This window comes from Salmo salar, chromosome ssa27, assembly GCF_905237065.1.
Source record: "Salmo salar chromosome ssa27, Ssal_v3.1, whole genome shotgun sequence".
NCBI classification, from domain to species: domain Eukaryota; kingdom Metazoa; phylum Chordata; class Actinopteri; order Salmoniformes; family Salmonidae; genus Salmo; species Salmo salar.
This window is the reverse complement of record NC_059468.1, coordinates 42,887,073-42,959,161: the sequence shown is the minus strand read 5'-3', so window position 1 is coordinate 42,959,161 and position 72,089 is coordinate 42,887,073. Positions and strand designations below refer to the sequence as shown.

Genomic DNA, 72,089 nt, shown 5'->3' with positions numbered 1-72,089 from the left:
CTGTGAGGTCTACTACACCTGTTGTATTCAGCATTTCACTGTAAGGTCTACTACACCTGTTGTATTCAGCATTTCACTGTGAGGTCTACTACACCTGTTGTATTCAGCATTTCACTGTAAGGTCTACTACACCTGTTGTATTCAGCATTTCACTGTAAGGTCTACTACACCTGTTGTATTCAGCATTTCACTGTGAGGTCTACTACACCTGTTGTATTCAGCATTTCACGGTGAGGTCTACTACACCTGTTGTATTCAGCATTTCACTGTGAGGTCTACTACACCTGTTGTATTCAGCATTTCACTGTGAGGTCTACTACACCTGTTGTATTCAGCATTTCACTGTAAGGTCTACTACACCTGTTGTATTCAGCATTTCACTGTAAGGTCTACTACACCTGTTGTATTCAGCATTTCACGGTGAGGTCTACTACACCTGTTGTATTCAGCATTTCACTGTGAGGTCTACTACACCTGTTGTATTCAGCATTTCACTGTGAGGTCTACTACACCTGTTGTATTCAGCATTTCACTGTGAGGTCTACTACACCTGTTGTATTCAGCATTTCACTGTAAGGTCTACTACACCTGTTGTATTCAGCATTTCACTGTGAGGTCTACTACACCTGTTGTATTCAGCATTTCACTGTAAGGTCTACTACACCTGTTGTATTCAGCATTTCACTGTGAGGTCTACTACACCTGTTGTATTCAGCATTTCACTGTGAGGTCTACTACACCTGTTGTATTCAGCATTTCACTGTGAGGTCTACTACACCTGTTGTATTCAGCATTTCACTGTGAGGTCTACTACACCTGTTGTATTCAGCATTTCACTGTGAGGTCTACTACACCTGTTGTATTCAGCATTTCACTGTAAGGTCTACTACACCTGTTGTATTCAGCATTTCACTGTGAGGTCTACTACACCTGTTGTATTCAGCATTTCACTGTAAGGTCTACTACACATGTTGTATTCAGCATTTCACTGTGAGGTCTACTACACCTGTTGTATTCAGCATTTCACTGTGAGGTCTACTACACCTGTTGTATTCAGCATTTCATTGTGAGGTCTACTACACCTGTTGTATTCAGCATTTCACTGTGAGGTCTACTGTTGTATTCAGCGTTTCACTGTGAGGTCTACTACACCTGTTGTATTCAGCATTTCACTGTGAGGTCTACTACACCTGTTGTATTCAGCATTTCACTGTGAGGTCTACTACACCTGTTGTATTCAGCATTTCACTGTGAGGTCTACTACACCTGTTGTATTCAGCATTTCACTGTGAGGTCTACACCTGTTGTATTCAGCATTTCACTGTGAGGTCTACTACACCTGTTGTATTCAGCATTTCACTGTGAGGTCTACTACACCTGTTGTATTCAGCATTTCACTGTGAGGTCTACTACACCTGTTGTATTCAGCATTTCATTGTGAGGTCTACTACACCTGTTGTATTCAGCATTTCACTGTGAGGTCTACTACACCTGTTGTATTCAGCATTTCACTGTGAGGTCTACTACACCTGTTGTATTCAGCATTTCACTGAGAGGTCTACTACACCTGTTGTATTCAGCATTTCACTGTGAGGTCTACTACACCTGTTGTATTCAGCATTTCACTGTGAGGTCTACTACACCTGTTGTATTCAGCATTTCACTGTAAGGTCTACTACACCTGTTGTATTCAGCATTTCACTGTGAGGTCTACTACACCTGTTGTATTCAGCATTTCACTGTGAGGTCTACTACACCTGTTGTATTCAGCATTTCACTGTGAGGTCTACTACACCTGTTGTATTCAGCATTTCACTGTGAGGTCTACTACACCTGTTGTATTCAGCATTTCACTGTGAGGTCTACTACACCTGTTGTATTCAGCATTTCACTGTAAGGTCTACTACACCTGTTGTATTCAGCATTTCACTGTGAGGTCTACTACACCTGTTGTATTCAGCATTTCACTGTAAGGTCTACTACACCTGTTGTATTCAGCATTTCACTGTGAGGTCTACTACACCTGTTGTATTCAGCATTTCACTGTGAGGTCTACTACACCTGTTGTATTCAGCATTTCACTGTGAGGTCTACTACACCTGTTGTATTCAGCATTTCACTGTGAGGTCTACTACACCTGTTGTATTCAGCATTTCACTGTGAGGTCTACTACACCTGTTGTATTCAGCATTTCACTGTAAGGTCTACTACACCTGTTGTATTCAGCATTTCACTGTGAGGTCTACTACACCTGTTGTATTCAGCATTTCACTGTAAGGTCTACTACACATGTTGTATTCAGCATTTCACTGTGAGGTCTACTACACCTGTTGTATTCAGCATTTCACTGTGAGGTCTACTACACCTGTTGTATTCAGCATTTCATTGTGAGGTCTACTACACCTGTTGTATTCAGCATTTCACTGTGAGGTCTACTGTTGTATTCAGCGTTTCACTGTGAGGTCTACTACACCTGTTGTATTCAGCATTTCACTGTGAGGTCTACTACACCTATTGTATTCAGCATTTCACTGTGAGGTCTACTACACCTGTTGTATTCAGCATTTCACTGTGAGGTCTACTACACCTGTTGTATTCAGCATTTCACTGTGAGGTCTACACCTGTTGTATTCAGCATTTCACTGTGAGGTCTACTACACCTGTTGTATTCAGCATTTCACTGTGAGGTCTACTACACCTGTTGTATTCAGCATTTCACTGTGAGGTCTACTACACCTGTTGTATTCAGCATTTCACGGTGAGGTCTACTACACCTGTTGTATTCAGCATTTCACTGTGAGGTCTACACCTGTTGTATTCAGCATTTCACTGTGAGGTCTACTACACCTGTTGTATTCAGCATTTCACTGTGAGGTCTACTACACCTGTTGTATTCAGCATTTCACTGTGAGGTCTACTACACCTGTTGTATTCAGCATTTCACTGTGAGGTCTACTACACCTGTTGTATTCAGCATTTCATTGTGAGGTCTACTACACCTGTTGTATTCAGCATTTCACTGTGAGGTCTACTACACCTGTTGTATTCAGCATTTCACTGTGAGGTCTACTGTTGTATTCAGCATTTCACTGTAAGGTCTACTACACCTGTTGTATTCAGCATTTCACTGAGGTCTACTACACCTGTTGTATTCAGCATTTCACTGTGAGGTCTACTACACCTGTTGTATTCAGCATTTCACTGTGAGGTCTACTGTTGTATTCAGCATTTCACTGTGAGGTCTACTACACCTGTTGTATTCAGCATTTCACTGTGAGGTCTACTACACCTGTTATATTCAGCATTTCACTGTGAGGTCTACTACACCTGTTGTATTCAGCATTTCACTGTGAGGTCTACTACACCTGTTGTATTCAGCATTTCACTGTGAGGTCAACACCTGTTTTATTCAGTGCACGTGACAAATACAATTAGATTTGAAGTAGGGTTCAGGGATAAGCAGGAAGGATACAGAGGTTGTGAGGATTTCTCATGAGTGATGTGAAATATCCTGTATTTTTTATTTACTTCTAGACTAAGGGTGGCACCACACATTTAGTTGTCTGAACACTTGGCGTATCTAGTACAGTATGGTTCATGTATAAGAGTATGGATTTGTATAATGCTGTAAAGTGAAGGGGCCAATAACAGATCAATAGATATTCTGCTAACTGATACCAAATCAATAGATATTCTGCTAACTGATACCAAATCAATAGATATTCTGCTAACTGATACTAGATCAATAGATATTCTGCTAACTGATACCAAATCAATAGATATTCTGCTAACTGATACCAAATCAATAGATATTCTGCTAACTGATACCAAATCAATAGATATTCTGCTAACTGATACCAGATCAATAGATATTCTGCTAACTGATACCAGATCAATAGATATTCTGCTAACTGATACCAGATCAATATATATTCTGCTAACTGATATCAATAGATATTCTGCTAACTGATACCAGATCAATAGATATTCTGCTAACTGATACCAAATCAATAGATATTCTGTTTACAGATACCAGATCAATAGATATTCTGTTTACAGATACCAGATCAATAGATATTCTGCTAACTGATACCAGATCAATAGATATTCTGCTAACTGATACCAGATCAATATATATTCTGCTAACTGATACCAGATCAATATATATTCTGCTAACTGATATCAATAGATATTCTGCTAACTGATATCAATAGATATTCTGCTAACTGATACCAGATCAATAGATATTCTGCTAACTGATACCAAATCAATAGATATTCTGTTTACAGATACCAGATCAATAGATATTCTGTTTACAGATACCAGATCAATAGATGTTCTGTTTACAGATACCAGATCAATAGATGTTCTGTTTACAGATACCAGATCAATAGATATTCTGTTTACAGATACCAGATCGATAGATATTCTGCTAACTGATACCAGATCAATAGATGTTCTGTTTACTGGACAATTATTCATCATACACTTGACTACTCTGCCACGAGCATCTCCTCCTAACTCTAGTCAACATCACTACTGTAAATGACTCACCAAGCATCTCCTCCTAACTCTAGTCAACATCACTACTGTAAACGACTCACCAAGCATCTCCTCCTAACTCTAGTCAACATCACTACTGTAAACGACTCACCATACACAGGTCAATATCGTCAGGTCATGTATTTGAACTGGCTATTTAATAGCGTCGGTTAAATTAGGAATATTACTGGTGATGAGGTGATCAACGTGAGCAGGTAGTCCTCAGAGTAAACTCCAAGATAACAGACGTAAAAAGATAAATAAGGACAGATGGCCTTACTCTGTTCATTCAAAAGGTTTTACAATTTTTACATAAGCAGCTTAAAAACAGTGGCTCAAGTAGAGTTCTGTCCCAAGGATATCGATGCTCACCTTTCAGACGGTTGTCTCCCGCTGCTGGCCGTTTGCAATATGCTGAGTTCACGTTTTCATTTACATTTTAGTCATTTAGCAGACACTCGTATCCAAAATGACAGTTAGTGCCAGGTGAAGAGAAGGAAGAGGATTTTATTTAAGATGCTGTTTGAAGAGGTAGGGTTTCAGATATTTTTTAGAAGATGGGCAGGGACTCTGCTGTCCTAGCTTCAAGGCGGAAGCTTGTTTCCACCATAGGGGTGCCAGGACATAGAAGAGCTTGGACTGGGCCGAGCGGGAGCTGCCCTCCAATAGGGGTGGCAAGGCCAAGAGACCTGAAGTGGCTAATCAGAACGACATTGTGTGCCGAGCTCATCTCACTTTCTGTCTGCTACTAACTTGATGTAATCCTCTTCAATCTGCCAGCATATTATGCCTTCTGAAACATTCTTAGTATCTAACTTCTTATTTACTTACCTAAAATGGTGGATTATTATGTTTGTGAACGTTGATTCATTTCATTGTTGTTTTGGAGAGTTGTATTTTGTGTTGTAATATGCTAACCTGTTGGTTTACATGTTGAAACTTTATGGATGATAGCGGGGTGAACAGGGAGTGGCTCGGGTGGTTGTTGTCCTTGATGATCTTTTTGGTCTTCCTGTGACATCGGGTGGTGGAGGTGTCCTGGAGGGCAGGTAGTTTGCCCCCGGTGATGCGTTGTGCAGACCGCACCACCCTCTGGAGAGCCCTGTGGTTGAGGGCGGGGCAGTTGCCGTACCAGGCGGCGATACAGCCCGACAGGATGCTCTCAATTGCGCATCCGTGAAAGTTTGTGAGGGTTTTCCCCCCCATGGGTCCGTCCCGAGGCCATTACACTTCCTACAGTATATGAAACTGTGATTTAGATGGAGCCGTAAAAATAAAAAATAAAAAAATAACAAAATGGAGATTGGAGGCTTGTTGGTTAATTGACCTTTATTGGACCTTCTGGTTCATTTGAGTTAAATTAAATTAAATTATTAATTAAATTAACATGATCATTCAGGCCCAGAGTATTAACTAAGCCATCCATCCAACCCCATTACATGTATCACCTTCTGATTTAGTATTGCTTTTTATTAACAGCCTTTAATTTTGCAGTGAAGAGAGAGGCTTCATTCCAGCTGAGCAGCTACAGTAGCAGGATTCCTCTTCCTGGTTTATGACCCTCAGGATTCTATTATAGATAAGGGAATAAGGGTGCCATTTCAGACACAGCCTATCTAGTGCACTGTTGACCAATAAGGAATTCCTTGACTCCATTTTGGACTCGCATTACAGTCTGCAGTATAGAGAAGTGCTATAATAGTTGTTCCCAGCTGAACTGTGTTTTTTTTTTTAAAAAGGCTGACGGAAATCAGTTGCATCGGTTTTAATAAATTAAAATGTCCGTTTGTCTAAAGCGTAAAATAGGCCTTATGACTTAATTGGCTGCAGCAGTGAGAGATGTTGAATGATATAACTGAGGCTCTGTATCGGTTGTAAACTGTAAAGGTTGGAGATAGAGGGCTACTGGGGTGTTAAATGGGGAGCGTTACTACCATCGTGTGGTAGATGCTTATCAAACGTGTAGGTTGGAACTCCAGAAAACATTTAGCTCTGATAGAACCTGATTTAAATATGACATTAATATATTTTTAAAAAAAAATAGAAACGAAACTTAACTATAGTTGTTTTTTTTAAAAGAGGATGTGTCCCGGCGTTTTCGACAGGTTCTCGTTGCATAACGGCTAAGGTATCGGTTTCGACCAATCGCTTGCAAGCCCCCCTGTCGTCAGGGCTACCCACCAAATTCACTCCGTTGACTACCCACACTAGGCACCGTTTTCATGTTTAACTCCGAATATCTTCCCCTCTTCCCTACTGTGGGTCTGATGAATAAGGAAGTGGTAACCTGTCTAACCGAACCAGAAGAACGCTCACCTAGTGGCTGCATCTCAAGGAGTACTTAACACACAGACAGGGTGATGTATACTCGTGGTTATTATTTTATTACATTTTAGTCATTTAGCAGACGCTCTTATCCAGAGCGACATACAGTAGTGAATACATACATTTACTCGTGGCGCGTGGGTCGGCCGTTCGTTCACCCGCAAGGCTATTGCTAATAACAACCAACCGCCTGGTTATCATTTTTTTTTACATTTTAGTCATTTAGCAGACGCTCTTATCCAGAGCGACATACAGTAGTGAATACATACATTTCATTTCACTTTTTCATGCATTTTTTTTATGTACTGGGTTCGATCCCCCTCCTGTGGGAATCGAACCCACAACCCTGGCGTTGCACACACCACGCTCTACCAACTGAGCCACAGAAAGTTATGTGATAGTGAAACTCTGAGTCCGGTACCCAACCCTCTAACCCTCTAATATCAAATGCACGGTAAACTACAGGCAGAGATGGCTTACCACTAAGATATGTTCCTGTTTTATAATTAGGTACATGCACCTCTACAGACAGTATCTAACTGCACATTCACTCAAGATGGTGAAACAAAATAAATCAATTTTGCCTGTATATTTTACTGCAAGTAATTCTTAATTCTACTACCAGCTGTCTCATCAGAATTAGACTTTCAATGTTTCTTATAAGTCAAGTCACAAAGTTACTCCAAACATCAGTGTTTAAAAGTTAAGTTTAGGCATCTGAATGGTTAAGGTAAGGGTTAAGGTTTGGGATAGGCTTGAAACAAAACTATCAAAAACTTTCACTGGATTTGAACTTGCAACCTTTAGAATCAGATTCTTTCATCCACCATACCTTAGTAAAACACAAAACCTACTTGAAGGTAACAGCGCTGAACGTTGCCTCTAGAGCCCGGTTTCCATGTCATCACCGGACATCCTCAGATATGGATGGACATTGTTACATTATCTGGTTTTCTTGCTGGGAAATGTATCTCAAACAGAACAGGGAACTAACAGAATCATTAACAACCAAAATGAAACAGGTGGGGTTCTAGGGGAGGTTCTGAAAGATACTCATGGGGGGTGTCCACTGAAAGATACTCATGGGGGGTCCACTGAAAGATACTCATGGGGGGGTCCACTGAAAGATACTCATGGGGGTCCACTGAAAGATACTCATGGGGGGTCCACTGAAAGATACTCATGGGGGTCCACTGAAAGATACTCATGGGGGGGTCCACTGAAAGATACTCATGGGGGGTCCACTGAAAGATACTCATGGGGGGGTCCACTGAAAGATACTCATGGGGGGTCCACTGAAAGATACTCATGGGGGGTCCACTGAAAGATACTCATGGGGGGTCCACTGAAAGATACTCATGGGGGGGTCCACTGAAAGTTGACTAGTAACAACAACAACTGGGACCTAAAAGACGCCCACCATGAGACCCACTAAATTTACCCAAGAAGAGGAAAACACAATGAAAACCAACACCAAACTTAAAGACAGGAAGCAAACCAAAAACACACACACACACACCATGTGTATGTATGTATATATACACTGCTCAAAAAAATAAAGGGAACACTTAAACAACACATCCTAGATCTGAATGAAAGAAATAATCTTATTAAATACTTTTTTCTTTACATAGTTGAATGTGCTGACAACAAAATCACACAAAAATAATCAATGGAAATCCAATTTATCAACCCATGGAGGTCTGGATTTGGAGTCACACTCAAAATTAAAGTGGAAAACCACACAACAGGCTGATCCAACTTTGATGTAATGTCCTTAAAACAAGTCAAAATGAGGCTCAGTAGTGTGTGTGGCCTCCACGTGCCTGTATGACCTCCCTACAACGCCTGGGCATGCTCCTGATGAGGTGGCTGATGGTCTCCTGAGGGATCTCCTCCCAGACCTGGACTAAAGCATCCGCCAACTCCTGGAAAGTCTGTGGTGCAACGTGGCGTTGGTGGATGGAGCGAGACATGATGTCCCAGATGTGCTCAATTGGATTCAGGTCTGGGGAACGGGCGGGCCAGTCCATAGCATCAATGCCTTCCTCTTGCAGGAACTGCTGACACACTCCAGCCACATGAGGTCTAGCATTGTCTTGCATTAGGAGGAACCCAGGGCCAACCGCACCAGCATATGGTCTCACAAGGGGTCTGAGGATCTCATCTCGGTACCTAATGGCAGTCAGGCTACCTCTGGCGAGCACATGGAGGGCTGTGCGGCCCCCCAAAGAAATGCCACCCCACACCATGACTGACCCACCGCCAAACCGGTCATGCTGGAGGATGTTGCAGGCAGCAGAACGTTCTCCACGGCATCTCCAGACTCTGTCACGTCTGTCACGTGCTCAGTGTGAACTTGCTTTCATCTGTGAAGAGCACAGGGCGCCAGTGGCAAATTTGCCAATCTTGGTGTTCTCTGGCAAATGCCAAACGTCCTGCACGGTGTTGGGCTGTAAGCACAACCCCCACCTGTGGACGTCGGGCCCTCATACCACCCTCATGGAGCCTGTTTCTGACCGTTTGAGCAGACACATGCACATTTGTGGCCTGCTGGAGGTCATTTTGCAGGGCTCTGGCAGTGCTTCTCCTGCTCCTCCTTGCACAAAGGCAGAGGTAGCGGTCCTGCTGCTGGGTTGTTGGCCTCCTCCACGTCTCCTGATGTACTGGCCTGTCTCCTGGTAGCGCCTCCATGCTCTGGACACTACGCTGACAGACACAGCAAACCTTCTTGCCACAGCTCGCATTGATGTGCCATCCTGGATGAGCTGCACTACCTGAGCCACTTGTGTGGGTTGTAGACTCCGTCTCATGCTACCACTAGAGTGAAAGCACCGCCAGCATTCAAAAGTGACCAAAACATCAGCCAGGAAGCATAGGAACTGAGAAGTGGTCTGTGGTCCCCACCTGCAGAACCACTCCTTTATTGGGGGTGTCTTGCTAATTGCCTTTAATTTCCACCTGTTGTCTATTCCATTTGCACAACAGCATGTGAAATTTATTGTCAATCAGTGTTGCTTCCTAAGTGGACAGTTTGATTTCACAGAAGTGTGATTGACTTGGAGTTACATTGTGTTGTTTAAGTGTTCCCTTTATTTTTTTGAGCAGTGTATATACACACATACACACACATATATATATACGTATATATATATATATATATATATATATATATATTTTTTTTTTACATTAAATTAGACACAACAACTAAAGGTATTAACCCTCCTCATCTCTCAAGGCAACTGGAGCACTGGGCCAGGGTTATTAAATATCACCTGGGCCAGGGTTATTAAATATCACCTGGACCAGGGTTCTGAAATATCACCTGGGCCAGGGTTCTGAAATATCACCTGGGCCAGGGTTCTGAAATATCACCTGGGCCAGGGTTATTAAATACCACCTGGGCCAGGGTTATTAAATACCACCTGGGCCAGGGTTATTAAATATCACCTGGGCCAGGGTTATTAAATACCACCTGGGCCAGGGTTATTAAATATCACCTGGGCCAGGGTTATTAAATATCACCTGGGCCAGGGTTCTGAAATATCACCTGGGCCAGGGTTATTAAATATCACCTGGGCCAGGGTTATTAAATATCACCTGGGCCAGGGTTATTAAATATCACCTGGGCCAGGGTTATTAAATACCACCTGGGCCAGGGTTATTAAATATCACCTGGGCCAGGGTTATTAAATATCACCTGGGCCAGGGTTATTAAATACCACCTGGGCCAGGGTTATTAAATACCACCTGGGCCAGGGTTATTAAATATCACCTGGGCCAGGGTTATTAAATATCACCTGGGCCAGGGTTATTAAATATCACCTGGGCCAGGGTTATTAAATATCACCTGGGCCAGGGTTCTGAAATATCACCTGGGCCAGGGTTCTGAAATATCACCTGGGCCAGGGTTATTAAATACCACCTGGGCCAGGGTTATTAAATACCACCTGGGCCAGGGTTATTAAATACCACCTGGGCCAGGGTTATTAAATATCACCTGGGCCAGGGGTATTAAATATCACCTGGGCCAGGGTTATTAAATATCACGGGTTATGAGTCAACATGCGCATCACTAATGTGTACACACACACACACACACACACACACACACACACACACACACACACACACACACACACACACACACACACACACACACACACACACACACACCACACCTACCTTATGGAAAATCCACATGATTTCACATGTGGTTTTGGAAACACCTCACATATGATCATATTTCACATGACGTTTCACATGACCACATAACTCTAAACATTTAATCATACTTCACATGAGATTTCACAGGTGACGTAAACAAAGAACGTCCCGCAGTGTTTTCAACATATTGGACATGATCACATTGTGTATGTTTATTTATACAGTAATCATTATTCCGTTTGTCCTCAGCTGGGATTTGAACTCACAACCTCTTGGTTTACAGCGTTCTTCCTGCTACGCCACCCTGTCTGTGTCAATGACCGATTTCACCTGTATTCCTACACTTTGAACTTCGAGGGAAATCTCAGATTTGTTTAAATAAATACACTCTAGAAAAACTAGCACATCGATCATAGTGACTCAGGAGTAACATTAAAACATTAATAATATGCTCCAACAACATTAGACAACTATACTGAAAACCCTCAAACTGCTGAATAAATTAAATCAATGATGAGAGAATAGTTAGATTACCTGATAAGTCTAACAACAGTACAGACCTTTTTTTTTTAGAGAGAGAGTGCTACAGACTGGCGCAGCAGAACGACCAGAACGACCCAAATCAATAGGCTGTGAGTTCAAATCCCAGGTCATGTTGATTTAAAGATGTTTCCACTATTTTAGCTGAACAGAGTACCTTAAAATCTCAGTTTCATTACATAGCTGTTTTTACATGTTGAGCAGAAATGTTCACATGTGAAAACAAGAGACACATGTGAGGTCGTTTGTTCACATTTGAAAATGTATAGAATATATATGTTAACACCACTCTTTCATGTGAGGAAAATAAAATGTTTTGAAATGTGAAAAGCGAATTTGCAGTTTCACATGTGGAAAACTTTCAAATGTTGTCACATGTTTAAATTTTGTATCCCCACCTTGTCACATTTATTTCACGAGATGTTTTCACATGTGTAGCTTCAAGTTATCACAGGTTGCTTTTACATGTTATAACATTATCTTCACTTTAGACCACATGTGAAACGTGATCACGTGAAATTTAAGGGACACAGATGGAAACCCACTGGCTGGACACACACACAGGCACAAAAAGATACACAAATATATATATATATATATATATATATATATACACACACACACACACACACACACACACACACACACACACACACATACATACATACATACATACATATACACACATACATACATATACACATACATATACACATACATATACATACATATACACACATATACACACATATACACACATACACATGCGCGCGTGGCTGGTGGCATCCATTCCAGACATTATTATGAGCTGTCCTCCCCCTCACCAGCCTCCTGTGACACACACACCCCATATAGAAAAACTATATATTGGAATATGTTTCAATAAAATATAAATATATTTTAATATATTGGGAAAATGTACATATATTTGTAAAAATACAAAAAACTCACACCTCATAACTTTCCCTATCCCGATGATAATGTTGAGTCTCTCTGACCTCTGGTACATTAGATCCCAAAGTTGCGTTTTGTAAAAGTTGGATAATATTTCAGTTGTAGTTGAAAATAAATTATGCAGCTATTGAGGTATAGCCTACCTGTCACTTATGAACAAATTGTATAAATAAATTAGGAGTTTATTATGAAAAAAAAACACTTGAACATAGAACATACAGTATATATAAATATATATTTGTCCCTAGCTGTCAATCACGATTTGAAATGTTCCCGAGCCCCACCCCCAGCCCCGCCTCCAACTGACAGCGCCGCCATTACAAATCAAACATTTCTTCAGAAGACGGAGAGCAGCTTTCACCACCAAAAAAAACTTTCTTGTGGACAATGGCATTTTATGTGATTATACATTCATTACATTGATTTAAAATATGTTTTTAATCTGGTGGGTGTCAGAAAAAATATTTAATTTCTTCAACTGCATGCAAGGGTTGTTTTCATTGAGCTTACTTACACACAGCTAGCTACAGTAGCTTCCTACTTAGCTTGCCTTTCAAATCAAATCAAAGTTTATTTGTCACGTGCGCCGAATACAACAGGTGTAGACCTTGAAAGTTTTCCCACATGTAAAACTGCAAATTTGCTTTTCACATTTCAAAACATGCTTACTCACAAGCCCGAACCAACAGTGGAAGTTTTAAGTAACAAATAGGTATTAGGTAAACAATAAATAAGTAAAGAAATATAAAACAGTAACATGACAGTGTAAATAACAGTATCGAGGCTATATACAGGGTATTACGGTACAGAGTCAATGTGGAGGCTATACACAGGGTATTACGGTACAGAGTCAATGTGGAGGCTATATACAGGGTATTACGGTACAGAGTCAGTGTGGAGGCTATATACAGGGTATTACGGTACAGAGTCAATGTGGAGGCTATATACAGGGTATTACGGTACAGAGTCAATGTGGAGGCTATACACAGGGTGTTACGGTACAGAGTCAATGTGGAGGCTATATACAGGGGGTACCGGTAAAGAGTCAATGTGGAGGTTATATACAGGGTGTTACGGTACAGAGTCAATGTGGAGGCTATATACAGGGGGTACCGGTACAGAGTCAATGTGGAGGCTATATACAGGGGGGTACCGGTACAGAGTCAATGTGGAGGCTATATACAGGGTGTTACGGTACAGAGTCAATGTGGAGGCTATATACAGGGTATTACGGTACAGAGTCAATGTCGAGGCTATATACGGGGGGGTACCGGTACAGAGTCAATGTGGAGGCTATATAGAGGGGGTACCGGTACAGAGTCAATGTGGAGGCTATATACAGGGGGTACCGGTTCAGAGTCAATGTGGAGGTTATATACAGGGTGTTACGGTACAGAGTCAATGTGGAGGCTATATACAGGGGGTACCGGTACAGAGTCAATGTGGAGGCTATATACAGGGGGGTACCGGTACAGAGTCAATGTGGAGGCTATATACAGGGTGTTACGGTACAGAGTCAATGTGGAGGCTATATACAGGGTGTTACGGTACAGAGTCAATGTGGAGGCTATATACAGGGTATTACGGTACAGAGTCAATGTCGAGGCTATATAGGGGGGTACTGTTACAGAGTCAATGTGGAGGCTATATAGAGGGGGTACCGGTACAGTCAATGTGGAGGCTATATACAGGGGGTACCGGTTCAGAGTCAATGTGCGGGGGCACCAGTTAGTCATTCTAATTGAGGTAATATGTACATGTAGGTATGGTTAAAGTGACTATGCCTAGATGATAAACAGAGTAGCAGCAGCAGCGTACAAGAGGCGTTGGCGTGCAGTGTGACCAGCCAAGGTAAGAATTGTTTTGCAAATTAAAGTTGACTAACGGCTATATTCAAATCAGATCCACTTTAGCCGACATCCGCATAGTGGTTGTTTTGACGGTGTTGGAGGTGGTTAGAGCTGTCAAATCCACAAGTGGCTCCCAGCATTACACCTAAAGTGGACAGTGCCATTGGCTGCATGGAGTCACATACAAAAAAATAAAATTGAGTTGATGTCTGCGCCCCTTGTGGAAATCAAATAATTAGCTTAATAAAAACATCCCCATAAAAATCTGTCTCTTTAAAAAAACTTCTTAGTTAAAGGCCCCTTTTTTCTCCACTTCCTGTCTGAATGACATGCCCAAAGTAAACTGCCTGTAGCTCAGACCCTAAAGTTGGGATATGCATATAATTGGTACCATTGGAAAGAAAACACTTTGAAGTTTGTAGAAATGTTAAAATAATGTAGGAGAATGTAACACAATAGATAGGGTAGGAGAAAATTCAAAGAAAAAACAACCAGATTTATTTTTTTGAGAGAGAGACCATCCTCTTGGAAATGCAAGAGAAGAGATATAGTGAAAATTACTTCCCTGGATGCAATTCCTATGGCTTCCACAGTGTGTCAGCAGTCTGTGTTCAAGGTTTCAGGCTTGTAACTTCCAAAACGAATAACAAATATGAGTTTTAGTAGAAGGACACAGTCTTGGAAAGTCGTGTTTGGGCACGCCATGAAGACATTACGCACCTGCTAAAATCCTTTTTCCTTTTGAACATACTTCTTTCCGAAATAAATATTACAGTTTGATTATATTTTAGGGTATGTGAGAAATAGAAACGCATTTTGACTTGTTGAAAAAAGTTTAGGGGTAGATTTTCGGATTCCTTTCTCTGCAAGTTGAACAAGTGGATTACTCAAAATCGATGGCGCCAACTAAACAGACATTTTGGGATATAAAGAAGGATTTTATCTAACAAAAACGACACTACATGTTATAGCTGTGCCCCTTTGGAAGACAAATCAGAGGAAGATTTTCAAAAAGAAAGTGAATATTTAATCGTTATATGTGAATGTATGAAACCTGTGCCGGTGGAAAAATATTTTGATGTGGGGCGCCGTCCTCAAACAATCGCATGGCACGTTTTTGCTGTAATGGCTACTGTAAATCAGACAGCGCAGTTAGATTAACAAGAATTGAAGCTTTCAACCAATATAAGACGCTTATGTACATAAATGTTTAAAATCCGTAATATTTATGATTATTTGAATTGCGCGCCCTCCAGTTTCACCGGAAGTTGTCCCGCTAGAGGGACATCGATCCTTAAGAAGATCTGATATGTTTTTTTTTGTTGCTGTATTGGATGCATCCGCCGATGTTGCCCTTCAGCATCTGTGGTGAAAGGTGGCAGAGCTAGAGCTCTGTTTGCCAGACCATGAGACATCCCGAAAATTGGTCTTCTCACAAAATCAATCGGTAGCATCCGAATGCTTTGGCCAACAGTCAATTATGTTTGTAGGGCAAACTCTCTGGAAAGAAGAGACTCTCACAAATACGACGGTGTTCTCCATTTTGCTCTACTACCACAAGAGTCTTGGGGACTCGTCTGAACTCGGTACAGACGATCTGACAACTTCTGTCTGTAGCGTCCCAACAGTTTGGGCTACACATACTAATATGACCCCATTGTGGAAAGGTGAGACTCTCAGGAACACGTACAAGTTCTAGTAAAAAGTTTGGACACACCTACTCATTCAAGTTTTTGTCTTTATTTTCACTATTTTCTAAATTGTAGAATAATAGTGAAGACATCGGGGGAGGGGGAAGGTGGGCGGGTGGAATTATAATATTTATTTTCAGAGTACTGTGAGGGGGGGTCTCGGATGGTTGAGAGGCAGCTCTTGGGGAACTGTGAGGGGGGGGTCACGGATGGTTGAGGGGCAGCTCTCGGGGAACTGTGAGGGGCAGCTCTTGGGGAACTGTGAGGGGGGGTCATGGATGGTTGAGGGGCAGCTCTCGGGGAACTGTGAGGGGCAGCTCTTGGGGAACTGTGAGGGGGGGGTCATGGATGGTTGAGGGGCAGCTCTCGGGGAACTGTGAGGGGGGGGTCTCGGATGGTTGAGGGGCAGCTCTTGGGGAACTGTGAGGGGGGGTCATGGATGGTTGAGGGGCAGCTCTCGGGGAACTGTGAGGGGGGGGTCATGGATGGTTGAGGGGCAGCTCTCGGGGAACTGTGAGGGGGGGGTCTCGGATGGTTGAGGGGCAGCTCTCGGGGAACTGTGGGGGGGGTCTCGGATGGTTGAGAGGCAGCTCTTGGGGAACTGTGAGGGGCAGCTCTTGGGGAACTGTGAGGGGGGGTCTCGGATGGTTGAGAGGCAGCTCTCGGGGAACTGTGAGGGGGGGGGTCATGGATGGTTGAGGGGCAGCTCTCGGGGAACTGTGAGGGGGGGTCATGGATGGTTGAGGGGCAGCTCTTGGGGAACTGTGAGGGGGGTCATGGATGGTTGAGAGGCAGCTCTTGGGGAACTGTGAGGGGGGGTCATGGATGGTTGAGGGGCAGCTCTTGGGGAACTGTGGGGAGGGGGGGGGATCCTGAAAGGCTGGTGGCCTGGTCGTTGGGAGCTTGGGCCGGTGGCTGATAGGTCACTGGATCAGCCACGTGTTTGAGCTTGTGGGAGATCTGTCGACGTGCCCTTGGGCAGGGCGTTGACCCTGGTTGCTTCTGCGGGTCTCTCTGGATGGGAGTCTGTTAGATGACTAATGTGATGTAGACGTTGAGCGGCTTCACTGCACGTGAAGATATGTTTTTATATTCAATAATAACACATTTAAATATATCCTATTTTCCCCTCCTGCAGTGGATCCTTGTGGTCTCAACTGCCTGTGGACAGACCCCAGTCAATACCAGTAGTCTTTTGTATCATTTGTCATTCATTGAGTGTCATTCATTTAGTTCCCATTAAAATGTGTTCATGAACATAGACCACTTATTCATTCTTCTAGTGTCACTGATTCTGTCATTATAATAACTGTGAGTCTGCAATGGACACTGGAGGTGAAGGAATCTGATTCTGTCATTATAACTGTGGTCTGCAATGGACACTGGAGGTGAAGGAATCTGAATCCGTCATTATAACTGTGAGTCTGCAATGGACACTGGAGCTGAAGGAATCTGCATTGTAGGTATCAATTTAATGTTCAAGACATTCTTGTAAAATACTGATGTTAAGTGCACAGAGGAAATTTGTACATTATGTTTTGTGTTTCAGATGAAACCTTCCATTGACTCGCATGCCACAATTCAACAACAGACCAAGTTATTTGAGCTATTGAAAGACCTTTTTTAGTTGTGTGTCATGAGTCATTCATTCAGACTTTTCAAAGTGCACCACAGCAGGCTATTGTGATTTACATTATAGTCATTTAGCAGACGCTCTTATCCAGAGCGACTTACAGTAGTGAATGCATACATTTCATTTTTTTTTTTTTTGTACTTGGCCCCCCGTGGGAATCGAACCCACAACCCTGGCGTTGCACACACCATGCTCTACCAACTGAGCTATGGGGAAGGCTGCTGAACTTTGGGGTTGTATTTATTTTTATGTAGCCAAGCTACAGTACTGAAGGTTAAAAAAAAAGCTACACTTTCCATTGATTAAAATATACGACAACGTACAGTATAGTACAGTATATTTCTGAAATATATTTTGGAATGTATTTCACGAGCTACCACAGGAAGCTGTGAAAATGCATTTCCACGCCAAATACTGTGCCTTCAGAAAGTATTCACACCCCTGGACTTTTTCCACGTTTTGTTGTGTTACATGGTGGGATTAAAATTGATTTAATTGTCATTTTTTTTGTCAACAATTTACACAAAATAATCTAATGTCAAAATGGAAGAAGAATTCGAACATTTATTTTAAAAAATTTAAAAAACACATCTTGATTGTGTAAGTATTCAGCAACCTGAATCAATACGTTAGAATCATGTGTTTACAGCTGTGAGTCTTTCTGGGTGAGTCTAAGAGCTTTGCACACCTGGATTGTCCAATATTTGCACATTATCTTTTTAATATTCTTCAAGCTCTGTCAAGTTGGTTGTTGATCATTGCTAGAAAACCATTTAAGTATTTTCCGTAGATTTCCAAACCAATTTCAGTCAAAACTGTAGCTAGGCCAAATCAGGAACATTCCATGTCGTCTTGGTAAGCAACTCCAGTGTAGATCTGGCCATGTGTTTTAGGTTATTATCCTGCTGAAAGGTCAATTTGTCTCCCAGTGTCTGTTTCCGACTGAACCAGTTTCTCTAGAATTCTGCCTGTGCTTAACTCTATTTTGTTTATTTTTATCCTAAAAAAAAACTCCCTAGTCCTTGATGATGACAAGCATACCCATAACATGATCCAGCCACCACCATGCTTAATAAAAATATGAAGACCGGTACTCAGTGATATGATGTGTTGGATTTGCCCCAAACATGAAGCTTTGTATTCAGGACATAAAGTACATTTCTTTGTCAAATATTTTTTGCAGTTTTATTGCCAGCAGGGTGCATGTTTTGGAATATTTTTATTCTGTACAGGCTTCCTTTTCACTCTTTCATTTTAGGTTAGTATTGTGGAATAAGTACAATGTTGTTGATCCATGCTCAGTTTTCTCCAATCACAGCCATTAAACTCTAACTGTTATAAAGTCACCATCGGCCTCATGGTGTAATCCCTGAGCAGTTTCCTTCCTCTCCGGCAACTGAGTTAGGAAGCACTGCTGTATCTTTGTAGTGACTGGGTGTATTGATACACCATCCATAGTGTAATTAATAACTTCACCATGCTCAAAGGGATTTTTTTTGTTACCCATCTACCAATTGGTGCGCTTCTTTGCAAGGCATTGGAAAACCTCTGTGGTTTTTGCGATTGAATCTGTGTTTGAACTTCACTGCTCGACTGAGTGACCTTACAGATAATTGAATGAGTGGGATACAGAGATGAGGTAGTCATTCAAAAAAAATCATGTTACACGCCATTATTGCAGTGAATCCATGGTTAAGCATATTTTTACTCTATAAGAAAGGGGTTGAATACTTATTGACTCAATCTGTAAAAATGTCTACAAAATATAATTAGACTTTGACATTATGGGGTGTTGTGTGTGTGTGTGTGTGTTGGCTAGTGACACACAATCTCAATTTAATCCATTTTAAATTCAGGCAGTAAAACAACAAAATGTGGAAAAAGTCAAGGTGTATGAATACTGAAGGCATTGTATATAGGAAATAGGATGCCTTTTGGGATGCATCCTGTCTGTAGCCTCTCATAGCCCCTTTCAGCCATAAAACCTCTAAAAAGGTACATTTGATGAAATAAAAACATTCAAAGGATGAAAGAGAACATTTTAAATGTGAATTCATTTGAGTCTAATGTGTTTTAACGGTCAATTAACTGCTGCTTTCTACTGGAATGTTTTGAACGCTTTGAAATATTAATTGACTTGTACTTGTTATGATCTATCAAAGCAGAATGCAAGTGTAGCGCACGGTGCATCTGGCGCTAGGCTACTAGCTACCATGCACATTAGTGTTAGGCTACTAGCTAATATGTACATTAGTGTTAGGCTACTAGCTGATATGTACATTAGTGTTAGGCTACTAGCTAATATGTACATTAGTGTTAGGCTACTAGCTAATATGGACATTAGTGTTAGGCTACTAGCTAATATGCACATTAGTGTTAGGCTACTAGCTAATATGGACATTAGTGTTAGGCTACTAGCTAATATGGACATTAGTGTTAGGCTACTAGCTACCATACACATTAGTGTTAGGCTACTAGCTACCATACACATTAGTGTTAGGCTACTAGCTACCATACACATTAGTGTTAGGCTACTAGCTACCACATACATTAGTGTTAGGCTACTAGCTACCACATACATTAGTGTTAGGCTACTAGCTAATATGCACATTAGTGTTAGGCTACTAGCTAATATGCACATTAGTGTTAGGCTACTAGCTAATATGCACATTAGTGTTAGGCTACTAGCTAATATGCACATTAGTGTTAGGCTACTAGCTAATATGCACATTAGTGTTAGGCTACTAGCTAATATGCACATTAGTGTTAGGCTACTAGCTAATATGCACATTAGTGTTAGGCTACTAGCTAAAATGCACATTAGTGTTAGGCTACTAGCTAATATGCACATTAGTGTTAGGCTACTAGCTACCATACACATTAGTGTTAGGCTACTAGCTACCATATACATTAGTGTTAGGCTACTAGCTACCATACAGTTGTCATGACATTGGCCTCTTTTGGTACAGGGAGGACAGTTGACCCCTCCCTTTTGCACACAATCCACCCTGTGTGTAAAGGGTCGTAAAAACTCTAAAATTCCAGGAGAGTCTCTGGCCACATGGCCCATAGAGAGACACAGGAAATTCTTCCAACTCATAGAATTGGAGAGCCAAGCGACATTTTGTGTTCTGGAGAAGGTATGGAAGATTGGTGAAGAATCCAGCTACGAACTGATCCGCTTGGTACAATTTTGTGATACTCAGAAGAGACAATATAGCCATATTACCATAAAACTGTTTATATAATAGCATCATAATGGTTGTATAGAATGTATTAATAAGGATAAAGCTTTTGTAAGACATTGAGATGCTATGTACTGATGTTAATGTGATAGAATTGTATTTCTGTAACCAAGTCTAACTCAGTCATAGGCATGCCCCCAGGGACCCATACAGGACCAGGCGTCATTTGACAATGTTCTATGGGCACTGTAAAACACCCCCTGATTTACATTTCTTCAGACCAGGCCCCCACTCCATTGCGAGAAGTGGGCCAATAGGTTGACCATCCAAGTACTCTACTGAAAGTGAACTATACCACGTGGTTAACTTTTAGACTATCGAGACCGACAGAATAAGAACAAGTCTTTGATATTAATTATTAGTCTGCAGCTAAGTAAATTATATCATCGAACGCGAAGACCAACGAAACAACCATTCTATGACGACATTAATGAATGTCGCTCTGAAAGATCCATTCTAACCGAGAGAGAGAGAGAGAGAGAGAGAGAACGCGGACAAAACTCCCCAACAGAACAGAACTCTCGAACAAGGATCACGACGACACATGAGCGTAAATATATATTGATTGCAATTGTTTCCGAATGAGTGAGACTTCAATTGTCAATTGTTAATATTAATGAACTCTGTGTAACTTCTCAGCTGACCGTTTATGACCCATTGTTCAACAGGCCGACCTGCCTGTTTAGCCCACAAGGGCACATTCCTCTACCAATCTTTTGTGACGATAATTACTGTTTGTATGTTTTCTGTTAATTACTTGGTGTAGTAAATAAATTATTTTAAGACAATTGATGTATGGATGATTTTAGTAAAGACTGGGTTCGTGCAGATACAACAATTTACGACGTTTGGAATGAGACTGGACTCGAGGTAAAATACACCATTTAAACCAGAAGATAATCGGCCTATACTATAATAGGATATAATATTATAGTACAGGAAAGTTATATTAGGAAAATTATAGCTTTGTAATCTGAATATTCTCCTTGGTGCCCCGATCTCCTAGTTAATTACAATTAAACGATTAATCAGTTTAATCGCGTGATAATAATTACAGGGAGCTAATTGATAAACATATCTTCAGTTTAATGGTACCCCCAAAGACACGACACAGTGTTAGGCTACTAGCTACCATATACATTAGTGTTAGGCTACTAGCTACCATATACATTAGTGTTAGGCTACTAGCTACCATACAGTGTTAGGCTACTGGCTAATATGTACATTAGTGTTAGGCTACTAGCTAATATGCACATTAGTGTTAGGCTACTAGCTAATATGCACATTAGTGTTAGGCTACTAGCTAATATGCACATTAGTGTTAGGCTACTAGCTACCATATACACATTAGTGTTAGGCTACTAGCTACCATATACACATTAGTGTTAGGCTACTAGCTACCATATACACATTAGTGTTAGGCTACTAGCTACCATATACACATTAGTGTTAGGCTACTAGCTACCATATACACATTAGTGTTAGGCTACTAGCTACCATATACACATTAGTGTTAGGCTACTAGCTACCATATACACATTAGTGTTAGGCTACTAGCTACCATATACACATTAGTGTTAGGCTACTAGCTACCATATACATTAGTGTTAGGCTACTAGCTACCATATACATTAGTGTTAGGCTACTAGCTACCATATACATTAGTGTTAGGCTACTAGCTACCATATACATTAGTGTTAGGCTACTAGCTACCACACAGTGTTAGGCTACTAGCTAATATGTACATTAGTGTTAGGTACTAGCTAATATGGACATTAGTGTTAGGCTACTAGCTAATATGTACATTAGTGTTAGGCTACTAGCTACCATATACACATTAGTGTTAGGCTACTAGCTACCATATACACATTAGTGTTAGGCTACTAGCTACCATATACACATTAGTGTTAGGCTACTAGCTACCATATACACATTAGTGTTAGGCTACTAGCTACCATATACACATTAGTGTTAGGCTACTAGCTACCATATACATTAGTGTTAGGCTACTAGCTACCATATACATTAGTGTTAGGCTACTAGCTACCATATACATTAGTGTTAGGCTACTAGCTACCATATACATTAGTGTTAGGCTACTAGCTACCACACAGTGTTAGGCTACTAGCTAATATGGACATTAGTGTTAGGCTACTAGCTAATATGTACATTAGTGTTAGGCTACTAGCTACCATATACATTAGTGTTAGGTTACTAGCTACCATACACATTAGTGTTAGGCTACTAGCTACCATATACATTAGTGTTATGCTACTAGCTACCAGATACATTAGTGTTATGCTACTAGCTATCAGATACATTAGTGTTATGCTACTAGCTAATATGTACATCTCCGTTAGGCTACTAACTTATATGTACAGATTAAAACACTCCTACTACTACTACTACTACTACCATAAGCATTACTACTACCACTACTAATACCATAATCAGTACTACCACCACCACCATTACTAATACTTCTACCATCATCACTACTGCTACTAGCATCTTCATCATTACTACTACCATCGTCACTACCGCCCAATTGTACTACATCCCAGAATTTGAGAATTGAACAATATTCCTATTTTGGAGAATGTGTAAACGGTCGGTGGAGAAGCCAGCTACGACCCAGTCCGTTTTGTTTCATGTTTGTGACCTCATGAAAAACAATACAGCCACATTACCCTTTAAACAGGTGCCTCAGTTATGAGGTTTGCATCCAATTCTTGTATAAAATGAATGAGAAAAGATGAAACTATTTGCAAAATGATGTAATGTTAACTTTTAAAATGAGAAAATCGTCTTTCCTGTAAAGTTTAACTAAGTCAGTAGCCACGCCCAAGTGAATAGGCATTGGTTGGAAATGATGAACTAACCCCTTTTCTACATTTCTATAAGAGCCCCCATGACCCAATTCAGGTTGGACTAAGGAAACCCACGCTTGAGCTGTGGTTGCAAATAGTTGAAATACCCATTTTTACGTAATGAAAAGTCACTTAAGTTCCGAATACCGTGAGGATTTGTCCTCACATTTAAAAAGGGCTAATTCCAATGTCAACCATACAGGCTAGGAAACGTGGGAGCTTGCTCTACACGTGAAACGGTATGAACTCTGAACTATTGATCACTCAAGAAGAAGTGAGTCCAAGATGACAGCCTAACAGACTGCAGCTGGAAAGGTAGCAAATCTAGTACGAGAACCCTGACGGACGTGGACGAATCTCCAGAGTGAGATGAACCTCTCAGACTACATGAACTTCTCACGCGACGACCTGGAAGATTCCACAAAGGACAGGGCGACATTGACTGGGCAATCCAGAGCCTCACATCACCAGCTTTACGTGAATACAATGCAATGCTTCTCCGAATGAGTGATCGTTAGTGGCATATGTATTTATGTGAGAAAAGCTTCCCAGGTCCGATAAGGAGCAATGTTCCTTAGTCTTCCTTCCAAAACCCCCTTCTCTTCTCTCTGAATTTACTGTGTTCTAACCAAACTGTTTTGTCTTGTTTCGTCCACTAGGGATGGTATTTTACTGTATAACGTTATTATGTATTGTATATTCTGTAATTGTTTACTTAGTGAATAAATAATTGAGCCAATTGGTGTGTGGATGATTCATAGTAGAAGCTGGGTTCGTGCAGATAAACAATTCAGACATTCAGATGAGACTGACGAAGGTAATAATAATAATAATAATTCATTAATAGAAGAATTATTGATCAGATATTAAAATACCTGAAGAGTTATATTCGGAGAATTATAACTTTGTAATCTGAACATTTTCCGTGGTGCCCCGACTTCCTAGTTAATTAAATGTACAGGATTAGTTTAATAACAAAAATAATTACAGAGAATTAATTTAATAAAATAACAGTCTTCAGCTTTAATGATACTAAAGACACTACTACTACTACTACCATCACTACTACTACTACTACTACCATCATCATCACTACTACTACTACTACCATCACCACTACTACTACTACTACTACTACTACCATCACTACTACTACTACTACCATCACTACTACTACCATCACTACTACTACTACTACCATCACTACTACTACCATCACTACTACTACTACTACCATCACTACTACTACCATCACTACTACTACCATCACTACTACTACTACTACTACTATTTTACCATCACTACTACTACTACTACTACCATCACACTACTACTACTACTACTACCATCACTACTACCATCACTACTACTACTACTACTACTACTACTACTACCACTACCATCATCATCATCACTACTACCAGGTGTGAAACAGGGAAGAGTCTCGGGTGGTATGCTAATTTGGTATAGATCAGATTTATCCCACACCATTCAATTAATCAAAACAGCAAAATGGTACATTTGGCTAGAATCCTACCTACAGTATATCCACCCCCACACTGTAAATAGCTGTATGTCAATATATCATGTTCCCATATGGGGGACACAGGGGACTCAGACAAAAGCAGAAAGCGATAATCTAGCAGCACATTAGAGGACAATCCCAGATGCTGCAACCCCTTCTCCTCTCCTAAGTGGATGCATTATAATTTCACGAGTTCTGTCCCAATTGTCGTCCTATTCCCTATATAGTGCACTACTTTTGACCGGGGCCTTAAATGCTTTTGCATTCTATTAATATTCATGCCTGAATTAACTTCGACTCCAAGCCAATTTTCTGTCCATCTGGGTTATGGCTGGTGGAGGTAATGAATATGTTTTATTTGTGAGGCAGTGATACATCAAGAATTTCCTCTCCTCTCATTCCTGCTCTATCTTGAATGCGAGAGAGCGAGAGAGCGAGAGAGGTAGTGAGCAGATTAGCTCTCACATTTTTTTGCATGTTTTTACAAAAAAGATAGATAAACTTGGATTTTTCCACAAGGACATATACAGGATACTACCCTCCACAAGACTATGTCACCAGGACATATACAGGATACTACCCTCCACAACACTATGTCACCAGGACATATACAGGATACTACCCTCCACAAGACTATGTCACCAGGACATATACAGGATACTACCCTCCACAACACTATGTCACCAGGACATATACAGGATACTACCCTCCACAACACTATGTCACCAGGACATATACAGGATACTACCCTCCACAACACTATGTCACCAGGACATATACAGGATACTACCCTCCACAACACTATGTCACCAGGACATATACAGGATACTACCCTCCACAACACTATGTCACCAGGACATATACAGGATACTACCCTCCACAACACTATGTCACCAGGACATATACAGGATACTACCCTCCACAACACTATGTCACCAGGACATATACAGGATACTACCCTCCACAACACTATGTCACCAGGACATATACAGGATACTACCCTCCACAACACTATGTCACCAGGACATATACAGGATACTACCCTCCACAACACTATGTCACCAGGACATATACAGGATACTACCCTCCACAACACTATGTCACCAGGACATATACAGGATACTACCCTCCACAACACTATGTCACCAGGACATATACAGGATACTACCCTCCACAACACTATGTCACCAGGACATATACAGGATACTACCCTCCACAACACTATGTCACCAGGACATATACAGGATACTACCCTCCACAACACTATGTCACCAGGACATATACAGGATACTACCCTCCACAACATAACCTTCACTCTAAATCAAAACTCCAAACCTACCACCTGATTTTGGACAAAATTACCTGAAAGCATTCCTACTACCAAAATATGTTTATTCCCAATGGTTATAGAGCAAATGCTCTGGAAAACCAAAGACCAGCAAAAGTAGCAAAACAGAAACCTGAAACTACCATCCAATCTGGAACTGAGTGAGTAATGTTTAGCCTGAAGCTACTTTTAAAGCCAAGAAGTAAAATACATTAGAATAATATATTTTACTTTATACGGACTGAATGCTAAAGGCTACCAAGCTTGCAAGGACAGGACAGATCTGGCTGCACGTTCAATTAGCACGGAGGTTTGTTGTGAGAGGTGTCAAAGCCCTGCTGTGGTGTTGAGGCTATGGTCTGGGTCTGTTCTGCTGTGGTGTTGAGGCCATCTCTCTAATGGGTTGTTCTCTGTCACACGTCATCTTTCTCACCTTCTCCTCCAGAACTCTCACCTTCTCCTCCAGAACTCTCACCTTCTCCTCTAGTGCTCTCACCTTCTCCTCCAGAACTCTCACCTTCTCCTCCAGAACTCTCACCTTCTCCTCTAGTGCTCTGTTCTTCTCCTCCAGAACTCTCACCTTCTCCTCCAGAACTCTCACCTTCTCCTCCAGAACTCTCACCTTCTCCTCCAGAACTCTCACCTTCTCCTCAGATTATTTCTCAGTGCTCTCACCTTCTCCTCCAGAACTCTCACCTTCTCCTCTAGTGCTCTCACCTTCTCCTCTAGTGCTCTCACCTTCTCCTCCAGAACTCTCACCTTCTCCTCCAGAACTCTCACCTTCTCCTCCAGAACTCTCACCTTCTCCTCCAGAACTCTCACCTTCTCCTCCAGAACTCTCACCTTCTCCTCCAGTGCTCTCACCTTCTCCTCCAGAACTCTCACCTTCTCCTCCAGAACTCTCACCTTCTCCTCCAGAACTCTCACCTTCTCCTCCAGAACTCTCACCTTCTCCTCCAGAACTCTCACCTTCTCCTCCAGAACTCTCACCTTCTCCTCCAGTGCTCTCACCTTCTCCTCCAGAACTCTCACCTTCTCCTCCAGAACTCTCACCTTCTCCTCCAGAACTCTCACCTTCTCCTCCAGAACTCTCACCTTCTCCTGTTCTTCTCCTGCCGCTGGTGGTTCTTCTTCTTCTCCTGGTCTTTCTCCTGTTGAAGTTGTCTCACCAGAGTCCAGAGTGCAGACATGTCTCTCTCCACCTCCAGCTCTCCGGGTCTGGTTGAGGGGCTGTTGTTGAGCTGGAAATATGTCAATGTGTGGGGGTACCTGTCAATGTGTGGGGGTACAGGTTAGTCAAGGTAATTTGTACAATGTAGGTAGGGGTAAAATGACTATGCATAGAAAATAAACAGCGAGTAGCAGCAGTTTATATGATAGATACATACATATATGAGTTATATATACACATATATGATAGTTATCCATCTCTAACTATTATATATATATATCTTAGTTATAGATAGATATATATAATAGTTATAGATGGATATATGATAGATAAATGATAGTTATGGATACATATATGATAATTATAGATAGATATATGATAGTTATGGATAGATGTAGATAGATATGCTAGTTATAGATATGATAGTTATATATGAATATATGATAGGTATGATAGATGTATGACAGATAGCTATCATATCTATCTGTCATACATCTATCTATAACTATCATACATCTATCTATAACTATCATATCTATCTATATACTTATCTATACGTCTCTGACTAGGGCTGTCTCCTACTCATGGACCTTAACTAGGGCAAGTCATTTTCTAGTAGAAAATAATATACTATATCTTATCAGCAATGTTATAATGACAAAGGGCATCACAAGGCTAAATATACCGACCAGTCAGTAGGACATGATAACGTTACCATTACCGTAGTCGCTAAGCTAAAAACACCACAAACTAGTTCAGGGAATGGCAAACACATAACGTTATAAATTACTTTGTGGTGACAATCTACAGGTGTTAGTTAGCTAGCTAGCAACATACACAATATGACAAAAAGTATGTTTACACCTACTCGTCCAACATCTCATTCCAAAATCATGGGCATTAATATGGAGTTGGATCCCCCTTCGCTCCTTAACAGTGTTAGAACATCGCTGCGGGGACTTGCTTCCATTCAGCTACAAGAGCATTAGTGAGGTCGGGCTCTGATGTTGGGCGATTGGGCCCTGGCTCGCAGTCGGCATTCTAATTCATCCCAAAGGTGTTCAATGGGGATCAGGTCAGGTCTCTGTGCAGGCCAGTCAAGTTCTTCTACACCGATCTCGACAAACCATTTCTGTATGGACCACGCTTTGTGCACAGAGCATTGTCATGCTGAATCAAGAAAGGGCCTTCTCCAAACTGTTACAACAACGTTGGAAGTACAGAATCGTCTAGAATGTCCTTGTATGATGTAGCATTAAGATTTCCCTTCACTGGAACTAAGGGGCCTGAACCATGAGAAGCAGCCCCAGACCATTATTCTTCCTCCACCAAACTTTACATTTGGCACCAGGTAAGGTAACGTTCTCCTGGCATCTGCCAAACCCAGATTTGTCCGTTGGACTGCCAGATGGTGAAGCGTGATTCATCACTCCAAAGAACGTTTTTCCACTGCTCCAGAGGCCAATGGCGGTGAGCTTTACACCTCTCCAGCCAACGCTTGGCATTGCGTTTGGTGATCTTAAGCTTGGCTGCTTGGCCATGGAAACCCATTTCATGAAGCTCCCATATAGGTAGTTTAGTACAGTAGAAGGTGTCATATATAGACTCGGGTATAGTTGGTTTAAAACTAGTAAAAGCAAAATGGCAACTGAGAACCTAACGACTGATTTGTCTTATATTTGCTTCTTACTTCTTCTATATTATTGGAACTTTGTTGGCATAGCCCTAATTTATTCATTAAATCCTCATTGTTAAATTAATTCATTTAAAAATAATATGAGTATGGCAGTTCTCCAGATTTCAGAATGATGATTTCCTCATATGTGTTTATTCAGTGTAGGCTACTAGAATTCGTCACCACACAGACATGCCCCTATTCTCCCAATAGAAGCAGGATAAAGGACAGAGAGAGACTACTTCCGCCAAGTGGATAACCGCTGTAAATCACAGATACACACTGGTATTTCATTTTCAGACTTCAACATCTCTTATATTAGACCCCTTTACTACCATCAATCAAAGCAAAACAACTACACTGATAATATTCACCACAATCTCCCTGAAAGTATCAATATACTTTATACGACTAGTGAAAATAACACGATGAATCTCTCACCCTTCAAAAAAAACTAGACAATGGATTCTTCTCTCAATATTTATCGAAACATTTCCTATTATTTGGTTATTGGACTGATCATGTGTCGAATATTCTATGAAAATTATAAAGAAGAAGGTGTCAAATGGAATTTCCATCACCATGTTGTCATTTCAACACAGTTTAATTTCTGCTTTAAGTGCAATGATCAGATATCCAAATGAATTTAACCAGAAACCATCCCGTTTCTAATAGATCTCACCTTTGCTTATACAACATATAACAGTGCATTGTCTCCATATAATTTCCCATCAAATTTGAATAGGCAACACTATATTGAAGCGCAGACCAAGGTTATCAGGTGATGCCTAATACACAATGAATATCTGTCTGTACTGGCTGACAGAGGGAAGATAGGAATGCTGAATGGGATTCCACACACACACACACACACACACACACACACACACACACACACACACACACACACACACACACACACACACACACACACACACACACACACACACACACACACACAAACAAACACACAGCTAAATGCAATGACCGTGTTTTACACAGACAAGCTGTTACAGTGGAATCTCCCGTGCTTCAATCCCATGGATGATTAAACACAGTAATGAAGGTTTTTGGACATTCTCCACAGAGGCAGCAGCTGGTGACATTCATGCATTAGAAGCAGAGGAGGAGCGCGTTACGATGAATCCCCATTAATTTCAATGATCACAAAGTCTGCTTTTGGCACCATTTCAAATGAATAAAAAGGCCATACTTATTGGTGTAACTCTCTGCTGCAATGTGGAAGATGCAGCCGTTTTTTTATCCAGGGAGCCGTAGAAACCAATTGCTATTCTCTTCCGTTGTCTCGGCAACCTTGAACAACTAGGCCTAGAAAAACTCAGACATGTTTTTCTAAATATGAAGTTTGTTTTTGTTAGTTTTAATACGGCCTTGGCATGTGACTGATTGATTTGATTGATATTATTATTATAGTGGCATGCATCTCAGGATGCCCTGTAAGACATTGATCATATACTGCTCAAAAAAATAAACACTTAAACAACACATCCTAGATCTGAATGAAAGAAATAATCTTATTAAATACTTTTTTCTTTACATAGTTGAATGTGCTGACAACAAAATCACACAAAAATAATCAATGGAAATCCAATTTGGAGTCGCACTCAAAATCAAAGTGGAAAACCACACTACAGGCTGATCCAACTTTGATGTAATGTCCTTAAAACAAGTCAAAATGAGGCTCAGTAGTGTGTGTGGCCTCCACGTGCCTGTATGACCTCCCTACAACGCCTGGGCATGCTCCTGATGAGGTGATGGATGGTCTCCTGAGGGATCTCCTCCCAGACCTGGACTAAAGCATCCGCCAACTCCTGGAAAGTCTGTGGTGCAACGTGGCGTTGGTGGATGGAGCGAGACATGATGTCCCAGATGTGCTCAATTGGATTCAGGTCTGGGGAACGGGCGGGCCAGTCCATAGCATCAATGCCTTCCTCTTGCAGGAACTGCTGACACACTCCAGCCACATGAGGTCTAGCATTGTCTTGCATTAGGAGGAACCCAGGGCCAACCGCACCAGCATATGGTCTCACAAGGGGTCTGAGGATCTCATCTCGGTAACTAATGGCAGTCAGGCTACCTCTGGCGAGCACATGGAGGGCTGTGCGGCCCCTCAAAGAAATGCCACCCCACACCATGACTGACCCACCGCCAAACCGGTCATGCTGGAGGATGTTGCAGGCAGCAGAACGTTCTCCACGGCGTCTCCAGACTCTGTCACGTCTGTCACATGCTCAGTGTGAACCTGCTTTCATCTGTGTAGAGCACAGGGCGCCAGTGGCGAATTTTCTAATCTTGGTGTTCTCTGGCAAATGCCAAACATCCTGCACGGTGTTGGGCTGTAAGCACAACCCCCACCTGTGGACGTCGGGGCCTCATACCACCCTCATGGAGTCTGTTTCTGACTGTTTGAGCAGACACATGCACATTTGTGGCCTGCTGGAGGTCATTTTGCAGGGCTCTGGCAGTGCTTCTCCTGCTCCTCCTTGCACAAAGGCGGAGGTAGCGGTCCTGCTGCTGGGTTGTTGCCCTCCTACGGCCTCCTCCACGTCTCCTGATGTACTGGCCTGTCTCCTGGGTGCGCCTCCATGCTTGGACACTACGCTGACAGACACAGCAAACCTTCTTGCCACAGCTCGCATAGATGTGCCATCCTGGATGAGCTGCACTACCTGAGCATTCAAAAGTGACCAAAACATCAGCCAGGAAGCATAGGAACTGAGAAGTGGTCTGTGGTCCCCACCTGCAGAACCACTCCTTTATTGGGGGTGTCTTGCTAATTGCCTATAATTTCCACCTGTTGTCTATTCCATTTGCACAACAGCATGTGAAATTTATTGTCAATCAGTGTTGCTTCCTAAGTGGACAGTTTGATTTCACAGAAGTGTGATTGACTTGGAGTTACATTGTGTTGTTTAAGTGTTCCCTTTATTTTTTTGAGCAGTGTACATACACACATATATATAGTAACTGACAGGAAACAGTACACCTATAATCAATGGGTCATTTTCTTCCCCTCATGTCAACGACCTTCCTATCGGAAGTTAAAACCTTTTTGGGCTAGGGGGCAGTATTCGGAATTTCGGATGACTGACGTGCCCAAAGTAAACTGCCTGTTACTCAGGCCCAGAAGCTAGGATATGCATATAATTGGTAGCATTGGATATAACACTCTAAAGTCTCTAAAACTGTTAAAATAATGTCTGTGAGTATTACAGAACTGATGTGGCAGGCGAACACCCGAGGAAAATCCATCCAGGAAATTTGATTTTTTTGATGTGAATGGTTTTCCATTGAAAGCTTATTGACTATATAAGGGTTTAGCACCCATATTGCAGTTCCAATGGCTTCCACTAGATGTCAACAGTCTTTAGACATGATTTCGGGCTTGTTTTTTGAAAAATGACGAAGAATAAGACCTTTTGGTAAGTGGTCTATGGAATTATGCAGTACTGGTTTGCGCGCGTGACTGTGTGCGTGCTCTTCGTTCTTTTTCCTTTTTATTGAATACGCTATTGTCCGGTTGAAATATTATCGATTATTTAGATAATTGACAACCTGAGGATTAATTAAACATCGTTTGACATGTTTCGATGAACTTTACCGGAACTATTAGGATGTATTCGTCTACATGTTTTGACCACCTTTGAGCCAGTGGATTACTGAACAAAACGTTTTTGGGATATAAAGAGGGACTTTATCGAACAAAACAACCATTTATTGTGTAGCTGGGCCCCTTTGGATTGCCAACAGAGGAAGATCTTCAAAGGTAAGTGATTTATTTTATCGCTATTTCTGACTTTCGTGACGCCTCTGCTTGGTTGGAAAATGTTTGTATGCTTTTGTAAGCGGGCGCTGTCCTCAGATAATCGTATGGTATGCTTTCGCCGTAAAGCCTTTTGAAATCTGACAAAGCGGCTGGATTAACAAGAAGTTAATCTTTTAACCTCTCTAGGGGAGGTGGGACGAAATCGTCCCACACTGTTCAACAGCCAGTGAAAAATCAGAGCGCCAAATTTAAAACCACAAAATGTCATAATTCAAAGTTCTCAAACATAGGACTATTTTACACCATTTTATAGATAGATACACTTCTCCTGAATCGAACCACGTTGTCCGATTTCCAAAAGGCTTTACAGCGAAAGCAAAACAGATTATGTTAGGAGAGTACATAGACACAAATAATCACAGCCATTTTCCAAGCAAGCATATGTCACATAAACCCAAACCACAGCTAAATGCAGCACTAACCTTTGATGATCTTCATCAGATGACACTCCTAGGACATTATGTCATACAATACATGCATGTTTTGTTCAATCAAGTTCATATTTATATCAAAAAACAGTTTTTTACATTATCATGTGATGTTCAGAACTAGCATACCCACCGAACACTTCCGGTGAATTTACTAAATTACTCATGATAAACGTTGACAAAATACATAAATTATTTTAAGAATTATAGATACAGAACTCCTTTATGCAATCGCCATGTCCGATTTTAAAATAGCTTTTCAGTGAAAGCACATTTTGCAATATTCTGAGTACATAGCTCGGCCATCACGGCTAGCCATTTTGACATCCGCCAACTTCGGGGTCACCTAAACTCAGAATTACTATTAGAAAAATTGGATTACCTTTGCTGTTCTTCGTCAGAATGCACTCCCAGGACTTCTACTTCAACAACAAATGTTGTTTTGGTTCCAAATAATCCATAGTTATATTCAAATAGCTCTGTTTTGTTCGTGCGTTCAGGTCACTATCCGAAGGGTAATGCGCGAGCGCATTTCGTGACAAAAAAATTCAAAATATTCCATTACCGTACATAGAAGCATGTCAAACACTGTTTAAAATAAATTTTTATGCTACTTTTCTCGTAAAATAGCGATAATATTCCAACCGGGCAACGTTGTATTCATTCAAAGACTGAAAGAAAAAACATTTAGAAGTCTCGTGAACGCGCATCTCCAGTCTCACTGTCCCCAGGCTGACCATGGAATCTTCTCAGGTTTTGGCCTGCCATATGAGTTCTGTTATACTCACAGACACCATTCAAACAGTTTTAGAAACTTTAGAGTGTTTTCTATCCAAATCTACTAATTATATACATATTCTAGTTTCTGGGCAGGAGTAGTAACCAGATTAAATCGGGTACGTTTTTTATCCGGCCGTGAAAATACTGCCCGCTATACCACAACAGGTTAACCGATGTATAACACTTGTATTTTCATGAATGTTCATTATTAAAATTTTTGTCATTTGAATTTGGCGCTCTGCATTTCACCGGATGTTGTCGAGGTGAGTCGCTAGCGGCACGCCTAGCCCAAAGAGGTTTTAATACTACAGTTTAAACAGCAAGACAAATCAGTTTAACAAGTACAGCAATCTCTACAAGTAGATCTGGGAATTATCAGGGAGTGGTTTTGCCAGAACAAACTTGTCTTGAACTCCAAGAAAACCAAGGTTATGTTGGTCTGTTCCACAGGCCAACACAGCATGGGATACAATTAAGTATTTGGGGGGGGGGGGGGGGGGTTCAAACTGAGGAAGTGTCAGAAACCAAACTACTGGTAGTGCAGCTAGACAACTGAATAAGCGTCAGAAACCACACTACTAGGAGTGCAGCTAGACAACTGCTTATCATGGTCGTCTCAAATAACTCATCTAGGTTAAAAAAAATATTAAAACTGCATGCCTGATCAGAAGGAGAGCTAAATATTTACCAGGAAAGATTCTTAAAACAACCCAAGCATTCCCCGTAGGTAAAATATCATTGCCTAACAAGTTGGAAGAGAAGAGTTGTTGATAGGTAGGAGCAAGTCCATGTATTGCTTTGCAGGTTAGCAGTAAAACCTTGAAATCAGCCCTAGCCTTAAGAGGAAGCACGTGTAGGGAGGCTAGCACTGGAGTAATATGATCAAATATGTTGGTTCTAGTGAAGATTCTAGCAGCCGTGTTTAGCACTAATTGAAGTTTAGTTCGTGTTTTAGCCAGGAATCCGGAGACTAGAGCATTGCAGTAGTCTAATCTAGAAGTGACAAAAGTATGGATTAACTTTTCTGCATCATTTTTGGGCAAAAAGTTAGATTTTTTAAAATGTTATGAAGATGAAAAAAAGCTGTCCTTCAAATATTCTTTATATGTTCGTCAAAAGAGAGATCAGGGTCCATAGTAACACCCAGGTCCCAGTTTTATTTGGCATGACTGTACAACCACTAAGATGAATTGTCAGATCCAACAGCAGATCTCCTTGTTTCTTGGGACCTAGAACTAGGATCTCTGTTTTGTCGGAGTAAAACATTTGCCGCAATCCACTTCCTTATATCTGAAACACAGGCTTCCAGGGTAGGCAATTTTTGGGCTTCACCATGTTTCATCGAAATGTACAGCTGTGTGTCATCAGCAAGGCAGTGAAAGTTGTCATTCAGGAAACATAATGTTATCACCAAAAGCTAGAATATATAGTGAAAACAAAAGTGTTCCTAAAATGGAACCTTCAGGAATGCGGGAACTTACAATTGATTTGTCAGAGAACAAAGCATCCACAGAGACGAACTGATATATTTCCAACAGATAAGACCTAAACCAAGCAAGAACTTGTCTGTGTAGACCAATTAGGGTTTCATAATCTCTCCAAAAGAAATGTGGTGATCGATGATGTCAGAAGCAAGGTCTAGGAGCCCGAGGACAGATGCAGGGCCTTGGTCTGACACCATTAAAAAGTTATTTACCACCTTGACGAGTGCAGTCTCAGCGCTATGATGGGGTCTATAAAACCAGACTGACTGAGCGACACCAGTTGAGCATGCCGACAGTATTTCTTTCCAGAAGAATTGTCCGGCTGCGAGGACTGTGCAGGGGGGAGATTTATACTACCATCTGTACTTACTGGTGGCACAGACGCCGTTTCATCCTTTCCTACACTTAAAATTGCCTTCGCCTAACAATTGCATCTGAAGCTGTGCTTGCAATATGGCTATCCTCACCATAAGGCGATCGTTCTCCTGTATATTATGAGTACAGCGACTGCAATTAGATGTTAATGTTAATACTTAGCTTCGGCTGGTGGAGGTCCTTTTAGAACCATGTCCAGATAAAACATCCGGGGTGAAAAAGTTGAATGAAAAAACTGAGACGTTAGTAAATGTATTAAAAGTAAAAACTGAAAAGTTTGGCAGATAGCCAAATAGCAACAAGCAGCACGGAGACAAGTCTGGAAGTTGAGGGTGGAGCTCTCAAACCACTCAAAAGCGCTCAAGGCCAACCTTACATGTTTTGCAATGAAATAATGGTACGACTACTTTGCCTTTTGAACAGCATTAAAGCAGCATTGCCTACTTTCAAACATAGCAAAGTGTGTCAGGTTGAAGGTAAAAAAAAAAAGGGGCTTTCCCCCCCAACTTTACACATTAGGCCTATTTTAAAACAAAAAGGTCAGGTGATAATTAGGCCTCTGCTCCGTCACCGTCTGTCCACGTGGAAATACAGCGATAAGCAAACCGCCAAAACCACCTGCCTTCCCGTCTTTAGGGCAACCAACTCCCATTGTTAGGGGCAACCAACTCCCATTGTTAGGGGCAACCAACTCCCATTGTTAGGGGCAAAACAACTCCCATTGTTAGGGGCAAAACAACTCCCATTGTTAGGGGCAAACCACTCCCATTGTTAGGGGCAAACCACTCCCATTGTTAGGGGCAAACCACTCCCATTGTTAGGGGCAAACCACTCCCATTGTTAGGGGCAAACCACTCCCATTGTTAGGGGCAAACAACTCCCATTGTTAGGGGCAAACAACTCCCATTGTTAGGGGCAAACCACTCCCATTGTTAGGGGCAAACCACTCCCATTGTTAGGGGCAACCACTCCCATTGTTAGGGGCAACCACTCCCATTGTTAGGGGCAACCAACTCCCATTGTTAGGGGCAACCAACTCCCATTGTTAGGGGCAACCAACTCCCATTGTTAGGGGCAACCAACTCCCATTGTTAGGGGCAACCAACTCCCATTGTTAGGGGCAACCAACTCCCATTGTTAGGGGCAAACAACTCCCATTGTTAGGGGCAAACAACTCCCATTGTTAGGGGCAAACAACTCCCATTGTTAGGGGCAAACAACTCCCATTGTTAGGGGCAACCAACTCCCATTGTTAGGGGCAACCAACTCCCATTGTTAGGGGCAACCAACTCCCATTGTTAGGGCAAAACCATCTCGTCATTATATACTGTACAGTACCTCTGCCTATTGTCAAACGGTCCTTGCTATCCGGGATCCTTGGGATGTCCCAACTCTGACATTACCTCATTGAAGTTGAAATAAAAAAATTGCTTGCGGTCTGGGTAGGAGTTAAGGGTTAAGGTTAGGGTTATGGGTTAAGGGTTAAGGGCTTTAGGGTAGAGACATCCCAAGGATCCCGAATAGCACTAACCGTAGTCAAACGCCTATAGACGACGGACCTGCCATGGTTAGTACTATTCCAGTTCCTTGGTTCATCCTTATCCTAACCCTAACTAAGGGCCAGAGCCAGAATGAATCAGTTGGACAGGTATTTGATTTCCATATGGGGCAGGGGGGGGGGGGGGGTTTCACAGGAAGCGCATGCAACTATTTTTTTTCAATGTTTTTTTTTTAGTAAAGACATCATTTAAACTATAAAATGTATTACCTTTTAATGGGGTATGAACACAACAACAACAAAAAATGTTAATTCTGATTGTCAAACAAATCCCATCAAAAAGTAGGTACCCTTCGCACGTTCATCCAGAATAATTCCAGCATCCGAACAGTGCACTGTGCACAGACCTGCCAACTTCCCTTCAATTTCTCAAGTGGCTAAAACTATACTGAACAAAAATATAAAACGCAACATGTAAAGTGCTGAAATAAAAAAAAATCCAAGAAATGTTCCATACGCACAAAAACGCTTATTTCTCTCAAATGTTGTGCACAAATTTGTTTACATCCCTGTTGGTGAAAATGTCTCCTTTGCCAAGATAATCCATCCACCTGACAGGTGTGGCTGTCATTACACAGATGCACCTTGGGGGGCAATAAAAAGGCCACTTTAAAATGTACAATGTTGCCACACAACACAATGCCACATATGTCTCTAAATTTGAGGGAGCGTGCACTTGACATGATGACTGCAGGAATGTCCACCAGAGCTGTTGTCAGATAATTGAATGTTTATTTTTCTACCATATGCTACCGCCAACATCGTTTTAGGGAATTTGGCAGTACGTCCAACCGGCCTCACAACCACAGACCACGTGTAACCACACCAGCCCAGGACCTCCACATCCAGCATCTTCACCTGCGGGGAACGTCTGATACCAGCCACCCGGCAGCTGATGAAACTGAGGAGTATTTCTATCTGTAATAAAGCCCTTTTGTGGGGGAAAATCTAGTTCTGATTGGCTTGATACCATTATTCATTGCTCTGGATCTAAATGTTGTTTTGCTTATTTCTATTTTCTGCCGGGAATAGACAGATGGTGGACAATCTATTCCTAGTATTGACTGAATGTCTGTCTCTTACCAACTGAACACTGTTGCGAATGGAGTTTGGTCGTTTTAAATGGTGTACATTGTGAAATAAAATAAGGCTTTTAAAAAGTGGTGGAGAGTAACGTTAGTTCCACTAGATATAATTCAAGAATTTTTGATGGTCCATGGTTAATTAAAGGCAATATCCCCATCTGTTATTATAAGGGGCTGTGTAGCCTAAAACCAACTAATGATGAAATAACTAGAAAAATAAATAAATTGTTTAAAAAAAGTTACAATTCTTTAGTAAAAATAAGAAAAATAAGAAATTTACACATGCAGTTGATGTCCATAAAATGTAGGCAGTGACGGAATACCTAGTGGGTGACTCCATTTCCCATCATACTTTAACCGGAAAAAATAAACTCCATGGCAACGGCTCCCGGACGTGAAGCTTGCTAGTTTATTACCCGAGCAAATCAATCACACTCACCCGTTAGCTAGCTAACGTTATCTAATTGCTGGATCAGTAGCTTATCTGCCTCGTAGCATTGTTTTATACTGGATCACATTACCACCTTTTATTCTACAGTTATGAGCCGAACTCCGGATGCAAGGGCAAGGTAAGACATGTTTATAACATGCGAGACAAAGCAAACTAACGTTAGCGATCCTAAAGACGTTAGACATCCTGCAAAATTCTTGATTTATATAACTTTTTAGTGATTTGTTAGTTAGCTAGCTAACCTTTTCTTCAATTATTTAACTAGCTGGCTAGCTATTGCGTTCAACTTTAGCTTGATATCAGTGTTTATATGATAGTTAGGCTAGCTACGTAACTTAGTTAACTTTAACCAGGTTAGCTAGCTAGCTATGTAACTTAGTTAACTTTAACCAGGTTAGCTAGCTAGCTATGTAACTTAGTTAACTTTAACCAGATTAGCTAGCTAGCTAGCTATGTAACTTAGTTAACTTTAACCAGATTAGCTAGCTAGCTAAAGTTACCTGGATGTTCCCGTCACAGAGACAGCCAGACCAGACAGATCCAACAGAACATCACCAACACGGAGAAGCACTTTGGAGAGATGTGCCAGCTGTTCGCCGCCTACGTGCGTAAAACGGCGAGGTTACGGGACAAGGCAGACCTACTGGTCAGAGAGATCAGCATCTATGCGGAGACAGAAACGCCAAATCTGCAGAGGGGTATGAAACAGTTTGCAGACAACCTTGCCAAAGTTCAAGATTATCGTCAAGCAGAGGTAAGCCTACACACCATAGTTTTGCCTAATAATCATTTTCAATCATAAATGGATGCATAATATAAATATGGTTGTTATTGAAAATAGTACAGACTTCTATTGATAATGTTTCATCTGCAGGTATTTTGTGTTCTAATCTATCTGCCTATGATTTCTAAATCCTCCCAGGAATGAATTAACTAAATAACTTTGATATTCCAAATGTATTTGCAGGTGGAGAGGCTTGAAGCCAAAGTGGTAGAGCCTTTGAAAAGCTATGGAAGCGTTGTTAAACTTAAAAGGGTAAGATACAGTCCTTTCCCATATTTGGATAAGACTGCTGTTCTTTTAATATGGTAATTTTTCTGTTCTGATGTATATGCCTACTGTTTCGGGTGACAGTTATCCTCTGTTGTTGTGTCATAAAAACCAAAGTCTGTTGCACACCAGAGGGGTATCATACGAGCAGGTTTGAGGAGTTATTAGCAAGGTAACTTTGGTCAACTCTGAGTTCAACTCGGGATAACCGGTCATATGATAGTAGCTCACCTTTTAGCCAGGTACATTTCCATGGCAACAAATCCTTCAGAACGGTCCTGTTCTGGGGCACACGGCTAACTCCACTTACCCAGTCATTTCAGACTGAGCCACGAGTTCAGGACCAATGAAATCAGATTCCCTCCATCAAATAACATTTTAATTGTCACATTGCTTCGTAAACAGGTGTAGACTATCAGTGAAATGCTGACTTGTGGACCCTTCTCAACAATGCAGAGTACAATAAAATACAAAATGAAATAAAAACAAATAATATTTAAAAAAAATGTAACACATGGAAGAAATACACAATGAGCAACAATAGCATGGCTATATACACACGGGGTACCAGTACTGAGTCAATGATAGCATGGCTATATACACACGGGGTACCAGTACTGAGTCAATGATAGCATGGCTATATACACACGAGGTACCAGTACCAAGTCAATGATAGCATGGCTATATACACAGAGTACCAGTACTGAGTCAATGATAGCATGGCTATATACACACGGGGTACCAGTACCAAGTCAATGATAGCATGGCTATATACACACGGGGTACCAGTACTGAGTCAATGATAGCATGGCTATATACACACGGGGTACCAGTACTGAGTCAATGATAGCATGGCTATATACACAGAGTACCAGTACTGAGTCAATGATAGCATGGCTATATACACACGGGGTACCAGTACTGAGTCAATGATAGCATGGCTATATACACACGGGGTACCAGTACTGAGTCAATGATAGCATGGCTATATACACACGGGGTACCAGTACTGAGTCAATGATAGCATGGCTATATACACACGGGGTACCAGTACTGAGTCAATGATAGCATGGCTATATACACGGGGCAGTGGCGACCCATTTAGCTAAAAATAACTCTTTCTCCTGAGTGGGAAGAGGTGCTGTCGTGCCCTCTTCACGACTGTGTTGGTGTGTTTGGACCATGATAGGTTCTTAGAAATGTGGACACCAAGGAACTTGAAGCTCTCGACCTGCTCTACTACAGCCCTGTTGATGTGAACGGGGGCGTGTTCGGCCTTCCGTTTCCTGTAGTCCACGATCAGCTCCTTTGTCTTGCTCATATTGAGGGAGAGGTTGTTGTCCTGGCACCACACTGTAGTAATGACAAATGTATTTAAAAAATGTAAACTTCATGCAATTTATCACTTTTGTATGCTTGAATTAAAACAACATATTGATAGGTGAGGAAAAGGTGCTTGTGCATTGATAAGCACTCCAAAGACGGCATTAACGATAAGTCATTCAATAAAGACGGCTTTTCCAAAAGCCTATTTCACACCTCAGACTGCTGAATTTGGATGATAACTTTTATTTTATTTTGATTTCTTCACCAATGAAAATGTGGCCTTGACTCACCCATGGTTAGACGTTTCAGCGTTGTCTCTATTAAGAGTTTGTCGTTCGATTAGGCACGTGCGACATGCACGCGCAGTAACAAGCCTGCCAGAGTTAGTGGCAGGCGGACGAGCAATGTCCGCCGTCGTAGGACGGATGAAGCCTGAGCTGGAATGTGAAGCTAACCGAAGCTGGTTAGCGTTAGAAACCCCTGATTATATCTAGCTTGCTTCGTAGGATACCCCTCTGGCCAATGGCATGTGAGAAACAACCATGACTTGTTTCTGTTGTTGATGTAGATTCCCCTGCCAACCACGTGGGGGGGCGGTGTCCTAGCCAACCACGTGGGGGGGCGGTGTCCTAGCCAACCACGTGGGGGGGGGTGTCCTAGCCAACCACGTGGGGGGGCGGTGTCCTAGCCAACCACGTGGGGGGCGGTGTCCTAGCCAACCACGTGGGGGGCGGTGACCTAGCCAACCACGTGGGGGGCGGTGACCTAGCCAACCACGTGGGGGGCGGTGTCCTAGCCAACCACGTGGGGGCGGTGTCCTAGCCAACCACGTGGGGTGGGGCGGTGACCTAGCCAACCACGTGGGGGGCGGTGTCCTAGCCAACCACGTGGGGGGGCGGTGACCTAGCCAACCACGTGGGGGGGGGTGTCCTAGCCAACCACGTGGGGGGGCGGTGTCCTAGCCAACCACGTGGGGGGGCGGTGTCCTAGCCAACCACGTGGGGGGGCGGTGACCTAGCCAACCACGTGGGGGGCGGTGTCCTAGCCAACCACGTGGGGGGGCGGTGACCTAGCCAACCACGTGGGGGGCGGTGTCCTAGCCAACCACGTGGGGGGCGGTGTCCTAGCCAACCACGTGGGGGGCGGTGACCTAGCCAACCACGTGGGGGGGCGGTGTCCTAGCCAACCACGTGGGGGGGCGGTGACCTAGCCAACCACGTGGGGGCGGTGACCTAGCCAACCACGAGGGGGGGCGGTGACCTAGCCAACCGAGGGGGGGGCGGTGACCTAGCCAACCACGTGGGGGGCGGTGACCTAGCCAACCACGTGGGGGGCGGTGACCTAGCCAACCACGTGGGGGGCGGTGACCTAGCCAACCACGTGGGGGGCGGTGACCTAGCCAACCACGTGGGGGGCGGTGACCTAGCCAACCACGTGGGGGGCGGTGACCTAGCCAACCACGTGGGGGGCGGTGTCCTAGCCAACCACGTGGGGGGTGCGGTGACCTAGCCAACCACGTGGGGGGCGGTGACCTAGCCAACCACGTGGGGGGGCGGTGTCCTAGCCAACCACGTGGGGGGCGGTGACCTAGCCGTGGGGGCGGTGTCCTAGCCGTGGGGGCGGTGTCCTAGCCAACCACGTGGGGGGCGGTGACCTAGCCAACCACGTGGGGGGCGGTGACCTAGCCAACCACGTGGGGGGCGGTGACCTAGCCAACCACGTGGGGGGCGGTGTCCTAGCCAACCACGTGGGGGCGGTGACCTAGCCAACCACGTGGGGGGCGGTGACCTATTCAACCACGTGGGGGGCGGTGACCTAGCCAACCACGTGGGGGGCGGTGACCTAGCCAACCACGTGGGGGGCGGTGACCTAGCCAACCACGTGGGGGGCGGTGTCCTAGCCAACCACGTGGGGGGCGGTGACCTAGCCAACCACGTGGGGGGCGGTGTCCTAGCCAACCACGTGGGGGGCGGTGACCTAGCCAACCACGTGGGGGGCGGTGACCTAGCCAACCACGTGGGGGGCGGTGTCCTAGCCAACCACGTGGGGGGACGGTGACCTAGCAAACCACGTGGGGGGGCGGTGACCCTGCCAACCACGTGGGGGGCGGTGTCCTAGCCGTGGGGGGCGGTGACCTAGCCGTGGGTGGCGGTGACCTAGCCAACCACGTGGGGGGGGCGGTGACCTAGCCGTGGGGGGCGGTGTCCTAGCCAACCATTTGAGGGCGGTGACCTAGCAAACCACGTGGGGGGTGACCTAGCCAACCACGTGGGGGGCGGTGACCTAGCCAACCACGTGGGGGGCGGTGTCCTAGCCAACCACGTGGGGGGACGGTGACCTAGCAAACCACGTGGGGGGGCGGTGACCTAGCCAACCACGTGGGGGGGCGGTGTCCTAGCCAACCACGTGGGGGGGCGGTGTCCTAGCCGTGGGGGCGGTGTCCTAGCCGTGGGGGGCGGTGACCTAGCCAACCACGTGGGGGGGGGCGGTGACCTAGCCGTGGGGGGCGGTGTCCTAGCCAACCACGTGGGGGGCGGTGTCCTAGCCAACCACGTGGGGGGACGGTGACCTAGCCAACCACGTGGGGGGCGGTGTCCTAGCCAACCATTTGAGGGCGGTGACCTAGCCTGTTGTATTGTGTCACTGTCTGCAGTTCAATCCCATTATGTTGGTGATTCATTTAAATCCATGTTTTACTGTGGCCTGGCTGTATTCTGCAGTTGGTTGGATCTTACTGTGGCCTGGCTGTATTCTGCAGTTGGTTGGATCTTACTGTGGCCTGGCTGTATTCTGCAGTTGGTTGGATCTTACTGTGGCCTGGCTGTATTCTACAGTTGGCTGGATCTTACTGTGGTCTTAATTGAAATCGTAATTTTATTGAAATATGTATAAATGTGGTTCCCAAATGACACTATATTCCCTTTATAGTTCACTACTCTTGTCCAGCGCCCCGTAGATTCCTGGTCAAAAATAGTGCACTATACAGGGAATAGGGTGTGATTTGAGACACCGTGATTTAATCCACTAACCCCAGCTCTGTGATTGACAGGAGGACCTGAAGACCAGTCAGAGTGCCAGGAACAGAGAGTCTAAACAGATGCAGCAGCTGGAGAGAATGAGACAGAGAAACCCCTCTGATAGACAGATCATTGTATCCTTATCGCTCTCTCTCACCTGTCATCCCTCTACACCAATCATTTATTAGGCTACAGTGTTATTCAACCTGGTGTATGCGTGTCAATGGGATGAGTCTAAACACTAGTAGGGATGAGTCTAAACACTAGTAGGGATGAGTCTAAACACTAGTAAGGTCAATGGGATGAGACTAAACGCTAGTAGGGATGAGTCTGAACACTAGTAAGGTCAATGGGATGAGACTAAACGCTAATAAGGTCAATGGGATGAGTCTAAACGCTAGTAGGGATGAGTCTAAACACTAGTAAGGTCAATGGGATGAGTCTAAACACTAGTAAGGTCAATGGGATGAGTCTAAACACTAGTAAGGTCAATGGGATGAGTCTAAACACTAGTAAGGTCAATGGGATGAGTCTGAACGCTAGTCAGGTCAATGGGATGAGTCTAAACGCTAGTAAGGTCAATGGGATGAGTCTAAACACTAGTAGGGATGAGTCTAAACGCTAGTCAGGTCAATGGGATGAGTCTAAACACTAGTAAGGTCAATGGGATGAGTCTGAACGCTAGTCAGGTCAATGGGATGAGTCTAAACGCTAGTAAGGTCAATGGGATGAGTCTAAACACTAGTTAGGTCAATGGGATGAGTCTGAACGCTAGTCAGGTCAATGGGATGAGTCTAAACACTAGTAAGGTCAATGGGATGAGTCTAAACACTAGTAAGGTCAATGGGATGAGTCTAAATGCTAGTAAGGTCAATGGGATGAGTCTAAACGCTAGTAAGGATGAGTCTAATCACTAGTAAGGTCAATGGGATGAGTCTAAACACTAGTAGGGATGAGTCTAAACGCTAGTAAGGATGAGTCTAAACACTAGTAAGGTTAATGGGATGAGACTAAACGCTAGTAAGGTCAATGGGATGAGTCTAAACACTAGTCAGGTCAATGGGATGAGTCTAAACGCTAGTAAGGTTAATGGGATGAGACTAAACGCTAGTAAGGTCAATGGGATGAGTCTAAACACTAGTAAGGTCAATGGGATGAGTCTAAACGCTAGTAAGGTCAATGGGATGAGTCTAAACACTAGTAAGGTCAATGGGATGAGTCTAAACGCTAGTAAGGTCAATGGGATGAGTCTAAACACTAGTAAGGTCAATGGGATGAGTCTAAACACTAGTAAGGTCAATGGGATGAGTCTGAACGCTAGTCAGGTTAATGGGATGAGTCTAAACGCTAGTAAGGTCAATGGGATGAGTCTAAACACTAGTAAGGTCAATGGGATGAGTCTAAACACTAGTAGGGATGAGTCTAAACACTAGTAAGGTTAATGGGATGAGTCTAAACACTAGTAAGGTCAATGGGATGAGTCTAAACACTAGTAGGGATGAGTCTAAACACTAGTAAGGTTAATGGGATGAGTCTAAACACTAGTAAGGTTAATGGGATGAGTCTAAACACTAGTAAGGTCAATGGGATGAGTCTAAACACTAGTAGGGATGAGTCTAAACACTAGTAAGGTTAATGGGATGAGTCTAAACACTAGTAAGGTCAATGGGATGAGTCTAAACACTAGTAGGGATGAGTCTAAACACTAGTAAGGTTAATGGGATGAGTCTAAACACTAGTAAGGTCAATGGGATGAGTCTAAACACTAGTAAGGTTAATGGGATGAGTCTAAACACTAGTAAGGTTAATGGGATGAGTCTAAACACTAGTAGGGATGAGTCTAAACACTAGTAAGGTTAATGGGATGAGTCTAAACACTAGTAAGGTTAATGGGATGAGTCTAAACACTAGTAGGGATGAGTCTAAACACTAGTAAGGTTAATGGGATGAGTCTAAACACTAGTAAGGTCAATGGGATGAGTCTAAACACTAGTAAGGTTAATGGGATGAGTCTAAACACTAGTAAGGTCAATGGGATGAGTCTAAACACTAGTAGGGATGAGTCTAAACACTAGTAAGGTTAATGGGATGAGTCTAAACACTAGTAAGGTCAATGGGATGAGTCTAAACACTAGTAAGGTTAATGGGATGAGTCTAAACACTAGTAAGGTTAATGGGATGAGTCTAAACACTAGTAAGGTCAATGGGATGAGTCTAAACACTAGTAGGGATGAGTCTAAACACTAGTAAGGTTAATGGGATGAGTCTAAACACTAGTAAGGTTAATGGGATGAGTCTAAACACTAGTAAGGTCAATGGGATGAGTCTAAACACTAGTAGGGATGAGTCTAAACGCTAGTAAGGTCAATGGGATGAGTCTAAACACTAGTAAGGTCAATGGGATGAGTCTAAACACTAGTAAGGTTAATGGGATGAGTCTAAACACTAGTAAGGTCAATGGGATGAGTCTAAACACTAGTAAGGTCAATGGGATGAGTCTAAACACTAGTAAGGTTAATGGGATGAGTCTAAACACTAGTTAGGTCAATGGGATGAGTCTAAACACTAGTAAGGTCAATGGGATGAGTCTAAACACAAGTTAGGTCAATGGGATGAGTCTAAACACAAGTTAGGTCAATGGGATGAGTCTAAACACTAGTAAGGTTAATGGGATGAGTCTGAACACTAGTTAGGTCAATGGGATGAGTCTGAACACTAGTCAGGTCAATGGGATGAGTCTAAACACTAGTAAGGTTAATGGGATGAGTCTAAACACTAGTTAGGTCAATGGGATGAGTCTAAACACTAGTAAGGTCAATGGGATGAGTCTAAACACAAGTTAGGTCAATGGGATGAGTCTAAACACAAGTTAGGTCAATGGGATGAGTCTAAACACTAGTAAGGTCAATGGGATGAGTCTGAACGCTAGTCAGGTCAATGGGATGAGTCTAAACACTAGTAAGGTCAATGGGATGAGTCTAAACACTAGTTAGGTCAATGGGATGAGTCTAAACACTAGTAAGGTCAATGGGATGAGTCTAAACACTAGTAAGGTTAATGGGATGAGTCTAAACACTAGTTAGGTCAATGGGATGAGTCTAAACACTAGTAAGGTCAATGGGATGAGTCTAAACACTAGTCAGGTCAATGGGATGAGTCTAAACACTAGTCAGGTCAATGGGATGAGTCTGAACACTAGTAGGGATGAGTCTAAACACTAGTTAGGTCAATGGGATGAGTCTAAACACAAGTTAGGTCAATGGGATGAGTCTGAACACTAGTTAGGTCAATGGGATGAGTCTAAACACTAGTTAGGTCAATGGGATGAGTCTAAACACTAGTAAGGTCAATGGGATGAGTCTGAACACTAGTCAGGTCAATGGGATGAGACTAAACACTAGTAAGGTCAATGGGATGAGTCTGAACACTAGTTAGGTCAATGGGATGAGTCTGAACACTAGTCAGGTCAATGGGATGAGTCTAAACACTAGTCAGGTCAATGGGATGAGTCTAAACACTAGTAAGGTTAATGGGATGAGTCTAAACACTAGTCAGGTCAATGGGATGAGTCTAAACACAAGTTAGGTCAATGGGATGAGTCTAAACACTAGTCAGGTCAATGGGATGAGTCTAAACACTAGTCAGGTCAATGGGATGAGTCTAAACACTAGTAAGGTTAATGGGATGAGTCTAAACACTAGTTAGGTCAATGGGATGAGTCTAAACACTAGTCAGGTCAATGGGATGAGTCTAAACACTAGTAAGGTCAATGGGATGAGTCTGAACACTAGTAAGGTCAATGGGATGAGACTAAACGCTAGTTAGGTCAATGGGATGAGTCTAAACACTAGTTAGGATGAGACTGAACGCTAGTAAGGTCAATGGGATGAGTCTAAACACTAGTCAGGTCAATGGGATGAGTCTAAACACTAGTAAGGTCAATGGGATGAGTCTGAACACTAGTAAGGTCAATGGGATGAGTCTAAACACTAGTAAGGTCAATGGGATGAGTCTAAACGCTAGTAAGGTCAATGGGATGAGTCTAAACACTAGTAAGGTCAATGGGATGAGTCTGAACACTAGTAAGGTCAATGGGATGAGTCTGAACACTAGTAAGGTCAATGGGATGAGTCTAAACACTAGTAAGGTCAATGGGATGAGTCTAAACACTAGTAAGGATGAGTCTAAACGCTAGTCAGGTTAATGGGATGAGTCTAAACACTAGTAAGGATGAGTCTGAACACTAGTCACTGTTATGCATAACTATATGAAAAGAGAGGTGAAAGAGGATTTCGTTATTTATATAATTGCTAATGTCCTAATTCCCTTAATGATACCAACAGTCCCAGGTGGGTGTCTTTCTCCTGAATCGGCTGTGAGAACTGATGTACATACATACATACATACACACACACACACACACACACACACGCACACACACACACACACACACACACACAGTTAGTCAAATAGCCATTTATGAAAATGATTTGAAGTGTATGTTATGTGTGGCATTGTGTCGTCGTGACAACAGGCTGAAAGTGACCTGCAGAGAGCCACGATGGACGCCACGCGCACGACGCGACAACTGGAGGAGACGATAGACGCGTTTGAAAAGCAGAAAATACAAGATATCAAGGTCTCTCTCTCTCTGTCTCTCTCCAAATAGCATCCTGTGTTTCTTTGTGATCAGATTTTCAGCAATCATTCTTTGTTGAATGTAATCTGTTTAATCATTATTACAATAATTGATTATGGCCACATCAACCCTTTATTCATTTCATAGTTGTCATTACTCTCCTCTCTCTCCCTGTAGAAGATCTTTGGGGAGTTTTTGACGGTGGAGATGTCATTCCATGCCAAGGCGTTGGAGGCTTACACCACAGCATACCAGAGCATAAACAACGTAGACGAAGAGGAGGATCTGGAGGTATGGGTTATAGGAGAGGAAGAGGAGGATCTGGGTTATAGGAGAGGAAGAGGAGGATCTGGGTTATAGGAGAGGAAGAGGAGGAGGAGGAGGTATGGGTTATAGGAGAGGAAGAGGAGGATCTGGGTTATAGGAGAGGAAGAGGAGGATCTGGGTTATAGGAGAGGAGGAGGAGGATCTGGAGGTATGGGTTATAGGAGAGGAAGAGGAGGATCTGGGTTATAGGAGAGGAAGAGGAGGATCTGGGTTATAGGAGAGGAAGAGGAGGATCTGGGTTATAGGAGAGGAAGAGGAGGATCAGGGTTATAGGAGAGGAAGAGGAGGATCAGGGTTATAGGAGAGGAAGAGGAGGTACTGGAGGTATGGGTTATAGGAGAGGAAGAGGAGGATCTGGGTTATAGGAGAGGAAGAGGAGGATCTGGAGGTATGGGTTATAGGAGAGGAAGAGGAGGAGGAGGATCTGGAGGATCTGGGTTATAGGAGAGGAAGAGGAGGATCTGGGTTATAGGAGAGGAAGAGGAGGAGGAGGATCTGGAGGTAAGGGTTATAGGAGAGGAAGAGGAGGATCTGGGTTATAGGAGAGGAAGAGGAGGATCTGGAGGATCTGGGTTATAGGAGAGGAAGAGGAGGATCTGGGTTATAGGAGAGGAAGAGGAGGATCTGGGTTATAGTAGAGGAAGAGGAGGATCTGGAGGATCTGGGTTATAGGAGAGGAAGAGGAGGATCTGGGTTATAGGAGAGGAAGAGGAGGATCTGGAGGTAAGGGTTATATTAATCCAAAGCGATTAATCTGAAATAGCGTGATGTAGCCTAGGCTAATGAAATAATTCCAATTGAAATGAGATTATTTAGTAGCCTCGTGGTTATAAGTGAAATAGTCTTCGTGAAACCTCTTTATTTTTTATCCGTAAGAGGAAAATGTTTCCATTCACAACTCTGAGACGCGTTGTGGATCCTGATGAATCAGATTACATGAACAGTGGGGGCCTGATCCTAGATCAGCATAACTCTGAGACGCGTTGTGGATCCTGATGAATCAGATTACATGAACAGTGGGGGCCTGATCCTAGATCAGCATAACTCTGAGACGCGTTGTGGATCCTGATGAATCAGATTACATGAACAGTGGGGGCCTGATCCTAGATCAGCATAACTCTGAGAAGCGTTGTGGATCCTGATGAATCAGATTACATGAACAGTGGGGGCCTGATCCTAGATCAGCACAACTCTGAGACGCGTTGTGGATCCTGATGAATCAGATTACATGAACAGTGGGGGCCTGATCCTAGATCAGCACAACTCTGAGACGCGTTGTGGATCCTGATGAATCAGATTACATGAACAGTGGGGGCCTGATCCTAGATCAGCATAACTCTGAGAAGCGTTGTGGATCCTGATGAATCAGATTACATGAACAGTGGGGGCCTGATCCTAGATCAGCATAACTCTGAGACGCGTTGTGGATCCTGATGAATCAGATTACATGAACAGTGGGGGCCTGATCCTAGATCAGCATAACTCTGAGACGCGTTGTGGATCCTGATGAATCAGATTACATGAACAGTGGGGGCCTGATCCTAGATCAGCACAACTCTGAGACGCGTTGTGGATCCTGATGAATCAGATTACATGAACAGTGGGGGCCTGATCCTAGATCAGCATAACTCTGAGACGCATTGTGGATCCTGATGAATCAGATTACATGAACAGTGGGGGCCTGATCCTAGATCAGCATAACTCTGAGAAGCGTTGTGGATCCTGATGAATCAGATTACATGAACAGTGGGGGCCTGATCCTAGATCAGCATAACTCTGAGAAGCGTTGTGGATCCTGATGAATCAGATTACATGAACAGTGGGGGCCTGATCCTAGATCAGCATAACTCTGAGAAGCGTTGTGGATCCTGATGAATCAGATTACATGAACAGTGGGGGCCTGATCCTAGATCAGCATAACTCTGAGAAGCGTTGTGGATCCTGATGAATCAGATTACATGAACAGTGGGGGCCTGATCCTAGATCAGCATAACTCTGAGAAGCGTTGTGGATCCTGATGAATCAGATTACATGAACAGTGGGGGCCTGATCCTAGATCAGCATAACTCTGAGAAGCGTTGTGGATCCTGATGAATCAGATTACATGAACAGTGGGGGCCTGATCCTAGATCAGCACAACTCTGAGAAGCGTTGTGGATCCTGATGAATCAGATTACATGAACAGTGGGGGCCTGATCCTAGATCAGCACAACTCTGAGACAGCGTTGTGGATCCTGATGAATCAGATTACATGAACAGTGGGGGCCTGATCCTAGATCAGCATAACTCTGAGACGCGTTGTGGATCCTGATGAATCAGATTACATGAACAGTGGGGGCCTGATCCTAGATCAGCATAACTCTGAGACGCGTTGTGGATCCTGATGAATCAGATTACATGAACAGTGGGGGCCTGATCCTAGATCAGCACAACTCTGAGACGCGTTGTGGATCCTGATGAATCAGATTACATGAACAGTGGGGGCCTGATCCTAGATCAGCATAACTCTGAGACGCATTGTGGATCCTGATGAATCAGATTACATGAACAGTGGGGGCCTGATCCTAGATCAGCATAACTCTGAGAAGCGTTGTGGATCCTGATGAATCAGATTACATGAACAGTGGGGGCCTGATCCTAGATCAGCATAACTCTGAGAAGCGTTGTGGATCCTGATGAATCAGATTACATGAACAGTGGGGGCCTGATCCTAGATCAGCATAACTCTGAGAAGCGTTGTGGATCCTGATGAATCAGATTACATGAACAGTGGGGGCCTGATCCTAGATCAGCATAACTCTGAGAAGCGTTGTGGATCCTGATGAATCAGATTACATGAACAGTGGGGGCCTGATCCTAGATCAGCATAACTCTGAGAAGCGTTGTGGATCCTGATGAATCAGATTACATGAACAGTGGGGGCCTGATCCTAGATCAGCACAACTCTGAGACGCGTTGTGGATCCTGATGAATCAGATTACATGAACAGTGGGGGCCTGATCCTAGATCAGCACAACTCTGAGAGCGTTGTGGATCCTGATGAATCAGATTACATGAACAGTGGGGGCCTGATCCTAGATCAGCATAACTCTGAGACGCGTTGTGGATCCTGATGAATCAGATTACATGAACAGTGGGGGCCTGATCCTAGATCAGCACAACTCTGAGACGCGTTGTGGATCCTGATGAATCAGATTACATGAACAGTGGGGGCCTGATCCTAGATCAGCATAACTCTGAGAAGCGTTGTGGATCCTGATGAATCAGATTACATGAACAGTGGGGGCCTGATCCTAGATCAGCATAACTCTGAGAAGCGTTGTGGATCCTGATGAATCAGATTACATGAACAGTGGGGGCCTGATCCTAGATCAGCATAACTCTGAGAAGCGTTGTGGATCCTGATGAATCAGATTACATGAACAGTGGGGGCCTGATCCTAGATCAGCATAACTCTGAGAAGCGTTGTGGATCCTGATGAATCAGATTACATGAACAGTGGGGGCCTGATCCTAGATCAGCATAACTCTGAGAAGCGTTGTGGATCCTGATGAATCAGATTACATGAACAGTGGGGGCCTGATCCTAGATCAGCACAACTCTGAGACGCGTTGTGGATCCTGATGAATCAGATTACATGAACAGTGGGGGCCTGATCCTAGATCAGCATAACTCTGAGACGCGTTGTGGATCCTGATGAATCAGATTACATGAACAGTGGGGGCCTGATCCTAGATCAGCATAACTCTGAGACGCATTGTGGATCCAGGTCTTGATGCTTGCAAAAACACCCCGTCTCTCAGGCTGTTGGCAGTTCTGGGGTGAAGTTTCCCCCCAGAAATGCAAAACACACCCAAGGTCAGCATCTAGGGGTTAGTTCCCTCTGCTCCATGTCTGCAGTATGCCTGGTGCTATGGGGTTAGTTCCCTCTGCTCCATGTCTGCAGTATGCCTGGTGCTATGGGGTTAGTTCCCTCTGCTCCATGTCTGCTGTATGCCTGGTGCTATGGGGTTAGTTCCCTCTGCTCCATGTCTGCAGTATGCCTGGTGCTATGGGGTTAGTTCCCTCTGCTCCATGTCTGCAGTATGCCTGGTGCTATGGGGTTAGATCCCTCTGCTCCATGTCTGCAGTATGCCTGGTGCTATGGGGTTAGTTCCCTCTGCTCCATGTCTGCAGTATGCCTGGTGCTATGGGGTTAGTTCCCTCTGCTCCATGTCTGCAGTATGCCTGGTGCTATGGGGTTAGTTCCCTCTGCTCCATGTCTGCAGTATGCCTGGTGCTATGGGGTTAGTTCCCTCTGCTCCATGTCTGCAGTATGCCTGGTGCTATGGGGTTAGTTCCCTCTGCTCCATGTCTGCAGTATGCCTGGTGCTATGGGGTTAGTTCCCTCTGCTCCATGTCTGCAGTATGCCTGGTGCTATGGGGTTAGTTCCCTCTGCTCCATGTCTGCAGTATGCCTGGTGCTATGGGGTTACTTCCCTCTGCTCCATGTCTGCAGTATGCCTGGTGCTATGGGGTTAGTTCCCTCTGCTCCATGTCTGCAGTATGCCTGGTGCTATGGGGTTACTTCCCTCTGCTCCATGTCTGCAGTATGCCTGGTGCTATGGGGTTAGTTCCCTCTGCTCCATGTCTGCTGTATGCCTGGTGCTATGGGGTTACTTCCCTCTGCTCCATGTCTGCAGTATGCCTGGTGCTATGGGGTTACTTCCCTCTGCTCCATGTCTGCAGTATGCCTGGTGCTATGGGTTTAGTTCCCTCTGCTCCATGTCTGCAGTATGCCTGGTGCTATGGGGTTAGTTCCCTCTGCTCCATGTCTGCAGTATGCCTGGTGCTATGGGGTTAGTTCCCTCTGCTCCATGTCTGCAGTATGCCTGGTGCTATGGGGTTAGTTCCCTCTGCTCCATGTCTGCAGTATGCCTGGTGCTATAGGGTTAGTTCCCTCTGCTCCATGTCTGCAGTATGCCTGGTGCTATGGGGTTACTTCCCTCTGCTCCATGTCTGCAGTATGCCTGGTGCTATGGGGTTAGTTCCCTCTGCTCCATGTCTGCAGTATGCCTGGTGCTATGGGGTTAGTTCCCTCTGCTCCATGTCTGCAGTATGCCTGGTGCTATGGGGTTAGTTCCCTCTGCTCCATGTCTGCAGTATGCCTGGTGCTATGGGGTTAGTTCCCTCTGCTCCATGTCTGCAGTATGCCTGGTGCTATGGGGTTAGTTCCCTCTGCTCCATGTCTGCTGTATGCCTGGTGCTATGGGGTTAGTTCCCTCTGCTCCATGTCTGCAGTATGCCTGGTGCTATGGGGTTAGTTCCCTCTGCTCCATGTCTGCAGTATGCCTGGTGCTATGGGGTTAGTTCCCTCTGCTCCATGTCTGCAGTATGCCTGGTGCTATGGGGTTAGTTCCCTCTGCTCCATGTCTGCAGTATGCCTGGTGCTATGGGGTTAGTTCCCTCTGCTCCATGTCTGCAGTATGCCTGGTGCTATGGGGTTAGTTCCCTCTGCTCCATGTCTGCAGTATGCCTGGTGCTATGGGGTTAGTTCCCTCTGCTCCATGTCTGCAGTATGCCTGGTGCTATGGGTTTAGTTCCCTCTGCTCCATGTCTGCAGTATGCCTGGTGCTATGGGGTTAGTTCCCTCTGCTCCATGTCTGCAGTATGCCTGGTGCTATGGGGTTAGTTCCCTCTGCTCCATGTCTGCAGTATGCCTGGTGCTATGGGGTTAGTTCCCTCTGCTCCATGTCTGCAGTATGCCTGGTGCTATGGGGTTAGTTCCCTCTGCTCCATGTCTGCAGTATGCCTGGTGCTATGGGGTTAGTTCCCTCTGCTCCATGTCTGCAGTATGCCTGGTGCTATGGGGTTAGTTCCCTCTGCTCCATGTCTGCAGTATGCCTGGTGCTATGGGGTTAGTTCCCTCTGCTCCATGTCTGCAGTATGCCTGGTGCTATGGGGTTAGTTCCCTCTGCTCCATGTCTGCAGTATGCCTGGTGCTATGGGGTTAGTTCCCTCTGCTCCATGTCTGCAGTATGCCTGGTGCTATGGGGTTAGTTCCCTCTGCTCCATGTCTGCTGTATGCCTGGTGCTATGGGGTTAGTTCCCTCTGCTCCATGTCTGCAGTATGCCTGGTGCTATAGGGTTAGTTCCCTCTGCTCCATGTCTGCTGTATGCCTGGTGCTATGGGGTTAGTTCCCTCTGCTCCATGTCTGCTGTATGCCTGGTGCTATGGGGTTACTGGGCAGATCAGGGTCATGTTCAATACTGTAGCAAAACATTTTGCAACAGAAAGGAAAAAAACTGTGTTCCTTTATTTATTTTTTAATGCCTCCCTGTTTCATTCAGTGTTCAAAACGTTTCTCCCTACTGTACACGACCCAACATTTTATAGCACTGTTGTTAATCCATGGCTTTGAGCGCTGTTTGACTGACACCCAAGCCAACAATTTACTATGTTCTATCTGTCTATGCAGTAGTTGTGTAATGAAAGCATTTCATTCTGCAGCAGATACCTATTTTTCCCTTTCTCCTTATTGTTTGTTTTTAAACTCGTCTGCCATTCGTATCATCCGTTCATATCAAATGAAACTGGATCCCTGGATAACCTGTTTGAGTGACTCACCTTGTGCGTGAGCAATGTGGGGAGATTGATTCATTCTAAAAGCACAAACGACAACAAGCATCTAGCTCGACCTGATCAAGGGGTTTGACCTAAATGACTCCCTATTCCCTATATAGTGCACTATCTTTACATATGGCTCTTGGTCAAAAGTGATGCACTAAATAGGGAATAGGTTGCCATTTGGGATGCTACCAAGGACTTAGTGGAATGGAATGCCTTCTCCACACTCCCCCCGATGAGTCCTCGATTAACACACTTGGTGGTTTCTGGTTGGTTGGTTTGAGGTATAATTAGATTGTCAGTTTGATCACTGGGCTCCTCGCTTGCACAATATTTTCTCGTTGTGTGAGTTGCGTTTCTATTCTTAGAATTGTATGATTAGCTACAGATCCCGAAGGAAGGGCAGAGGACGATGCGTTGTTAAGGAGGAAAGTTTGTATCGTCAATGACATACGGCCCGTTGTTTGGCTTAGCAACGACCACGAAGGGTAAAGAAAGTTTTCGTAACGTCGGAACCTGTCTTCCTCCGTTCCAAGTTCCATACCCATTGACTTACACGTGTTTCGCTTGAAATTAAAATGCTGCTTATCTGGCTCTATAATATATCCTTTACTACAGCACTACTAATATCCAACTTTGACTTGAAGAATGTCTCTTCCGTACTAGAAATATGTATCTAGCTAACTGCCTATTGCTAGCTAGTTGGATGGGCAGCTAGCTAGCCAGTTTAGAATTGCATCGCTAGTTAGCTAGCATTACAGAGCAACAAACAATGCAAAAAAAAAAGTATCATCTATGCAGGCTAAATTAAGCTAGTTTGCAACCTTTAGCTATGTAGTTTATGAATTGAATGCCCTGATTGTAAAATAGTTAGCTAACTAACTACAGTAGCTAGCTGTCTCTTGGTTGCTGGAAAGTTTACATGTTCAAAATGCTCAACAGCTAGCACGGCAACTTGATCACTCACTTTCGGCCGTGCAAGTCTGTTCCGACCTTTTAAAACATGTTTAGGTTATTTGAACCTGATCTGTCATCGACAACTAGCTGGCTCTGGTCTTTGAATTGCACAAAGTGGTGATGTTGTTTTTCTCATAAATATTTTGGATTTATGCTGATGAAGAGTTGCACTGCTTCTGCCTGGCCTCAAGATAGCTGAAGAAAGTTCCTCTTTTTAGTTTAGCTTAAATTACACCGACTCAAATCATATTTGCCTCATCGATATTGGCTATAAGTAGTATTTTGCAGCCAAATTCCTGCCAATTTATACTACCGTAATTTCCGGACTATTGAGCGCACCTGAATATAAGCCGCACCCACTGAATTTTTTTATTTTTTGTATTATTTTGAACATAAATAAGCCGCACATGTCTATAAGCCGCAGGTGCCTACCGGTACATTTGAAACAAATGAACTTTACACAGGCTTTAACGAAACACGGCTTGTAACAAAAATCCATATATTAGCCGCGTCATTGTTTAAGCCGCGAGGTTCAAAGCGTGGGAAAAAAGTTGCGGCTTATAGTCCGGAATTTACCGTAAAAATATATATATTTTTTTCTTTTTACAGTAGCATGGATACCCGCATGCAGTTGTTGTAGCCTGTATTGAATTTGCATTTTGGCGTATTTGTATTTATTAGGGATCCCCATTTAGCCAAGGCATCAGCTACTCTTCCTGGGATACAAACACATTAAAGGACTTTATATTACATATAAAACAACAGATAAAACAGTATAAAACATTATTACACCACTACATACAATACAACATGTATAATACCACCACTACAATACAACATGTATAATACCACCACTACAATACAACATGTATAATACCACCACTACAATACAACATGTATAATACCACCACTACAATACAACATGTATTATACCGCCACCACTACAATACAACATGTATAATACCACCACCACTACAATACAACATGTATAATACCACCACTACAATACAACATGTATAATACCACCACTACAATACAACATGTATAATACCACCACTACAATACAACATGTATAATACCACCACTACAATACAACATGTATAATACCACCACTACAATACAACATGTATAATACCACCACTACAATACAACATGTATAATACCACCACCACTACAATACAACATGTATAATACCACCACTACAATACAACATGTATAATACCACCACCACTACAATACAACATGTATAATACCACCACCACTACAATACAACATGTATAATACCACCACCACTACAATACAACATGTATAATACCACCACTACAATACAACATGTATAATACCACCACTACAATACAACATGTATAATACCACCACTACAATACAACATGTATAATACCACCACTACAACAATATTACAATGTGTGTGCGTGTGTGTGTGTGTGTGTGTGTGTGTGCGTGTGTGTGTGTGTGTGTGTGTGTGTGTGTGTGTGTGTGTGTGTGTGTGTGTGTGTGTGTGTGTGTGTGTGTGTGTGTGTGTGTGTGTGTGTGTCTCTTCACAGTCCCCGTTATTCCATAAAGGTGTATTTTTACCAGCTTTTTTAAAAATCTTATCCTACTGCTGCATCAGTTACCTGATGTGGAATAGAGTTTAATGTAGTCATGTCTCTATGTAGTACTGTGCTCCTCCCACAGTCTGCTGTGCACTTGGGGATTGTGAAGAGACCTCTGGTGGCATGTCTTGTGGGGTATGTATGGGTGTCTGAGCTGTGTGCCAGCAGTTTAAACAGACCTCTGGTGGCATGTCTTGTGGGGTATGTATGGGTGTCTGAGCAGTGTGGCAGTAGTTTAAACAGACCTCTGGTGGCATGTCTTGTGGGGTATGTATGGGTGTCTGAGCTGTGTGCCAGTAGTTTAAACAGACCTCTGGTGGCATGTCTTGTGGGGTATGTATGGGTGTCTGAGCTGTATGCCAGTAGTTTAAACAGACCTCTGGTGGCATGTCTTGTGGGGTATGTATGGGTGTCTGAGCTGTGTGCCAGTAGTTTAAACAGACCTCTGGTGGCATGTCTTGTGGGGTATGTATGGGTGTCTGAGCTGTGTGCCAGTAGTTTAAACAGACCTCTGGTGGCATGTCTTGTAGGGTATGTATGGGTGTCTATGAGCTGTGTGCCAGTAGTTTAAACAGACCTCTGGTGGCATGTCTTGTAGGGTATGCATGGGTGTCTATGAGCTGTGTGCCAGTAGTTTAAACAGACCTCTGGTGGCATGTCTTGTAGGGTATGTATGGGTGTCTGAGCTGTGTGCCAGTAGTTTAAACAGACCTCTGGTGGCATGTCTTGTGGAGTATGTATGGGTGTCTGAGCTGTGTGCCAGTAGTTTAAACAGACCTCTGGTGGCATGTCTTGTGGAGTATGTATGGGTGTCTGAGCTGTGTGCCAGTAGTTTAAACAGACCTCTGGTGGCATGTCTTGTGGGGTATGTATGGGTGTCTGAGCTGTGTGCCAGTAGTTTAAACAGACAGACATGGCAGCTCTGCTTCTAGCTCCTAAGCAACTTTGTAGTATTTTGTTGTTGTTGTTGTGTGTTCTTTCTGACATTAGTAGCCCAGAAAGTTTGTGTTATTACATACAGCCGGAAATAACTTTTTGCGGCGTAAACTCACCAGCATTACGACCAGGAATACGACTTTCCCGAATTGGATCCTTTGTTCGTACCCCCTTTGGGCAATTAAACATATCCCAGAGGCTGATCCAAGACGCCGCCGGCGGAGAAAAGGTGTTCGGAGTGAACATCTAGTCCGACTCAGGAGGAGTGCACACCATCCACCACTTCCGAGTATAATACACGCTAATGTTCAGTCTCTTGGACAATAAAGTAGACGAGCTCAGGGCGAAGATATCCTTCCAGAGAAACATCAGGGACCGTAACATACTCTGTTTCACGAAATCATGGCTCCCTCTGGATATACTGTCCCCGTCCATACAGCCAGCTGGGTTATCAGAACATCACGCAGACAGGAATAAATAACTCTCAGGGAAAGGCGGTGGTGTGTGTTTCATGACTAACTACTAATGGTGGGATTGTGATAACATACAGAAACTCAAGTCCTTTTGTTCCACCGACCCTAGAATACCTCACAATCAAATGCCGACCGTGTTACCTCCCAAGAGAATTCTCTTCGGTTATAGTCACAGCCGTGTATATTTCCCCTCAAGCCGGATACCACGATGGCCCTCAAGGAACTACACTGGACTTTATGCAAACTGGAAACCACATATCCTGATTTATTGTAGCTGGGGATTTTAACAAAGCAAATTTGAGGAAAACGCTACCGAAGTTCTATCAACACATTGACTGTAGTACTCGCTCTGGTAAAACACTCGATCAATGCTACTCTTCCTTTCGAAATGCCTACAAGGCCCTCCCTTCGGGAAAATCAGATCACGACTCCATTTTGCTCCTCCCTTCCTATAGGCAGAAACTCAAACAGGAACTACCTGTGTTACGGTCTATTCAACGCTGGTCTAACCAGTAAGAATCCACGCTTCAAGATTGTTTTGATCACGCGGACTGGAATGTTCCCGATAGCCTCTGAGAATAACATTGACGTATCCACGGACACGGTGACTGAGTTCAACAGGAAGTGTATAGGAGATGTTGTTCCCACTGTGACTATTAAAACCTACCCAAACCAAAAACGTAAATAGATGGCGGCATTCGCGCAAAACTGAAAGCGCGAACCACCGCATTTAACCATGGCAAGGTGACTGGGAATATGATTAAAAACAAACAGTGTAATTATTCCCTCCGTAAGGCAATCAAACAGGCAAAATGTCAGTATAAAGACAAAGGGGAGTCGCAATTCAATGGCTCAGACATGAGGCGTATGTGGCAGGGTCTACAGACAATCCCAGATTACAAAAGGAAAACCAGCCACGACACCGACGTCTTGGCCCGGACAAGCTAAACAACTTCTTTGCACGCTTTGAGGATAACACAGTGCCACCGACGCGGCCCGCTACCAAGGACTGTGGGCTCTCGTTCTCCGTGGCCGTGCAAGGCTGCTGGCCCAGACGGTATCCCTAGCTGCATACTCAGAGCATGCATAGACCAGCTGGCTGGAGTGCTTATGGACATATTGAATATCTCTCTCTCCCAGTCTGCTCTCCCTACTTGCTTCAAGATGTCCACCATTGTTCCTGTACCCAAGAAAGCAAAGGTATCTGAACTAAATGACTATTGCCCCATAGCACTCACATCTGTCATCATGAAGTGCTTTGAGAGGCTAGTTAAGGATCATATCACCTCTACCTTACCTGAAACCCTAGACCCCACTTGAATTTGCTTACCGCCCCAATAGACCCACAGATGACAAGAGGAATAGCTACGTAAGAATGCTGTTCATTGACTACAGCTCAGCGTTCAACACCATAGTACCCTCCAAGCTCATCATTAAGCTCAGGGCCCTGGGTCTGAACCCCGCCCCCTTTACAACTGGGCACAGGACTTTCTGACTGGCTTCCCCCAGTTGGTGAAGGTAGGAAATAACACCTCCACTTCGCTGATCCTTAACATAGGGGCCCCACAAGGGTGTGTGCTCAGCCCTCTCCTGTACTCCCTGTTCACCCATGCATCGTGGCGACGCTTGCCTCCAACTCATCAAGTTTGCAGACGACACAACAGTAGTGGGCTTGAATTACCAACAATGACGAAACAGCCTACAGGGAGGAGGTGAGGGCCATGGATGAGTGGTGCCAGGAAAATAACCTCAACATCAACAAAACGAAGGAGCTGATCGTGGACTTCAGCACGCCCCTATCCACATCGACGGGACCGCAGTGGAGAAGATAAAAAGCTCCAACTTCCTTGGCGTACACATCACTGACAATCTGAAATGGTCCACCCACACAGACAGTGTGGTGAATGCACAACAGCACCTCTTCAAACTCAGGAGTCTGAATAAATTTGTCTTGGCCCCTAAGACCCTCAACTTTTACAGATGCACAATCGAGAGCATCCTGTCGGGCTGTTTCACCGCCTGGTACGGCAACTGCACCGCAGGGCTTTCCAGAGGGTGGTGCGGTCTGCCCAACACATCACCTGGGGAACATTGCCTTCCGTTCAGGACACCTACAGCACCCGATGTCATAGGAAAGCCAAAAAGACAATCAAGGACATCAACCACCCGAGGCACTGCCTGTTCACCCCGCTACCATCCAGAAGGCGAGGTCAGTACAGGTGAATCAAAGCTGGGACCGAGAGACTGAAAAACAGCTTCTCTCAAGTCAATCAGACTTAAATAGCCATCACTAGCCGGCTACCACCTGGTTACTCAACCCTACACCTTAGTGGCTGCTGCCCTATATACAGTCATGTGAAACCCCCTGGAAATTATCCTTTTTTTCCCCCTTTTTTTTAAATGCATATTTGGACAGATGGATATGTCATCTTCACTTCAACACTTGACAGATAAAGGTAACCTAACTTAACAAATGACAGTGAAAGAATATACTTTTGCAATCGGTTGGTATGAGGTTATTCTGTTCAAAGCCAGAGTTCAGTTTTTGCCAAACATGGCGTCTGACATTGCGGTCAAACAACTCCACCTTTGACTCACCTTTCCAGAGCACTTTGTTCCAGTAGTTTTCGTCCTTTACCCAGGTGTTGTCTGGCAAACGTCAGTTGTGTCTTGATATTCTTTTTTTTTTTTTTTGAGAGCAGAGGCTTCTTCCTTCCTGACCTCCAATGTAGGCCAAGTTTCTCTTAATGACAGTTGACTCATGAACGTCGACATTGATTGTGGTAAGAGAGGCCTGTCGATCCCTTGACGTTACCCTGGGGTTTTTACAGACTTCTTACAGACTTCTATGAGCATCTTTCGGTCAACTCTTTGGCTGAATTTGGTGGGACGATTGCCAGTGGTCTGGAGTTTTCTCCATTTGTAGTTGAGCCATCGGACAGTGAAATTATGTTCTTCGAATTGCTTGGAAATGGATTTGTAACCCCTCCCAGACTCACAGGAGTCAATAATGTATCCTCTGAGGGCCTCTGCTGTCTTTTGATCACACAGCCATATGGTTAAGACCAAGCCAAACCAAGTTTCTAATCTTTATGTAGGGCTGCACCCTCCCAAGGTACTCTCTAATGATTTTCTAATCATTTGCACCTGTTTTGTTGCACCTGATTCTAATTTTAGCTATTTTATGTCATAGTACACCCCTACTTTTACTAACTTTTTTTTCCGCGGAAAGAAAATGCATTTTTTTTTGTTTATTTTAATTGCATAACATTTTCAAAGTTTTTTTTTTTTTTTGTATGATTTGGGTTACCTTTTTATCAATGAATGTGGTGGGGATTTAGCTCAAATATACGTGTCCAAATATGTAAAAAAAAAAATATATATAAAACAACAACAAAAAACCTGACCACTTTCCAGAGGGTTTTTCACATGACTGTACATAGACATGGAATTACTGGCCACTTTAATAATGCTTACATACGGCTTACTCATTTCACATATACAGTTGAAGTTGGAAGTTTACATACACTTAGGTTGGAGTCATTAAAACTAAATTTTTCCAGCAATTGTTTACAGACAGATTATTTCACTTATAATTCACTGTATCACAATTCCAGTGGGTCAGAAGTTTACATACAATAAGTTGACTGTGCCTTTAAACAGCTTGGAAAATTCCAGAAAAATGATGTTATGGCTTTAGAAGCTTCTGATAGGCTAATTGACATCATTCGAGTCAATTGGAGGTGTACTTGTGGATGTATTTCAAGGACTACCTTCAAACTCAGTGCCTCTTTGCTTGACATCATGGGAAGATCTATATAAATCAGCCAAGACCTCCACAAGTCTGGTTCATCCTTGGGAGCAATTTCCAAACGCCTGAAAGTACCACATTCATCTGTACAAACAATAGTACGCAAGTATAAACACCATGGGACCACGCAGCCGTCATACCGCCCAGGAAAGAGACGCGTTCTGTCTCCTAGAGATGAACGTACTTTGGTACGAAAAGTGCAAATCAATCCCAGAATAACAGCAAAGGACCTTGTGAAGATGCTGGAGGAAACGGGTACAAAAGTATCTATATCCACAGTAGAACGAGTCCTATATCGACATAAGCTGAAAGGCCGCTCAGCAAGGAAGAAGCCACTGCTCCAAACCCGCCATAAAAAAAGCTAGACTACGGTTTGCAACTGCACATGGGAACAAAGATCGTACTTTTTGGAGAAATGTCCTCTGGTCTGATGAAACAAAAATAGAACTGTTTGGCCATAATGACCATCGTTATGTTCTGAGAAAAAAGGGGGATGCTTGCAAGCCGAAGAACACCATCCCAACTGTGAAGTACGGGGGTGGCAGCATCATGTTGTGGGGGTGCTTTGCTGCAGGAGGGACTGGTGCACTTCACAAAATAGATGGCATCATGAGGATGGAAAATTATGTGGATAGATTGAAGCAACATCTCAAGACATCAGTCAGGAAGTTAAAGCTTGGTCGCAAATGGGTCTTCCAAATGGACAATGACCCCAAGCATACTTCCAAAGTTGTGGCAAAATGGCTTAAGGACAACAAAGTCAAGGTATTGGAGTGGCCATCACAAAGCCCTGACCTCAATCCTATATAGAATTTGTGGGCAGAACTGAAAAAGGCGTGTGTGAGCAAGGAGGCCTACAAACCTGACTCAGTTACTCCAGTTCTGTCAGGAGGAATGGGCCAAAATTCACCCAACTTATTGTGGGAAGCTTGTGGAAGGCTACCTGAAACGTTTGACCCAAGTTAAACAATTTAAATGCAATGCTACCAAATACTAATTGAGTGTATGTAAACTTCTGACCCACTGGGAATGTGATGAAAGAAGTAAAAGCTGAAATAAATCATTCTCTCTACTATTATTCTGACATTTCACATTCTTAAAATAAAGTGGTGATCCTAACTGACCCAAGACAGGGAATTTTTTCTAGGAATAAATGTTGGGAATTGTGAAAAACTTGAGTTCAAATGTATTTGGCTAAGGTGTATGTCAACTTCCGACTTCAACTGTATTCTATTCTACTGTATTTACTGTATTGTATTTACTGTATTCTGTTCTACTGTATTTTAGTCTATACCACGCCGACATTGCTCCATCAAATATTTATACATTTCTTAATTCCATTCTTTTACTTTTAGATTTGTGTGTACAATTGTGAATCGTTTTTAGATATTACTGCGCTGTTAGATACTACTGCACTGTTGGAGCTGGGAAGACAAGCATTTAGTTAGATATTACTGTTGGAGCTGGGAACACAAGCATTTAGTTAGATACTACTGCACTGTTGGAGCTAGGAACACAAGCATTTAGTTAGATACTACTGCACTGTTGGAGCTGGGAACACAAGCATTTAGTTAGATATTACTGTTGGAGCTGGGAACACAAGCATTTAGTTAGATATTACTGTTGGAGCTAGAAACACAAGCATTTAGTTAGATATTACTGTTGGAGCTAGAAACACAAGCATTTAGTTAGATATTACTGTTGGAGCTGGGAACACAAGCATTTAGTTAGATATTACTGCACTGTTGGAGCTAGGAACACCAGCATTTAGTTAGATACTACTGCACTGTTGGAGCTAGGAACACAAGCATTTAGTTAGATATTACTGTTGGAGCTAGGAACACAAGCATTTAGTTAGATATTACTGTTGGAGCTGGGAACACAATCATTTAGTTAGATATTACTGTTGGAGCTAGGAACACAAGCATTTAGTTAGATATTACTGTTGGAGCTAGGAACACAAGCATTTAGTTAGATATTACTGTTCGAGCTAGAAACACAAGCATTTAGTTAGATATTACTGTTGGAGCTAGAAACACCAGCATTTCGCTACACCCACAATAACATCTGCAAAAAAATTAGTATGTGACCAATAAAATGTTATTTGATTTGTCAACACTTTTTACAAAAACAAGTAGTGATGAAGTCAATCTCTCTTCCACTTTTCCCTTTTGTAGCTTGAAATAAGTGGTGAAAAACATTATTTTTTTTTTTTAAATTGACTTGATGGCTCGTCACAAGTTAAGCATAAACTCGTTTATAGATAGAATACATGATTATATTAAAATTATATTTTAAGCCATTTAATGCAGCACTAACATTTAATTATTTTCTTTACCCTTTGTGGATGGGACCGAAGCTGTTGCCAGGGGGGGAAAAAAGGCCCAAACAAACGTTTAAACCTGTCTTCCTTCCATTGTTTATATAAGACATGTTCTATTCCCACGGTAACACTGCATGTATGTCCAGTGTAATAGGCCTTTTATCCAGGTTAACACTGCATGTATGTCCAGTGTAATAGGCCTTTTATCCAGGGTAACACTGCATGTACGTCCAGTGTAATAGGCCTTTTATCCAGGTTAACACTGCATGTACGTCCAGTGTAATAGGCCTTTTATCCAGGTTAACACTGCATGTACGTCCAGTGTAATAGGCCTTTTATCCAGGGTAACACTGCATGTAGGTCCAGTGTAATAGGCCTTTTATCCAGGTTAACACTGCATGTATGTCCAGTGTAATAGGCCTTTTATCCAGGTTAACACTGCATGTACGTCCAGTGTAATAGGCCTTTTATCCAGGTTAACACTGCATGTACGTCCAGTGTAATAGGCCTTTTATCCAGGGTAACACTGCATGTACGTCCAGTGTAATAGGCCTTTTATCCAGGTTAACACTGCATGTACGTCCAGTGTAATAGGCCTTTTATCCAGGGTAACACTGCATGTAGGTCCAGTGTAATAGGTCTTTTATCCAGGGTAACACTGCATGTACGTCCAGTGTAATAGGCCTTTTATCCAGGTTAACACTGCATGTACGTCCAGTGTAATAGGCCTTTTATCCAGGGTAACACTGCATGTACGTCCAGTGTAATAGGCCTTTTATCCAGGGTAATGTCTAGGATTCTGCAGATTATTGACAGTGTTCCATTCATACTCATTTATAATTGGCTATCAAAGACAGATCACATTTTGGAAATGTCCATTGTTTTACACCCAATTGTCAGTTCAAGAGGCCAGCAGAAGCACCATTTTCTTTGGGGGTGGGGGATTTCTAAATGAAAGAGTATAGCCAGCCTTCCGTCCTGTTTTGGCAGGTATTCAGGAGCTTGCTGCACCCCCCTGACTACCAGTCTCGCTTAGAAATAGTGCGTGCTAATTCCAAAACATCACTCAATCTGACTGCATCTACCCTGAGTAAAACGGGGACCTTACAGGTAAGATACTGGATGGTGCCTAAAACCAACTTACTCTCTTCAGGTTCTGAACCTTTGACCTTTTGGCTTCTTCTGTGGCCAGACGTCTACTGTTGGTGCCCGATAACTGTAGTGTAACTCAACCACTTGTTTTGATTGATGGGAGTGTTAATGGGGTAATCTTGATGCTTCCAACATGGTTTTTGCTCCATGCAGAATCCCCCATGTATCAGTTTTCCTCATAGAAAAGCAGAGCGTTCTATAGTCCTTGTTAATATCCTTTACTGTACCTTTTATCAGTCAGGCTGTATCGGAGCTGTGTACAGCAACATCAACCTTATCATCGCAACCTAACTAACCTCTTCACAGGAACACGGAGAGGTCGCCTTTAATCTGACATCAAACTGCTTTATTTCACAGGAAGACTGAGAGATGTAGCCTGCTTTATTTCCATCTTCTCTCTGTCGTTGAAGATGCTGAGCCTGTCTCTGATGCTAGCCTGGTTTCAGACGCTAGCCTAGCCCTGGTCTCAGACGCTAGCCTAGCCCTGGTCTCAGACGCTAGCCTAGCCCTGGTCTCAGACGCTAGCCTAGCCCTGGTCTCAGACGCTAGCCTAGCCCTGGTCTCAGACGCTAGCCTAGCCCTGGTCTCAGACGCTAGCCCTGGTCTCAGACGCTAGCCTAGCCCTGGTTTCAGACGCTAGCCTAGCCCTGGTCTCAGACGCTAGCCCTGGTCTCAGACGCTAGCCCTGGTCTCAGACGCTAGCCTAGCCCTGGTCTCAGACGCTAGCCTAGCCCTGGTCTCAGACGCTAGCCCTGGTCTCAGACGCTAGCCTAGCCCTGGTCTCAGACGCTAGCCCTGGTCTCAGACGCTAGCCTAGCCCTGGTCTCAGACGCTAGCCCTGGTCTCAGACGCTAGCCCTGGTCTCAGACGCTAGCCCTGGTCTCAGACGCTAGCCTAGCCCTGGTCTCAGACGCTAGCCTAGCCCTGGTCTCAGACGCTCGCCTAGCTCTGGTCTCAGACGCTGGTTGTGTGCTTGCCAACTCCAAATATGGCTTGGTAATGAGTAACAAGGAGTTGGCATGATAGCACAAACAGACTGATACAAAGTTGTATTGAATAATGTACTTTACAACACAGTCACAGAATACATGGTTTTACTATGGTAACAAGTTCTAGTTACCATAGTGATAATATTTTTCGTTAGTTAGCCTATTTACTGAATCACTGCCTGCTTTCTATAGCAATCACTGACCCCGAGCAGACAGAGGAGGAGAGAGGAGGAGGGAGATGACGAAGATGTGGATGATGAAGAGGAAGATGATGATCTTGAAGAAGTCACAGATGATGAATGAATTGGAAATCTGTTTCGATTAGTATCTTTTCATTCACGATGGGAGGAGGTTTTCCAGCAAATAGTGTGTTCTTTATGGCCATGAAATGATGTCCTAAACAGGGATCAAAGGGCTCTGGTCAAAAGTAAGTGCACTATGTAGGGAATAGGGTGCCTCTTGGGACACAGATATAATATTCACGTTAAAGTGTTTTTAATCCAGAATAGCAGGTTATTATTTCCAATTCTGGAGCTGAAATAACTGATATGTTTTTTTGTTTTTTTTTAACCATTTCATTGACCAAAGGGATGGTGGGATATCAATGTCTTTGTAATGTGGCAGTATTAATGTCTTACTTGTATATAACAAAGTGCCAAATGTGTATTTGTTTTGTGTGGCAATGTTGCCTGTATTGTATACGCCTTCCAGAATAGAAAACTGTTGTTTTATGGAATAAAGTTATGCCAGTGGACTCAACAATGGAATTCGGAAATTGTTCATAAGTCTTAATTTTACCCTTCGATGTCTTGTTTTTTGTCATGTAGACTTATCGGCACCATGTGCTGAATGATACACAGTCACAGCGGTGATAACAGGAGGGTTTAGTTGCAGTTGAAACTGACTCACACTGGTTATAATGATGGTGGTGGATTAGAACTGGCCATGCAGTGATTTTCAATAACCCTCTACATACGGTTTAGTAAGCGCTAAACTAGCCTGGTCCCAGATCTGTTTGTGCTGTCTGTTTAGTAAGCACTAAACTAGCCTGGTCCCAGATCTGTTTGTGCTGTCTGTTTAGTAAGCACTAAGCTAGCCTGGTCCCAGATCAGTTCTGTCTGTTTAGTAAGCACTACGCTAGCCTGGTCCCAGATCTGTTCTGTCTGTTTAGTAAGCGCTAAACTAGCCTGGTCCCAGATCTGTTTGTGCTGTCTGTTTAGTAAGCACTAAGCTAGCCTGGTCCCAGATCAGTTCTGTCTGTTTAGTAAGCGCTAAACTAGCCTGGTCCCAGATCTGTTTGTGCTGTCTGTTTAGTAAGCACTAAGCTAGCCTGGTCCCAGATCTGTTCTGTCTGTTTAGTAAGCACTAAACTAGCCTGGTCCCAGATCAGTTCTGTCTGTTTAGTAAGCACTAAACTAGCCTGGTCCCAGATCAGTTCTGTCTGTTTAGTAAGCACTAAACTAGCCTGGTCCCAGATCAGTTCTGTCTGTTTAGTAAGCGCTAAACTAGCCTGGTCCCAGATCAGTTCTGTCTGTTTAGTAAGCACTAAACTAGCCTGGTCCCAGATCAGTTCTGTCTGTTTAGTAAGCACTAAGCTAGCCTGGTCCCAGATCAGTTCTGTCTGTTTAGTAAGCACTAAACTAGCCTGGTCCCAGATCAGTTCTGTCTGTTTAGTAAGCACTACGCTAGCCTGGTCCCAGATCAGTTTGTGCTGTCTGTTTAGTAAGCACTAAACTAGCCTGGTCCCAGATCAGTTCTGTCTGTTTAGTAAGCACTAAGCTAGCCTGGTCCCAGATCAGTTCTGTCTGTTTAGTAAGCACTAAGCTAGCCTGGTCCCAGATCAGTTCTGTCTGTTTAGTAAGCACTAAGCTAGCCTGGTGCCAGATCAGTTCTGTCTGTTTAGTAAGCACTAAACTAGCCTGGTCCCAGATCAGTTCTGTCTGTTTAGTAAGCACTAAGCTAGCCTGGTCCCAGATCTGTTTGTGCTGTCTGTTTAGTAAGCACTAAACTAGCCTGGTCCCAGATCAGTTCTGTCTGTTTAGTAAGCACTAAGCTAGCCTGGTCCCAGATCAGTTCTGTCTGTTTAGTAAGCACTAAGCTAGCCTGGTCCCAGATCTGTTTGTGCTGTCTGTTTAGTAAGCACTAAACTAGCCTGGTCCCAGATCAGTTCTGTCTGTTTAGTAAGCACTAAGCTAGCCTGGTCCCAGATCAGTTCTGTCTGTTTAGTAAGCACTAAGCTAGCCTGGTCCCAGATCTGTTTGTGCTGTCTGTTTAGTAAGCACTAAACTAGCCTGGTCCCAGATCTGTTTGTGCTGTCTGGAGTCTTCTCCACTCCTAGGCTGTCATGGATACCTGTGTGCTGCAATGAACTACATGACCAAATGAGTAGGGGGTATAATATGATCCAGTGACGTCCTCCGGTGGTGAGGGACAACCCAGGGGGATAAGGCTGAACCCTCGGACAGCTCGGTCTGTCTATTTGTCATTTTTTAGGGATCCCCATTAGCTGCTGCCAAGCTACTCTTCCTGAGGTCCAAACACACCAAAACTCCCACATTACATATAAAAACAAGATGAACTATGTTTGTACTGAATGAGCTAAAGATGAAACAGTGAACTATGTTTGTACTGAACTATGTTTGTACTGAACATCATATAACATCCCTAAAGCACCACATGTCCACAGCATGTTCAATACCACCATACAACAATATCACCATGTGTGTATGAATGTGTCTGTACCTTTAAGCTTTGTGTCTGTGTGTGTGTGTGTGTGTGTGTGTGTGTGTGAGAGTGTGTGTGTCTCTTCACAGTCCCCGCTGTTCCATAAGGTGTATTTTTATCTGTTTATTAAATCTAATTTTACTGCTGCATCAGTTACTTGATGTGGAATAGAGTTCCATGTAGTCATGGCTCTATGTAGTACTGTGCTCCTCCCATAGTCTGTTCTGGACTTGGGGACTGTGAAGAGACCTCTGGTGGCATGTCTTGTGGGGTATGTATGGGTGTATGAGCTGTGTGCCAGTAGTTTAAACAGACCTCTGGTGGCATGTCTTGTGGGGTATGTATGGGTGTCTGAGCTGTGTGCCAGTAGTTTAAACAGACCTCTGGTGGCATGTCTTGTAGGGTATGTATGGGTGTCTGAGCTGTGTGCCAGTAGTTTAAACAGACCTCTGGTGGCATGTCTTGTGGGGTATGGATGGGTGTCTGAGCTGTGTGCCAGTAGTTTAAACAGACCTCTGGTGGCATGTCTTGTGGGGTATGTATGGGTGTCTGAGCTGTGTGCCAGTAGTTTAAACAGACCTCTGGTGGCATGTCTTGTGGGGTATGTATGGGTGTCTGAGC

General features: G+C 43.4%; 1 protein-coding gene across 2 annotated transcripts; it reads left to right on the top strand.

Annotated features, from left to right (window-relative positions):
• Positions 1-39,442: 39,442 nt before the first annotated feature.
• Positions 39,443-69,503, top strand: cibar1 (CBY1 interacting BAR domain containing 1). Of its 2 annotated transcripts, XM_045709505.1 has the most exons (9): positions 39,443-39,641; positions 40,043-40,277; positions 40,491-40,559; positions 44,950-45,051; positions 49,261-49,266; positions 49,452-49,556; positions 49,734-49,847; positions 67,594-67,713; positions 68,937-69,503. In XM_045709505.1, exons 1-9 carry the CDS (start codon positions 39,613-39,615, stop codon positions 69,045-69,047), a joined length of 891 nt encoding a protein of 296 aa, XP_045565461.1. In that variant the 5' UTR covers positions 39,443-39,612; the 3' UTR covers positions 69,048-69,503. The 2 variants fall into 2 exon arrangements, with proteins under 2 accessions (XP_045565461.1, XP_045565462.1); XM_045709506.1 differs by lacking the exon at positions 67,594-67,713.
• The last annotated feature ends 2,586 nt before the right edge of the window (positions 69,504-72,089 follow it).

Coding starts and splice junctions, on each gene's coding strand:
- cibar1 (XM_045709505.1), top strand. CDS start 39,613: ATGAGCCGAACTCCGGATGCAAGGGCAAG. Junction 39,642..40,042: donor ACTCCGGATGCAAGGGCAAG/GTAAGACATGTT, acceptor TTCCCGTCACAG/AGACAGCCAGACCAGACAGA. Junction 49,557..49,733: donor AGAAAATACAAGATATCAAG/GTCTCTCTCTCT, acceptor CTCTCCCTGTAG/AAGATCTTTGGGGAGTTTTT.